Source organism: Tasmannia lanceolata, unplaced genomic scaffold (genome assembly GCF_043159265.1).
Source record: "Tasmannia lanceolata isolate RefF3 unplaced genomic scaffold, GAP_Taslan_0.1 ptg000012l, whole genome shotgun sequence".
NCBI classification, from domain to species: Eukaryota; Viridiplantae; Streptophyta; class Magnoliopsida; order Canellales; family Winteraceae; genus Tasmannia; species Tasmannia lanceolata.
This window is the reverse complement of record NW_027518689.1, coordinates 47,369,486-47,428,178: the sequence shown is the minus strand read 5'-3', so window position 1 is coordinate 47,428,178 and position 58,693 is coordinate 47,369,486. Positions and strand designations below refer to the sequence as shown.

The window sequence follows — 58,693 nt, the reverse complement described above, 5'->3', positions numbered from 1 at the left end:
CTCTATGTTTGGCCATTTGCTCCTGATTAACGGCCAACTGTCTCATGACATCAGCCAATTTATAGCCGCTAGGGTCTGAACTACCCTCCTATCAATCCCTGTGTCTTTTTCAGATCCTCCGTATCATCAACTAGGGCACTACTGCTTTTCAGCCCCCATTTGCTCTAGGTTTCAACTAGCTACTCTAGAAGGAAGCCACTGCAGAGACTATATTGCACTGGTGTTCTTTTCAAACAGAAACTTCCACTCAAATTGCACTGAAAGGCTGTCTGGAATTCAAGTTGTTACTCACCTTTTGTGATGAGTAACAATGGGTGCAATGGTCAGGCTGCAAGCAAAAACACACCAAGTTTCCGCTCTTGAGCTCAATTCCAGCAATGAACTATTCTAAAATCAGTCTGCACTAACCTGGATTTAAGTTTCGGTAAACCGAAATTTAGGCCGAAATCCTTTAAAAAAAGTATTATTTTAATATTTCGGCAATTTCAGCCGAAATTCAGGAAAAAATTATATGTTTTTGAAAAAAAATCAATTTAACGAAATTTCGGCCGAAATCCGGGAAGTTTGAAATTTCGGATTTCGTAAAATTTTGGTTTCGGTCGACATTTAAAACCATGGTACTAACAACTATGACAAACTGAATTTTGCTGCTTAGGTATAGTATCTCAGCTCCACTAACTTTCCTCCCAGCTAACAACTATTCAAATGAAAATCTCCTCTGTAGTCTGTTCCTTGTCGAAATTTGTGGTGGAAATTCTGCAAACATGGAGAAAGACGATGAAACCGAATGCACAAAACCTCTACTGAGCTGCAGATGTTGCTCCAGTTGATTGCTATTCAGGAACCATGTCTCAGTGTCAACAATTTTCTAAATTGTAATTGAATTACAGTCAATTAGTCTGAATCCAGTAGGTGCTTTCCAAATTGAACCAGCCTCCAATTAAAAATAGTGATGTAATTTCCCGTTATATTCTGGAATTTGAATTCTACTCATAAATTGAATTTCTTCTCTTGTAAACTTTCTTCCAAAGCTTTGAAACTCTTTCTTGAATAAACTCAGCTCAATTCCGAAGGAATGTTGGCTTTATATATCATAGATTCAAACCAACAATCCAAATGCAGCTATGGAGAGAGATCAATTGCAGTTTTGTAGAGAGAAATTGAAAATGGTGACTGTTGGTGAAGAATGATAGAGGAAAACACAGGAGACGAAGAATAGTTTGTGGATGCATTCTAAATTTCGTGAAAACAACCTCAAATGATGAAAATCAACTAGAATTCGATGGGAATCATTGAAGGACAACAATGACAAACAAAACACGTAGATCGAATTGCAGGAAAAACACAATTGGTGGAAAAACGCAAATGGATCGTATCATAGTACAGAGAGTGGGTCAAACACATACTATGTCAAGCTCCTCTAAGAGATTTGTAAGACAAGTGGTCTATGCAGTAGTAGAAGCCATAACCTGGTAACTTAATTGCACTATGGAGTATATCATGAAGTCAATAAATTATGGCACAGATTTGGTGCGAAGGAAATCACATTCGCTATATTTCTGGTGGCTAGAAGAGGACTTGTTTGTTAATCACTCCATATAGTGATAAATTTGTTATTTTCCTTTACATAACCGAAGGGGGATATTTTAGGAAATTTAGTTTATTTATCTTGGCAAAAACTCACATGGAGGGGCATCAAACCTAGGAGAGGGGCTCACATATAAACGAAAGAAAGAGGACAAGAATGATTTTTTGCTATTATTTACTTTTCTATTTAGACTTGTTATGCTATAGTTTAACCTATTTCTCTTCCAACTTGATTTTATTTTTGGATACATTGTTTTTCTGTATGTTTCCATACAATTTGCATTAGCTTTCAACGCAGCTAATTTATTTGCATTGAGGCCAAGTGTATTTATATTTAGTTTATACATTTTATTATTTACAATATGCTTTTTGGAATGATTATTTACTAAGGTCTCTAACTATATTTTTCTCTAAAAATGTTTCTTCTTCCTTCAATTATTTTAAGGGTAATTGGTCCTTTTTTTTTTTTTTTTGCGATTGGTTTCTATTTTTTTATTTCTTTGATTGAGTTTTTTTATTGCTTTTCTTGATGGCATTTCTTTCCATGTCGACATGTCTCCACATGCGAATCGGACATGGATTCACGTGGGACACACCTGGATTCTTGTTGTAGCCGTGTTCCGCACGAATCCTGTTTTTTTCGGGCGAATCCGATTCATCGTTGTCCTTTTGGGCGAATCCAAATCCGAATTCTACTTTTGGGGCTTGCCAAATCCAAGACCTTGAATCCGTGTCGGATCCCGACACGCGAATCCGAATCCATGCAACATAGGTTGTAAGTGTTTTAGTCACTGTTTAAAAACTCTCTCAGTCAAGTTTTTCCCTATCTAGTCACTTAAAAAATCCTTTGATATGGCTTAGTTACTGAAGAATTGACTGCGTCATTGACTTGCTTGAGTCTACTGCTTTTTACCTTGGTTAAGTTCTCATCAACTCTGAGTTCTTAAGCATTGGTTTGGTAGTAAAAGAGAAGCTCCTGTTAGATTAAGGATTGTATTAGTTCCTATGTATTTTAATACACTAGATGGATTGTAACCTTCTTTCATTGGCCGATGTAACTTAGTTGGATTAACAATATCCAGTGAATAAAATTTAAATAAAAGAAGAGGGGCTTATCTTTCTAAGCAAGTTGGGCAAAATATTAGTCCCCAGAAAAAAAATTATATGAAAGCTAAGGGAGAACCGTCTCAATGAAATCATGAATGCCATATTGTAAGCATGGTTTTAAATTTCGACCGAAATCCGAAATTTCGGATTTTGGTGGGGACTGAAACCGAAATTTACCAAAATTTCATTTTTCGCCATTTACTGAATTTCGGTAATTTCGGTCAGAAATTTCGGCTAAATGCCATTATTTATTTTTTTTAAAAAGTGTTACAAATTTCGTCCGAAATTTCGGAATTTCGGTCCAAAATTTCAAAAATTTAGTCCGGAATTTTGAACCAAATTACGAAATTTCAGTTTTCGGTGGGGTCCGAAACGGTTACCGAAACCGAAATTTTAAACCATGATTGTAAGAAGAATGCATGCATGTGAATAAAGGGAATAAAATCTAAAGAAAATTTTGGGTTAATGTCTTTTTATAGGGACTGTTAGGACATGGAACATCCTTCTTAGGCTCCATTGGACAAAGTATTTGAATAATGAAACAGGGGTGGGATCTTTGGAGGTGGCATTAGGTCCAACTATCACATAAAGTATATCTGGAGGTAGCATAAGTGGGCTTTGTTTAGAGAAAAGAGAGTTGTGGTTCTTGCTACCTCTTTTAGAGAAAAAAGAACTGTTCATGGGAGTTGATGCTAATTTTGTGATGGTTTTGTAGGCGAGAAGCATAGTTTATGATTTCGTTTTGGTTGGTGTTTTGTTTTGGTCAGTGGGACAAGAAGTTTTGGTGTTTCATCCGTTTCAGTGTTTCGTGTCATAAAAGATGCTACAATTGGAGAATTTTTTTAATCGTTAAAATTTGAAAAAATAAAATTTTGTTAGAAGAATATAAGAAACCATCATATCAACCATATTTAACAAAAAGACATATTTTACTACTTAAAACATCTACCTTAGGCATTATGTTGGCTTTTAATGGACCTAATTAATATAAAATTTAGTCCAAAACACCATTGAAACTAACTGTTAAAGTATAAAAGATTAAAAAACGCCCTCTCCAACAGCTTAAGCTTTTGGAGTAACTGGTTGTTTCACATGGTATCAGAGCAAAGATCATGAGTTCAAACCTCCTTGATGTCAAGAATCCACATGCAATGGTCAACCCAAAAGTGGGGCCACATGTGCTGCGTGTAGGCCAACCCAAAGAAAGAGGGGCCACATGTGAGAGGGAGTGTTAAAGTATAAAAGATTAAATAACCCCTTCCTCAACAGCTTAAGCTTTTGGAGTAACTGGTTGTTTGACACTAACCATTTATCTTACAAATGCTAACTATAAATATTAAAAATAAAAATACAACAAAAGAAACACTAAAAAGACAAATAAAATCTAAAATATTGTTCCTCCTTTGAATACATCATTTTAATATAGGTAAAGTTCCTCACATTTGTGTATAATGTTTTGGAAGTAGAAGAAGCATAGAAAATTAAGAAATATTGTACAAATGTCTTGCTTCACTAGGGTATTTTGAGAATTCTTGATTTAGTGGGTTTTTCATGTGTTTTTAACTCTCTCATACGTTGGAGGGGGTAAAAAAACATAAAATTCTCTTAGAAAAACGATAAAACAGGTAAAAAACACGGCTAAAATAGGAAAAATAGAAAAACCCTTAATTTAATAAAAGCTACAATTTCGGACAAAACAAGGCATTTTGTGATGCCTTGTTTTATCCGAAATAGACCGAAATGGACGAAACTGAACGAAACAGACTGATATTGAATGATTTTCTTATCAGTACACTTTGTTTCTGCTTTACGTACCAGTTTTACTACCCCTGCAGAACGTTTCAGACGGAAAAAAATGAAATTCACAAACAGTGTGAGAAGTAAGAGAAATACAATGCCCTGATAGATGTTTGGTTTTCTATTGCTTTTTGTTTCTTTATTTCTTGTAAAAGAATCGAGCAGAGGCCATTAATTTTGAATGGAAGATGTGTTTTCAGTTATCATTTAGAGATTGGGAATTGATTTAATTTGGTGAAGTTGGGTTTTGGATAGGATTAATTTTGAATGGAAGATGTGTTTGCAGTTATCATTTAGAGATTGGGAATTGATTTAATTTGGTGAAGTTGGGTTTTGGATAGGCATCCATGTCTTTTAGTTATTTTTATTAGGAATTTGAGCTTAATCGTCCACTTTTTAGAGTGTTTTATGTGCAACACCAAATGACAGATACTCTAGTTTTAGCATCCAGGTTATGACTACCATATATCATGAGGCAACTAAGGGATAGGCACAAAAATGGTGAGAAGTGAAATGCAAAGCCGAAAGGTGGTATGAAGGCAAAGGAGTCAAATGGTAGGTAACTACTATCTCGGAGAAGTTGTGGATGCATGGAGGGAAGGAAATCAGATAGGTATAAAGACTATAATGTTCATATACTTGTCATCCAATACTTATGTGATCTCTTATTGATATAGCATAAGAACTAATGAATGGATCACATTGATAACTCTGTTTTTTTTTTTTCATCTTTGAAAGAACTAATTGGAAGTTATGCATAAAGAATGTTCTGTAGCACATCATTTGAGGAAATGACTGTTAAAGCTATTTTACACAACATATGAATGCAATTGTAAGAACTTATGTTGCGAAGAAATTTTAAAAAAATGCAGGTTGCCTATAGACATAATTGCATGAGCTGTATTGAGAAACTACCCTTTAAATTCAATGATTGTCAAAGAAACAGTTGAGGGTTAAATGGAGAATAAGTTGCATATTCATTCAAATAAATGATTTGTTAACTGTTGCAACGTAAATGGAAGTAATTGTAAAGAATTTTCTTCACAAACAGTTTGATGAAGAGACAACTTGTTTGTGACTAATTGCTGCCAATTATCACATTCATACGATAATAAGCTGGTTTACATGCCATTGCTTGTGCTCTTTTCTGAACAATGCAAATGATCTGATAATTATTGAAACTTCTAAGCATATTATTAGTCATTTGCTTTCTGTAACAAAGCCTCAATTATAAATTGTCTTTCATTTTTTCAAGAATGAAGTTTGTCTGTTCTTACATAAATGAATGGCCGATGCAGATAAACTGCTGCTTAAACATGTCTAATCTTCCAAGTGACCAGCTTTTGCAAATGGAAACAACTTGCGGATCTCTTCTATATGAACTTCAGGTTTCTTCTAGAGGGCTTCCTTGACCTGTTTTACTATGAAAAACTATTCTCTCTCTCTCTCTCTCTCTCTCTCTCTATATATATATATATATATATATATATATATATATATATATATATATATATATATATATATATATATATTGCTTCTATTTTTGCTCCCCTGCTACCAATGGCATTTTTCAACAACTGCTACAATGTGGCTGCTTTAAAATATCAAGTGATTGATTTGCTTTCGTTTGTGACTATTGTTGAACTTAGATAATATGGAATGAGATGGGAGAGTCCGATGTCGAGAGGGACAAAATGCTACTCGAGCTCGAACAAGAGTGTCTAGAAGTATATAGGAGAAAGGTTGACCAGGCAAACAAGGCTAGAGCTCAGCTACGTCAAGCAATTGCAGATTCTGAAGCAGAATTAGCATCCATTTGCTCTGCAATGGGTGAGCGACCTGTGCATATCCGGCAGGTGTGTGCGTCCTCTCCATGGCCAATTTTTTTTTTTTTAATTTAAAAGAAAAAAAGAATTCCGTGACCAATTTTTAACATGAAGAATCCTGTGTAGATCTGTAGTCTCTGAACGTCTGATAATAGATTCGAGAATGGAAAACACAATTGATCCAGTTTTGGAAATGTTTCTTTAATAAAATAATTGCATTATTTTCTGACTGTATTTTCGATTATTTGAGTCTGTGTTATCTAAAGCGTTTTACATCTGGGTCATGTCTTCAGTCAGATCAGAACGTGGGAAGTTTAAGGGAAGAGCTCGAGACCATTGTTCCACAATTAGAGGAGATGCGGAAGAAGAAATGTGACACATTGAATCAATTTCTTGAAGTTCTTGATCAAATACAGAAGATCTCAAAGGAAATTTTTGGACCCGCATGGTATAATCCATCTATGATGGTCTCGGATGAAAGTGATTTGTCTATAAGAAAGCTTGAAGAATTACACAGACAGCTACAGGCGCTCCAACAGGAGAAGGTATGAGCTCCTTCTTTACCACATAGTAACCATTTATGGGTTACCATAATATTATATATATGTTCATCTCACTGATTTTCTTTAATTTTTGGTACTTAAATCTCCTCTAGAGCAATCGAGTGAGGCAGGTTTTGGAGCACCTAAACACACTGAACTGTCTGTGTTTGGTGCTTGGTATGGATTTTAAGCATACAATTGGTGAAGTTCACTCCAGTTTAGATGGTTCTGAAGAATCAAAAAACATTACTAATGAGACAATTGAAAGGTTAGCTGCCACAATTAAAAGCCTTCGAGAGGTTAAGATACAAAGAATGCAAAAGGCAAGTTGTAGGTCCCAAGTTAATTTTTGTCGTGGTTCACTCATTTATTTATACCTTCACCCTCACCCTTTAAGCTATGGCAGCTTCAAGATCTTGCAACTACTATGTTGGAGCTGTGGAATTTGATGGATACACCAGTTGAGGAGCAACAAATGTTTCAGAATGTTACCTGTAACATAGCTGCTTCAGAACATGAAATAACTGAACCTGGCACTCTTTCTTTGGACTTCATTAGCTATGTGAGTCTGTAAAATGTAAATGAATAGTGAAGTGTTTTTTTTCCTTATATTATTTGAGGAGTTCATTATCCAATTTAAACAAAGAATAAATTTGAAAAGTGTTTTTTTCCTCATATTATTTGAGTTCATTATCCAATTTAATCAAAGAATAAATTTGTGATTTAGGTTGAGGCAGAAGTTTTAAGGCTGGAGGAGTTGAAAGCCAGTAAGATGAAAGAGCTTGTTCTGAAGAAGAGGTCAGAGCTTGAGGAGATTTGCAGGCGGACCCACTTGGTCGCAGCAGCAGATACTGCAATGGAATATGCAATCCAAGCTATCGAGACTGGTAGACACATGATATTGATCATTCAAATATTACTACCACAGTTTTGCATGATTTTATGCACTCACTATGGGCCCCATGACATTTTTTTCTATGTAGGAGCTGTTGATCCCTGTTGCATCTTGGAACAAATCGAGGCTCAAATTGCAAAGGTTAAAGAAGAGGCTTTTAGCAGGAAAGAGATTCTTGAAAAGGTTGAGAAATGGTTGGCTGCATGTGAGGAGGAATGCTGGCTTGAGGAATACAACAGGGTTTGGCCTTTTTGCTTTGTCTTTTGACTAAATTTTATTTCATTCTATCACAATCTGTGTTCACTTTTGCATACGGTATTATAGGATGAGAACCGTTACAATGCTGGAAGAGGTGCTCATCTTACACTGAAGCGTGCTGAAAAAGCCCGGGCTGCAGTTACCAAACTCCCAGGTGCACATTTCCCACTGTATATTTATATTTAGTGGCTGATTTTGGTTTTTATTTTTTGATTGATTTATCATTAGTTTTCACAAGTCATGATTTATCTGATGTATTGCATTTGGAGCAGCGATTGTAGAGGCATTAGTGTCCAAAACCATTGCATGGCAGAAAGAAAATGGAACTGAGTTCACATATGATGGGGTAAGCACTTCCCTTTCAAGTTCGTTGCAATTGTGGCACTATGGTCTCTAAAATGTTTTTGTTTTTTCCTCGCGCTAATTTGCAGATTAGGCTTCTTTCAATGCTTGAAGAGTACAATATTTTAAGGCAAGAGAAAGAGCAAGAAAGACGAAGGCAGCGGGTATGGCCTCATTATTTTATTAAAATGACAACGCCCTTAATCTTGCAGGGTAATGGGTATTATGTGAAAATTGTATCTGACACTGCAGGATCAAAAGAGACTTCAGGGGCAGCTAATAGCAGAACAAGAGGCACTTTTTGGGTCAAAACCAAGCCCTTCAAAAGCCCCGAGTGCAAAAAAGGTTTCTAGACCTTCCACTGGAAATGTGAATAAAAGATTGTCTCTTGGTGGGGCAATGTTACAAAATCCGAAATTCGATTTGCAGTCCACAAAATCTACCCATGCACCAGCCGTTGCATCACGCTCAGCAAGGAAAGGGGACCACCATGAGCACGATGATGGTTTCACAGCATTATCGTCGGGTTAATTTTTAAACTTTCATATAATTATTTCAAGGGACTTGCTAGGCAATTTCGCAGAAAGCCATTTCGTGGCTCACTTTTTCATGAGAGAAGTCACCTCAGATGAATTAACACAAAATGGCATTATGTGAAATTGCCTAGCAAATCCCTTATTTCGAAGTTTTCATTCAGAGTTCTACTTTTCATTGGCCCACATCCTTAAAACTTGTGCAGGTAAGAGAGGCTTTGATATCGCTGGTATCCCCGTAAATAATAACTCCTTCAATGGTGCAAATGCTAGAGAAATTGTACCAACTGTGCAAAGGAAACCTTTCTCTCCCATTTTGTCACACTCCTCCAAGGCAAATACAGCAAATTTAGTAGAAGATTCGAACTTTTCACGGGACAGGATCTCATTAAAAACAGTTCCAATTAACAACACACCACAGATCACGCCTTTGAAGCGGACCTTTGTCAGTGAGGAAGAGAATATGACCCCTAAGGTGATGCCAATTCCAGTGGCTATAACACCTTCAACAGTGTCTGTGCCCATGCAGACAGCTCCAACCCCTGCCTCTGCCTGTGTTCTTTTTGGAGCTACTGCTATTGAGGCTCCTGAAGATATAGAATATTCATTTGAAGAGAGAAGGGCTGGTTTTATTCTTCCCAAATCACATCGAAAGGTACATATTTGAAAGAAACACATCTGTGCTTGTCCTGTTATCTTGTGTTCTTTGCAATGGATAAGTCAATTATAATTGGCTTCTATGAATCCTTTACAGACAATGACCATGAGAGACAATTTGTAACTGAACTTTTTTGCCTCTATATATGTTCATCTTGAATTTGATGACACCAGTATCAAAATTCTGTTTTTATTTGCTAGTTAATTTGATTGAATTTCATTCTTGGGATTTAGAAATAATTCATTTTCTGGCAATGTTCCTGGAATCTGGAACCTCATTCCAATGAGCTTTGCATTCTTCAATTGTACTGTTAGACACAGTAGAATGATATCTTGAAAGGGTTCAATTCTTTCATGAAATATAAAAAGTCAGCAAATGCTTCTGCTATAGGAGAAATGTTCTGTTCTTTGATCTAAATAGGTGCTTGAATGTATAGTTCGTTTCTCTACTTGAAAAGTTCACTTTGAAGTTATGATGGTTTTATGTCGAGAGGAGCTAGAAAGACTTTTCTCCCCCAATGATGCAAAACCCCGATTCCAACCTACTGCTTGGGCCCTTTTCTCCACCCTCTCAAGTATAGGATCCCACACTTGCTGCTTGGGACCTATTCTCCACCCACTCAACTATAGGATCCCACACTTGCTGCTTGGGCCTTCCTTCTCCTAGTGGAAGACGAAGATAGGGTGGTTGGAAACAGGTAAATTGAGTACCGAAGGTGTCTTGTCAAGATCTCTATATCGCTTTCAGAAATGTGAATGCCAAACAATCTAGACTTTCGAAAGGTCGATAGCCGCCCATTAACTTAGTGACACCCACAACTTTTAAATTCAACTTTTTGGTATTTGCCTAGCTGAAAACGAGTGTGTCATCAGCAAATTGAAGACGGGATACGCCCATTTCTTGGACCCCAATCTTGAAGTCTTCAATCGTTCTACATCTTCTGCCTTTGTCAATCATTCTACTTGAGGTTTCTACTACTATCAAGAATAAGAATGGAGATAATGGATCTCCCTGTCTCAAACATCTAGAGGATTTAAAAACTCCTTTAGGAGACCCATTAACCAAGATAGAAAACCAACCAGAAGACAAAAACCTCCTCATCCATGCTCCGCTACCTCTCACCAAATTTCATCTGACCCATCAAATAGCCCAGAAAGTTCCAGTTCCAATCCACCATATAATAAAGCCTTTTTCATATCCAGTTTACAAACTATGCCTTTTTTACCAGCTATATATAGTAGCAATCCAATGCTCCATTTACAATTAAAACAATATTTAGAAATTGCCTTTCATGGACGAAAGAAGATTGGGAATTGGATACGACTTTTGACAAAAATTTATTCAAACGCTTTGCTAGAACTTTTACCAAACACCTTCCAGGGTGATGCATTCCTGGTTTACTGCCAAAACAAAAAGATACAGAATGACGAAATCGAGCTGGCAATGTGACTTTGAATTTCATAATTGTTGTGAAAGGACTGGTATTATGGCACAGCAACATGATCGACACTCGGTCTAAGGGACATTCCACCGACTTCCTTTCATGAGCTGAAGGAATGCGGGGTCCAATGTTTACACCCATTTATGAATTTGAAATCGTTCATGAGAAACTGATTTACCGGATGATGGCATGGTTAGATGAGGTCAAGGGAGTTACACACCAACTGTTACTTATTAGAAGGTGGAGTAGCTAACAACCTGAAACAAGGGAACGTGCAAAAGATGGAGCTTTAAATGGGAAGTTATTAGAAGCTCGCTCTGCCAAGGAAAACTATAGAAAAAGACTGCTGTCTCCAGGGAAATGGTTTTAGAACCCAAAAAAAAAAAAAAAAAAAAAAAGAACATGTTTTAGCATTTATCTTGTCTTTTATTGTGCCCAGAGTTGAACCTAAAACCTAGTAGTGTGGTGTGTGAGTGGTTTCAAACTACTTGCCTTTTATGGTGCTTGGAAATTGAACCTAAAACCTAATGTATTGTGTGAGGCTTGGGCCTTTTAAGGGCATTGAAATTTGTTGGGTGACCCAGTTTTGCAGTAACCAAAGTTCATATAACGCGCGCGTGTGCCGAGCTGGGTTGGCCCGTGGCCGTAGGGTTTAGATTTGATTAAATAAAAAATATTTTTTATTTCCAAAACTAATTTTTTTCTATAAATTTATAAACATTTTTTTATTTCATAAACGGTTTTGTAATTGCGTCCACTAATATTATTACCGTTTTTTTTCTTCTGAACCGTTTCATCTTCTTTAAACAGCCACAAGAAGTAACTCCTGGAGAATGACTTTTTTTCTTCTCTACTAAATAGTTGTCTTTCACTCTTCCAAGTAGACCTGGCAAAAGCGACCCGTGCCCGCGGGTCGACCCGACCCACCCGCAAATTTGCGGGCACGGGTCTAAGTTTTAGTGACCCGTGAAAAACTAACCCGCGGGTGACCCAACCCGCAAAAACACGGGTCGGGTCGGGTCAACCCACGGGCACCCGCATTTTTACGTATTTTTTAATTTTTCTTCAGAATGTTATCAGCACTACTGTTTTTTCCGAGGGAACTCCTCACTTTATAAAAAGTACAGTATGGCCCGCACCATAGGATTATCCAAACCGTCCATTAGATGGGCCATAGCCTAAATAGGTTATGCCCCAAAATTATTTCCATTTGGTTGATTCTAACCCTCCGATCTATAGAGGGTTAGGATCAACCCTCTAACATTCAGATTGGAGGGTTAGGATCATCCTATGAAAATGATTTTTGGAGCATAACCTATTTAGGCTATGGCCCATCTAATGGACGGTTTGGATCATCCTATGGTGTGGGCCATACCATACTTTTAATAAAGTGAGAGTGCGCTTATAAGAAAACAGTATTGTGGATAATATTTCCTTCGGTTTTTTATTTTACAAGAATTTGCTACCAAACTTCTCCTATGGCTAGACCTGGCAAAAAGTGACCCGGACCCGCGGGTCCACCTGGCCCGCCCCTTAAATTACGGGTCCGGGTCACCGATTGGTGACCCGTTTGAAATTGACCTGCGGGTGCCCGTAGAAAAGTGAAAAGGCGGTTTTTTTCTTGGTAATTGTCATATTTTAGTACATCATTTTGGTATTTTTTAGGTAATTTTTCTACTTGTGTCCTTTTTGCGGTAATTTTTCATTTCAAACTTAGTTAATTCTGAGAATCTTGCAAAAATCCGTAATGATTACTTCTCTTATTGCTAGCAACCTTTGCCCAGACCGTACTTCACCCAATCTTTGCAGCAAAGGAGAGGCTACAAGCCGAAAAATAGCCCAGGAGAAGGTGGCTAGCAAATCCCTAAATAAATAAAAAAACTCTTAAAAAATACGTCAAAAATCCGGGCGACCCGCGGGTCGACCCGGCCCGTAGGCCGGGTGCGGGTCCAATGTCAATGACCCGTAATATTTTCCGGGTCACTTTGACCCGGCCCGTTTGACCCGGACCCGTACGGGCCGGGTCAAATCCGGCCCGACCCGCCCGTTTGCCAGGTCTACCTATGGCAACTTCTCGGCATGTGGCCATCGTCGTGCAACATGCGCACATGGCATGTGCAAATGTTGCTAGCAAATAAAAAAACAAAAAAAAGTAACCATTACACCCAAAAAAGTAAAATAGCTAAATTATAAAGTTTTAAATGAAAAATTACCTAGAAATGTTTATAAAGTTCTAAAATTACGAAAAAAAATACAAATAAAATATAAAAGGTTATGACAATTACGGAAAAAACAGATGCGGTAAAATCGGATAATTATTACAATCACATATATTTGCGGGTGACCCGTGGGTTGACCCGTCCCACCCACGGCCCCGCAGGTCACCTAAATTCTGACCCGCAAAAATGCGGGTAATTTCCTCACCCGACCCATGGACCCGCACCCGTGGGTTGACCCGGCCCGACCCACCCGTTTGCCAGGTCTACTTCCAAGGGCTGCATAACTATTTGCTCCTTCTTGTTCTATTCCATTCTGTGTTTGATTCTAAGGTGATTTGAAGTGGACGAATAAGTGAGTACAAGTTGACTGGAGAACCACGTCACATGGCTACACTTCCCACGGTCTATGCAGGACAACAATGTCATTCGTGACGTGCGTTATCAATGGCGCCTCAGCATGCCACTTGCTTGGTGGATTATAAGTGGGATGTGATCCTACTCCTAGACAAAAGAACCACATTGACGTATATGTCGCTTAAAATGTCAAAGCATGTCATAAATCATAAAAAGTGATCTCGACCTTTTTTGTCTAATAGGAGCCCAGTAGATACGTAGAATCTAACCTATGTTCTATTATTTACTGCCCAAGCAAGGGCACTCTATAATTTCCTATTGCACGTTTTTGCTATTTGGGAGATAAGTTATGGCATGATGGTTTGCTAGGCCTCTATAGATATTTTTTTTCTTTTCAAAAAAAAAAAAACTAATTTTATAAGAGTGAATCACAAGGACTTCCCAGGAGGTCAGCCATCCTAGGATTCTTGCCAAAGCACGCATAAGTTTGGAATTATGATGGACCCAGTGCATTTGTGCTCGCCTTTACACATTGTTGCTTGCCTTATACCTCACTAATATTTATAGTGTAAAGAGATTTTAGAAGTTTTTAAACCAGTTAATTAGTGACTTTTTATAAGAAAAGTATCTCTTGTGGTACATTATAGGCTTGCCATATATTATCTTGGTTTTCAAGTGTATGCGATACATCTAGAGGGAGACATCTCATGGTAATCAAGGCTGCAAAAAAGGGTTGTACTTTTGACTACAAAGGCGGAGTCCATTACTACCACAGAATCCTATTAGGAGCAAGGTTTCAAATTTTGGTTTCGGTCCTCATCAAAACCGAAATTTCAACCGAAATTCTGAAATTTCAGCCGAAATAAACTCCTTGTCAGGTATTATCAATTTCGGTTTCGTTCTCCACCGAAACCCGAAATTTCGGATTTTGGTCAAAATTTAAAACCTTGATTAGGAGATGCTATAGCTAAAGCGCATCAAACAGTTCGAATACGTAGTTAGATACAACAGTTACCACTCTAAGACCAAGCGCATCGATGTGTGATACCACTTGATTTGCAATGTCTTAGAGAATGGGGGGTAGAATTTTAAAAATTCACATTGACCGGAATCTGTCAGATATGCCAATGAAGGTAGTGTTAAAGAAGAAGCATGAGCTATGCAGAACTTTGGCAAGTATGAATTTCATGTGACATCCAATTCAGCAATATTCCTCATAGGTCTGGAGGGAGAGTTTATTGAAAATACCTTGGGTCTATCCCCATGATAAGATTCATCTCTTTAGATAAGAAAGAGAGCAACAAGTGGGAGAAGCCATGTGTTACTCCCAAAAGCATTACCACGAATAGCCATGTGAAAAGGGGAGATAAAATATATCCCTCCCTGCTCGTGAAACCGCAGAAAGCCCTTTCATTTTTGTCGAAATAAAAAGGAGCAAAAGTGTGAGTTTAAGTTGGCAAAGGATAAGAAGGCATCACTCCATTTTACACCGTAAGTGAAAATGCAGAAAAGGGAGGCTGTGGTGATGATAGGAAGAAATGAAGGAGGAAAACATACAACCCTTAATGTAGAAAAGGAAAGTTGTTCTACTTATCATTTTTTCAGATGATGAAGGTTGCTGCCAACTGATCACGATCGTGTTAGTGATTTTGCATTTTCAAAATCATGTATATTACATGTTTTAGTGTTTTGGAAAATGTTTTATCAAAAGCGTTTGGGAAAAAGAAAATGTTTTCTTGGAAATATTTGCTTTTACAAAAGGATGTAGAAGTGTAGTTGAAAAGATAGTCCCGTACCGGATGAGAGAAAAGAAAGAGAAGGGCTTATAAAGCACTACCTTTTCTAACTCTTGTTGATTGCACATTGGGTTGAACCCATGGTTGGACCCGCGGGACGGTGCAACGCACCGTTCGCACACGCGCGCGCGCGGCGTGGGCAATGGGCTATAGGGCGCATAGTGGCGCTTTATTGGCGCTTTTTTAGGCGCACTTTGCACTTTAATCTGCACCATTGGATCAAGATGAAGGTGGACCGGTCGGATGGGTGGGTCAAATGGTTCGCAGGCCCATCAAGCCGAATGGTTCAGTTGGATTGGGCTTCGGTTCGGGCCTAACGGTCGGCCCAACGGGCCAATGACTCCAACGGTCAAAGGGTGTGATCAAATGGGTTGTGTCCCTTTCCCCAACGGTCATGTGCCAAGTGGGTGCGATCCACACCATAGATGGTTGATCTAACGATGACTGGGTTGGAGAGAGGTTTTACTCAAACCAACAATCACCTCTAGAATCGATCAGGACCATTCAATATCAATGGGTGCGATCTAACGGTCAGATTTCAAACATTCTGGAAAGGTGCCCTGTAGAGGTGTTTTTCACACTGAAAAGACACCAGATGGTCTATAAAAATGTGCAAACTTCAATCATTTCAGATAGAAATCGAATTGGCAATTCTGACAGACTTTACACTCTCTTCTACACTCCTACAAAAATCCCCAAGTATTTCTACATACTGTTTTTCTTTTGTTTACTGTTCTAGATACTGTTTTTCTGCAGAAACAGAATCTAGAGATTTCTCTAAGGCTTGAAATTTTGGAAGGGCATTTCGGGTTTGATTCCGCTAGTGCTACGTTTTTTTTTTCTAAAGCGTTTCATCTTTGTCTAAACAGCCACAAGAAGTAACTCCCGGAGAATGACGTTTTTTTCTTCTCTACTAAATAGTTGTCTTCCACTCTTCCAAGGGCTGCATAACTATTCTTCCACCCCAAAACACAACAATTTACGATAAGTTGCACACAGTTTTACAGATTTCTCTCGTTGCGTTTTGCTCCTTCTTGCTCTATTCCGTTCTGTGTTTGAGCACAATTCTAAAGTGATTTGAAGTGGACGAATAAGTGAGTACAAGTTGACTGGAGAACGACGTCACATGGCTACAGCCTTCCCACGGTCTATGCAGGACAACAACGTCATTCGTGACGTGCGTTATCAATGGCGCCTCAGCATGCCACTTGCTTGGTGGAATATAAGTGGGATGTGGTCCTACTCCTACTAGACAAAAGAAGCACATTGACGTATATGTCGCTTAAAATGTCAAAGCATGTCATAAATCATAAAAAGTGATCTCGACCTTTTTTGTCTAATAGGAGCCCAGTAGATACGTAGAATCTAACCTATGTTCTATTATTTACTGCCCAAGCAAGGGCACTCTATAATTTCCTATTGCACGTTTTTGCTATTTGGGAGATAAGTTATGGAGGCCTAGCAAACCAGTGCGCCTTCTAATAACTGATATTTATAGTGTAAAGAGATTTTAGAAGTTTTTAAACCAGTTAATTAGTGACTTTTTATAAGAAAAGTATCTCTCGTGGTACATAACAGGCTTGCCATATATTATCTTGGTTTTCAAGTGTATGCGATACATGTAGAGGGAGACATCTCATGGTAATCAAGGCTGCAAAAAAGGGTTGTACTTTTGACTACAAAGGCAGAATCCTATTAGGAGCAAGGTTTCGAATTTCGGCTTCGGTCCTCATCAAAACTGAAATTTCAGCTGAAATCGTTCTCCACCGAAACCCGAAATTTCAGATTTTGGTCAAAATTTAAAACCTTGATCAGGAGATGCTATAGCTAAAGCGCATCAAACAGTTCGAATACGTAGTTAGATACAATAGTTACCACTCTAAGACCAAGCGCATCGATGTGTGATACCACTTGATTTGCGATGTCTTAGAGAATGGGGGGTAGAATTTTAAAAATTCACATTGACCGGAATCTGTCAGATATGCCAATGAAGGTAGTGTTAAAGAAGAAGCATGAGCTATGAATTTCATGTGACATCCAATTCAGCGATATTCCTCATAGGTCTGGAGGGAGAGTTTATTGAAAATACCTTAGGTCTATCCCCATGATAAGATTCATCTCTTTAGATAAGAAAGAGAGCCACAAGCGGGAGAAGCCATGTGTTACTCCCAAAAGCATTACCACGAATAGCCATGTGAAAAGGGGAGATAAAATATATCCCTCCCTGCTCGTGAAACCGCAGAAAGCCCTTTCATTTTTTTCGAAATAAAAAGGAGCAAAAGTGTGAGTTTAAGTTGGCAAAGGATAAGAAGGCATCACTCCATTTTACGCCGTAAGTGAAAATGCAGAAAAGGGAGGCTGTGGTGATGATAGGAAGGAATGAAGGAGGAAAACATACAACTAATGTAGAAAAGGAAAGTTGTTCTACTTATCATTTTTTCAGATGACGAAGGTTGCTGCCAACTGATCACGATCGTTCCTCTGGTCTGTGCTTCATCGGGATGGAGACCTTTGAGGTTGCCCCTTCAGTGCTCGGGAGATCTTCTTGGTCTTCTCCGAGGTGAATCCTTAGCTTGGCACAATCGTTGATGTATCGACACAGACGTCCTTGGTGGATCAAAGTTTCGGTCTCGTCCTTCAGATTCCGACACTTCTCGGTGTCATGATCATGGTCTCAGTGGAATCAGCAATATCTAGATAGGACTCACCGAGTCCCATCGGTCTTAATCTTTCTTAGCCATTGGAAGAATGGCTCGTTAGTGATCTCCATCAGGACGAGGGTCATCGGGACGTTAAGGGGAGTGTACATCTCAAATTTATGAGAAGGGCTGAGATGATGACCCCTCGGGGGATCCTCCCGCAGGTGTTTTTAGTTTGGCCCTCATCCGGGCTTGGCGTATTCTCGCTCTTGGCGCTTGTCTCCAAATCAGACAGCCTCCGCTCCTTTCTCGGTGGCCACTGTCTCGTTAATCATTATATTCTTTCATTCTTGCTGTAAACCTTATGTTTTTGTTAAAACTCAAGGAAGACAATATATCTCTCATTTACTTTTAGCTTATTTCTCTTTGAGTTGTCCTATGGTTTTCCCTTCACGTTGAAGGGTTTTCCATGTTAAATCTGGTTTGTTTTGTTTTGTACATTGTGGTGATCTTTCATTTGCTTTGTGTTCTCCTTTTCTTAGATAGATTCTTGATTCACATACATGAGTTTTTATATGGTGGTCGACCGTGCAACAACAAGGGCAGAGAGAAAAAAGCTCTCCCATTGATTTTTGATCCAGGTCAAACTCAATTTTTTGACTTTTACCTTGATAAAAAATCAATGATTAACTTTTTCTCTCTTCGCACTTTATATGTAAAGGGCGGCCACCATATAATTCCTTCACATAAAGAAGGGGAAAGTTTTTTTCTTTTTCTTTTTTTTTTGTCTGCCATTATTTGGTGTTTACCCAACAGTAGACTTCGTTTTTTCCGTCTCACTTCTAGAGTCGCTTGTCAGTTGGCCTCAACGGATTGAATAAGCCATGTGGAGTAGATTTATCACCACCAATTTTTCATTTGGACACCTCTTTCTTAGACTTTCCCTTACTCTCGACAACCATCCACATCCATTACTCTCAACTTCAATTTCACTTCACCTCCCTTTTACGAGGATGCATGTAACATCCGATAATCGCCACAGCCAAAGAAGATTCAACACAACTACTACACCATACCTAAGGTCATGAATTCTTTTTAGTAGCATTAAAGTCCGTGAGCAATTGTTATCAAAATCTCCTTACCCTGTTTGTCTCCTTTGGTAAAAAGACATGAAAAAACAACAACCATATTATCCTATTTGGGCCGCGTCTCTACATGCGTCGTCAAAACCTACGAGTCAAACACAAAGAACATCTAACCTTCACGGCTTTATATTCTCTTCTATTCACCCAGCTATTTAATATTCCACTCAAACCTCCCCTTTAGCTTATCACTGAAGTCCTTTAGCTCAAGCTAACAACTCAACAATACCTTCTTCATGCTGCTGAAAATATAGTAAGACTTCTTCCTTTACTTTACTTTCTATTTACTGTCCCAAACCCAATAGTCTAGTGCCTTATCATGCCAACTAAGTTCAAACCGTGAGTTCTTTAATTGATAAGTATATACTGTAGGGAAAGAAACTTTGATCTAAAAATATAGGGACCACCTAAAGTCTAGATTGAAATTGAAACCCAATATAAATATTTTTGCTAAATTCTTTGAGATGGATATGAGTAGATGCAAAATTTAAAGGAATTGCCCATTAGCCATTATTTATTGGTTTGATTTGACATGGTATAGGTTTCTAGGACATATCTACATAGAGAAGCATGGAGAGTAGGGTGGATGATAAGCTTCTTCCATCAGAAAAGGGAGATGGAGAGGAATTAAAGGGAAGGATTTGGTCAGAGTCAAAGAAGTTATGGAGAGTTGCAGGGCCTGCTATTCTCACAAGGATTTCCTTGTTTGGGATGTTTGTCGTGACGCAGGCCTTCATCGGACACATTGGTGAAACTGAGCTCGCTGCTTATGCGCTCGTCCAAACCATTATTATGCGATTCTCTAATGGAATACTGGTAAGCTTTTAGTTACTAATTTCCTTTTTCTATTTGTAAATTGGGTTCACCATGTGGACCTGGCGAACCGATTTCTAGTATGGTTCATAATAGTATGCTAAAGTATTGAATTATGAATAGTAGACCTAAAAGATATGTGGTTTGATGCCCAATTTTGATTTTCAATTTCTCTGTTTTCGAGCACTAGTATATTTTTGCCTTCTATTTATTATAGGGAATTCAGAATGACTTATGCTTGTCCCTATAAGGCCATAGCCTTCTTTTAAAGATTCCGATCTGGAAAAAGAATTGATAGCTTGTACTTCTGTCGTATCAATTATCATTTCAACGATCAACTTCTCCCATAATGATATCTATACTACCTAGTATCGTCATGATATCAGCCAATCTTGGCTGAGTGGTATGTACTTCCATGGCGCCCGTTTTTCCAATTATGAAGCGTGGCTAAGCGATCCTACTCACATCGGACCCAGTGCCCAGGTGGTTTGGCCAAACCTTTTGCCTAGATACAACAGAGAGAGAGAGAGAGAGAGAGAGAGAGAGAGAGAGAGAGAGAGAGAGAGAGAGAGAGAGAGACTTACGTAGCCGATCTGAAAAGCAGCATAACCTAATGAAAGATGGGTCTCATGAGTTTTTTAACAATTCTAAGATAAGTAATTCTTCCCATATAAGGATGCAGATGCTACGGAGATGCCAACGATATCCCATTGGCTGGGATCTGAACCAATTGAGATCATTGATGGTAGGTCCAGCATATTCATGCCCTTGATCCCAATCCCGATCAGGGCTATAGAAAATACTAGTATTACAGAAAAATGCTTCGAAAATCCTTGTGTTTTGGAAAAGACTTAAATACTCTTGTTCGAGAGTATTAATTACAGAATTGCTCATCATATTTCATATTTTCTTCCCATTTCCTTTGCAGTTGGGCATGGGAAGTGCCCTGGAAACATTCTGTGGCCAAGCATTCGGAGCAAAACAATACCATATGATGGGCATCTATATGCAACGGTCGTGGATCGTAATCCTTTCGACCGCTGTCCTAATACTTCCTCTCTTTATCTTTGCAACTCCTATCCTCAAGCTTCTTGGCCAGGATGAAGAGATAGCGGATGCCGCAGGCAAAATTTCCCTGTGGTTCATCTCCATGAACTTTTACTTTGTCTTTAACTTCACAATGCAAATGTTTCTACAAGCCCAACTCAAGAACTCTATCATTGCATGGCTAGCTGGCATCTCATTCGCACTTCATATACTCCTTTCATGGATCTTTGTTGACAAGTTGAATTTGGGAGTTTCTGGTGCCATGGGTTCCATGGTTCTATCAACTTGGCTAACGATCATAGGAGAATTTGTATATGTTTTCGGCGGATGGTGTCCAGAAACTTGGAGAGGGTTTTCTAAAAGTGCATTTTCGGAACTTTGGCCAGTGTTAAAGCTCTCTATATCCTCTGGCGTAATGATCTGGTAAGCTTTCTCTAGTCTCTCATAAGCTCCCAATTATTTTCTTTCTTTTTTTACCTGGAATTTATCTAAGGAACCGTGCACACTGGAAATTTTATTGACGAATAAAAGAAGTACAAGAAAGAGAAAGATGGGGGCATACCACCTTACTAAAAAAATATTACTAACAACCTATGTCACTAATGCCTCCGATATTTTCAAAATGGGAAATGATATCATCACTAACATATTTTGATGATCGCACTACTCACTTTATTAAAAAGTACGGTATGGCCCGCACCATAGGATGATCCAAACCGTCCATTAGATGGGCCACAGCCTAAATAAGATGTGCCCAAAAAACATTTTCATAGGTTGATCTTAACCCACCGATCAATAGAAGGATAGGATCAACCCTCTAATATTCAGTCCCTCTATAGATCATAGGTTTAAGGTCAACCTATGGAAATGTTTTTTGGGGCACAAACTATTTAGGCTGTGAAATCCCAAAAGGCAGCCCCAGAGCGCAGGACGGGGGGGGGGGGGGGGTGTGTGTGTGAATTGGGTAATTAAAATTTATTTTAAATAAAAACGGTGTGTGAAATTGATCCTAGTTAAATCTAACCCTTGTTCAATTAAACTCAAAGAAAATAAAAAGCTAAATGTTACCAATCACCAAGGTATAGAAGGATAGAGAGAGACAGGAAATGACGCAACGATGTAGAGTGGTTCGGTCCCTTAACATCAAGGATTTAACCCACTACCCAAGTACTTGGTCTTTCCTTTAGATTTTCTCCATTAATGTGGGATTCCACTATAGCTGAATCCCTACTCATACAATAGTCTTCTCTGCCTCTAAGGAAACAAACCCTCTTTGCAATACAAACCGGATTCACTTTTTTTTACGGGCCGAATCGTAGACCCTCGATTACAATGAAGAACAAAGTATGCAGAAATCTCTTAGCCTCTTGATTAGGCTTGGTATAAAGATGATAGCTCACAAACTCTTCAAAAGATTATAATAATAAAAGCCTATGGAGATCTTCTTCAAATAGATATTCAAGTTCAAAGCATTTGAAGAAAACTAATGGATATGAAAGTTTAAACTCAAGTGAGATTTTCAACAAGTCCAAAGGTCTCTAAATCCATGAGAAAACATCATATTTATAGCCTACAATCATTCATGAATGTTTGGGAAAGAAAAGATAAAACGCGGGTGAAAAAATCAACTAGCCGTTATGCCCCAACGGTTAGTTTTTCACACAGGGCCAGTAGCCTGTGGGGGTTTGGTTGCCCGTCGTAGGACTGCTGGAATTTTTAAAAACGGATTTTTTAGAGAGGCGGTTGACTGGGACAGGTTCGGTCGATCGGGCCTGCAAAAAATATTTTTTTGTTCCCGTTTTGTAAAATTCATATCTCACTCGTTTCTTATCGGATTTTGACACTCTTATACTCGATTTGAATAGAAACGATAAGATCTATCCCTTAAAAATATTTTCAAAAATATTTCAAGATGTTTTAGACAAATTTAAGTGGAAATAAGATCTGCTATCCACTATGCAAGTGCCAATTTGATGTCTTTCACTTTTCAACTTAACTTAGCACTACAGATTTGGGTCTTTGGGCTATGACCTTTTGTTTTAAGAATGCTGAAGACATTTGAAAATGGTTTTTCATGGAATATAATTGGGTCTCAAGGGTGGTTTTGAAAAAGGCATTAAAAACTCCTTAAAATGTAAAACCACATTGAAAAGATATCCAATACAATCTAGAAATTTAGAACTACTTAGCACCTTGATTGTATTGGCTTCAAATGTCTTTCTTGGGCTCTTGGGCTTGTAAGTTAACACTTGTGATTGCTTTGGTACATGTTACTTCTCTTCTTGAATCATCTTCACCTTGAATGCTTGAAATAGTCACCAACACTTGTTCATCTTCAAGCTCATCTGGGCATTGTGCAAGGCATGCTTGTGGAATTTTAAAGTTGAGCTCTTGACTTGAACACTTTCCATGGATGATGTCTTCATTGTATGCAAACTCTCTTGGTTCATTTGTGAATGTTGATCCTCAAGCAATGTGTTGTGTTGCATTGTGCTAATGTGCTAACTTTGGATTGGCATGTGACTTTCATGTCTAAGGCACAATACTACAAGGTAATACATTAGTCCATAATAACTAATCAATTTCATTGGTTTGCTAGCATCAAAACAACAAGAAAAAGGTGATTAGTTGAACCATGATGAACTTTGGGCTAACTGGTTGTGGCCCATCTAATGAACGGTTTGGATTATCGTATGGTGCAAGCCATACCGTACTTTTTAATAAAGTGAGAGCGCGATCATCAAAATACGGTAGTGGTGATATCATTTCCCTTCAAACTATAGCAATTTTATCACGATATTTTGATAAAACGACAGAATCCCAAATTAATCATGAGAATATAAAAATATACCAAAATTTTCATTTACAGCGTTAATATCATGATTTTTTTTAATTTATATATTTTAATATACTTTTAAATAATTTTAATTTTCACTCTTTCCATATACTTAAGAAAAATTTGTCAAAGAATAAGCAATCTTACTAGCTTTTCTGAATTAAGCGACACTCTGGGCCTCAACTCTAAAATCCAAAGATTGAAACTCTGCCAATAACATTAATGGACAACGGGGGATCCACCAAAACGTAGCACAACATCAAAGATCTCACAAGTATGAGGAAATCATTTTAAAAGGAATCACATTCTTCAAGGAATTGCAAACATACGAGATATCAATGATGGAAATAGATGATGTTAAGGGATCTAACCCTACCTAGAGTTTCCCAAGAAGAAATTCGAAAATCATTAAGGCTCCATTCAGTTATGTTAGTTGGGCTGTAAAGTAAAAGCTCATATTTCACTGAAAAAGAGAAATACCGGTGTTTTGTTGCGTAATTTCCTGTCTCACGGATTCTGTCGTGTTCTCAACCCATCTATGCCTCTCTCTCTCTCTCTCTCTCTCTCTCTCTGCCCCATCTATTTACCGGAAGCGTGAGAACTTTGGGTAAACTTCGGACTAGGGTTTCAGCTCGACGGAATCGCAACCTTAGCTTGGGATCTCTTCCTTAGCGTGGGTGGTTTCGGGAGACTAAGTGTGGGTTTATCGTGGCTTTTTTCAGCTGATTGTTGGTGGTTTTCTCATCTGATTTTAGGGGTTTTTTTTTATTAGAGATTCTGTTATTTGGAACTGATTATTGGTGGCCAGGTCCAAAGTAACCTTTTATTCCACTGTTAATAATGGAAGTACCCTTTTCGCGGAGCCGTAGTCCTTACCCTGTAGAACGTGGTGATCCTGGTCCTGTAGTTTGTTTACATATGGATGGTTTGGAAAAGTACATATTTACCCTTGCTATATGTGGTCACCTCGAGAAATGTGCATATTTACCTTCCATTAGATGTGGTCACTGGAACTCGAGAAGTGAAATACGAACCTGAGTTAAGCTTTAGCAAAAACAAAAACAACATCTAGAGTAACCCACATTGGAGGAAAATTCTTCCCTCGCAAGTGGTTTCCCTAGAATGGCTTACCCCCTGCTACCTGCCCCCACGGGATCTTACTCATGAATTTCTATTTAGTAAAACATTTCTTTATCACTAAACACTACTACATAAACCCCTCCAAAGTTTAATCAAAAGGTTGGACTTGTTAGAAATTGAGTGATTATTCTCCTCCTTGTTGGAATATTCACTATGGAGCTATTCTCTATCAATGTAACTTCAATCTATATGTTTCATCTTTCTTAATTTTATGAATGTCAAACCAATTCCATATGGCTATTAACTTGTATTTTGTAAAAGCTTGGAGCTATGGTACAATTCCGTGTTGATCTTAGTAGCGGGGTACATGAAAAATGCCACGATTGCAATATCTGCCTTCTCTATATGGTATGATAATCGCAATTGACTGCTTTTCTCCATTTTATAAACACAAATTAACATAATGATACTAACTAAATCTCGATTTGCAGCCTCAACATCACTTCCTGGGAATTAATGATCTCTCTTGGTTTCTTGTCCGCGGCAAGGTATGGAATTATTTGATAACTTTCTCTTCAGATATGTGGTAAGGGGCAGGCCAAATCCTTTCCTCAAATGTTTGGTGCTTATGCTAATAAATAAGATTGTTCTTTAAAAGGATTTCAATTTTTTCTCCTGCTTTCAGTGTAAGAGTTGCTAATGAATTGGGGAGTGGAGATGCAAAAGCGGCAAAATTCGCAATAAAAGTGGTCTCAAGCACATCGTTATCTATTGGTGTGGTGTTTTTTGTGTTGTTTCTTGCCCTTGGCAGTGTCATTTCTTACGCGTTTAGCAGCAGCGTAGAGGTGGCAAAAGCAGTGTCAAGTCTCAGTGTTTATCTATCATTCTCCGTGTTGCTCAACAGCGTTCAACCAGTACTTACAGGCAAACTCTACATCTTTTTTTCTATATGTTTCACACAGGAAACCTACATTTACATCCCCTTGTTTTGATACACAAACCCAATCTGGACCTCTTTTTCATTGCCTATTGCAAATCCAACTTCCATGGAGTTGTAGCAGTCAAAAGAAGAGAATTGGGGTTTGTGTTTCGTCAAAATCAGGTTGCAGACCTCATCAAAAATAACAATGCTCCTATTCTTTGTCTCTTGGAGACAAAAGCTAAAGCCCATAAACTTCATGAAATATCTTCCCTTATCATAGAAGGTTGGTCCTCTCATGGCAATTATTCTTCAGTAATTAAAGGGAGAATCTGGATCCTCTGGAACCCAAAAATCGTAGACATCACAATTCTCGAAGAAAGCAGCCAACTGATCCACACCCAAGTTCGCCTCCTGTCTTCAAACCTTATCTTCAACCTCACTGCCATCTATGCCCACAATTACTACATCTCTCGTAGATCTTTGTGGTCTGACCTCGAAGAAATTGAGTCTCATATCCAATTGCCTTGGCTAACCATTGGTGACTTCAACGTTGTAAGGTACTCTCATGAAAGATTGGGGAGCACCAACCATAATCTAAATGAGATGTAGGAATTTAACTCTTGTATCTCCAATTGCTCCCTGTTTGACATGAGATCTAATGGGCATAAATGGAGCTGGAACAATCGTGCAAAAAACAGAGACAGGAAGCTGGCTAATCTAGATCGGGTGTTGATCAAGGACCTCTGGATTCAAACTTTCCCTCACTCTGCCATTTTTCACCCTCCAGGTATATCTGACCATTGCCCAATCTCCATCTTCCTTGAACCTCCCAGGATCAGCGGCCCCAAACCGTTCAAATTTATGAACATGTGGCTAGAGGATTCCTCCCTTTACCCGGTTGTTGAACAGGCTTGGAGCCTAAAGATCAAAGGCAATCCAATGTATTGCCTCACCATGAAACTAAAGGAGTTAGAGCCAGAATCAGAGAATGAATCAGGACATTTTCGGGAGAACTGATATCAAAGATCCAATTATTAAAAGAAATCTCCAAGATGTTCAGAACCGACTTCAAGCTTCCCCGATTGACATGTCCCTCATTGAAGAAGAAAGTGCTCTGAGAGAAGAATACATTAAAGTTTCGATACAGGAAGAATCTCTCAGACAAAAATCGAGAGTTCAGTGGCTAAATTTAGGGGATTCTAACTCTAAATTCTTCTACTCCTGCCTTAAGGTTCGTTTACACAGGAACAACATTTCCTCCATCACTGATGGCAACAGCAACATTGTTAACTCCCCAGACATGGTCTCAAACATCTTTGTCAACCATTTTAGGGGTATCCTCAACCATGGAAAGACTCAGTCTCACCAAATTCCACTCCCCAAGAGGACTCTCACTCAGGCAGAAGCATCCCATCTTTCTAGGCCTGTCTGTCCCGAGGAAGTTTGAGAAGCTGTAAGAAAAGCAAATGGTGATAAAAGCCGGGGCCCGGGTCGCTTCAATGCTTCATTCTTTCAAGCCTTTTGGTATCTGGTAGGTAACGATTTCACGAAAGCCATTCTAAACAAAAGTGGTAAGCTTCTCTCCCAAATCAACTCCACTTTCATAGCCTTGATCCCCAAAAGCCTTGATGCTTCCACTCTAGCTAACTACAGACCCATCTCTCTCCGCAATTTTGTGTACAAGACTATCACCAAAATCCTTGCTGATCGCCTCAAGCTGGTCATTTCAAAGCTAACCAACAATACCCAATCAGTCTTCATCAAAGGAAGGCTCATCCATGAGAATATCCTCCTCACTCATGAGCTTATCCACAGATTCCACTCTTCAAACAATCCCAAAGCCATGTGTCTTAAAATTGACTTGTCAAAAGCCTTTGACAATGTTAACTGGAGCTCTCTCCTCGAGTTCATGAAGTTTCGAGGCTTTGATCCCATTTGGATAGGCTGGATATCAGAATGCATAACCAAAGTAACCTTCACTATCCTCGTAAATGGCAGTCCTCAAGGCCACTTTTCCTCCTCAAATGGCCTGAGACAGGGAGATCCTCTTTCCCCCCTCCTTTTTTGCATTGTCATGGAGATGCTCTCCATTTCCCTTGACAATGCTCTTCTCATGAACCACATTTCAACTCCCTTTACCCAAGGCAACATAGTTATTACCCACCTACTCTTTGCAGACGACCTCACCATCTTTGCTAAGGGTTGCCCTGATTCTGCTCGAGGTATCATAAACTGCCTGAAAACTTTTGCAGGAATCACTGGCCTTGAAGCAAACATCAACAAGAGTGAAGTTTTCTTCTTGGGTCTTCGCCAAAGAGCTAAAAGAGAGATTCTCGATATTCTTCAATTCAAGGAAGGAAATCTCCCTATCAAGTACCTGGGTCTCCCTCTCATATCATCCAGGCTCTCTGCCAATGATTGTGTTGATTTAATTGACAAGGTTAGAAAAAAGATCCAATCATGGAGTGCCATAAACCTTAGCCAAGCAGGCAAGATTGAGTTGGTCAGATTCACATTATCCAGCTTCCAAGTATATTGGTCTTCAGCTTTTGGGCTCCCCAAAAGTATCCTCAACTTACTGGAAAAATCTTCCGAGACTTCATTTGGGGAGGCTCTGAAGGGGTTCAAAAACTTCACACAGAGAGCTGGGACAACATCTGTAAACCCAGAAAAGAAGGAGGCCTGGGTATCCAGAGATCGGAGGACATGAGTAAGGCATTGCAATCAAAACTGCTGTGGAACATTCTGAGTAAGAAGAGTTCCCTGTGGAATAACTGAGTCTCACAAAAATACTTAAAATCCAAGAATATCTGGACCCTCAAAATTCCTTCCAAACCATCCTGGGCCATTAGGAGCATTCTCAATTGCAAAGAAATCATCAAAAATCATATTTGCCATAGTGTAGGAGATGAAACAGAAATTGAACCTTTGGAACCAACCTTGGCACCCCAAAGGCATCCTTACCTCCCTTGTTTCCCGCCACTGTGTTGATCATTCTCTCAGTTCTGCTTCCCTTTTGTCCCATATCCATTTCAACGACTGTTGGAACCCAATCCTTGATAAAGCCTCCCTTGTTAGGATTATTCCCTAACGGTGGATATGGCTGTTGCAAGATCGACGGTCAAGATCATTTGGTGTGAAAAGGTATAAACGTTTGAAAAAAAGAGACATTTGGGGAGAGGGATCGGCGCGATGAGGAGTCGCATCTCTTCCCACAAACGCTTATAAAAAGGAACTCTTGGGTCCTATTTGCTCACAACAAATTCGTTTCTATCTTTGAGAATCCACGCTTGAAGAAAAAGAAACCGGTCCCCATCACCGACGGTTGTGTAGCGAAGAGAAACTCAGAGAGAAAGAAAAACCCAATTCATGACTTCCAGTATGTTTTTCTTTATTTCAATTCAATCCCTGTTGTTCTGTAATTTTCTCAATGTTCAATCGCCAAGATCTGTTGCCTCTTACATGTGGTATCAGAGCCACGGTTCTAGCGAGAAAACGGGGAGACAATCCGATTGAAAATTTTATTTTATGGGAATTTTTTGACATCGCCGGAAAACGGTGTGCCGCTGGAAAACGGTTCCTCCGACCGGTGATTTTCCGGCATGGATGTGAAGTTCGTCGAGAGACGAGTCCAATGCAACAAACGGTGCCTAAATCCGATGTCAAATGAACCCAGAAATTGAAATTGAAATTTGTTGTTTTTTTTTTTGGATTTTCTGGAATTTAAAAAAAATAAAGCTGTTGGAGAAGATGATGAATAGTGATGGGCCGTTGGGCCGCGCAGGCCCGTTAAGGATCCATCAAGGATCCGCGATTTTTGAAAGGCCCAGTTAATAGATAAGGCCCATAAAACCTGTCTGGGCCCAGCAGACCCAACCCAAACCGGCCCAGGGACCATTTTTGAGCCATTTCTGCCATTTTTTGCGGTTTTGGGTCTGGCTAATATTGGTTGTAGGGGTTTGGAACCCTCCTGAACCCATTTTTGGAGTCAGTTTTTACATTTGAGCACTGTATTATATGGTTACAGTGTAAATTCGACAAAATTTGGTTTTATTTGTTTGATTTTGAGTAATTTTTTTTTTGGGTTTTGGGCTGGGTAAATCCGGATTTAGGGGATTTCCACCCCTCTGAACTCAAATTTGATGTCTGTTTTCCATGGAACTTGAAAGCGGGTTTTATGTACACATGTTTGTACACTTTGTTCATTATTTTAGTTGTGAATGAACAAAGAATTGTGATTCCGACTGGGAAACGGAATCGCTTAGAATTAATGGTTTAAATAAAGAACAGTGTCGCATATAGTGACACATTATGAACTTCAAAACCACTTTAAGTTGCGTCTATTTGTCCAAGAGCAACACTCAGCCCAACGGATGACTGTTGCTTTGCACAAATATGCGGTGTGAGAGGGCTAGGCTTGGATAACTTGGTTTGGGGTTGCGCTTCTGCCCAACGGTGATGTGTACCTTAAGTATCGAGTTATTTGGCCCTAGTTAGTCTCATGGATGAGAGCCAAATGTGTGTCGTGGCACGGCCCAACGGACGAGCCATGATGATACGCTGGTGTCTCCCTAGAATCACATTTATGTGTTTCTGTGATTCTAGGCAATCCAACTGACTTCCCTAAAGATAAATTGACTTAAAAATGGAACCAAATGTGTGTATCGTGGCATGGCCCAACGGATATCCCACGGTGACACACTGGGTGTTCCATCAAGAACACACTTATGTATTTTGTGTTTCTGTTTACTTTAGTCATTTATTTTAAAGTTGGATTACATTAAATCGTGGATTTTAATGAATAAACTCATTTTGTGGATTTAAATGGTGTCTTAGATAGTGAGCAAAATTGTAACTGTCTGTCTTTTTCGTCTAGAGCATTAAACCCTAGTTCTATCTCTAATTATTTGTCCGGGATCGAGGTTTTGAGTGGGACTAATTTCGGAAAATGGAAGGATCATATTCACATAGTCTTAGGGTGTTTGGACCTAGATTATGCACTTAGGAATGACAAACCTGAAGTGCCTTCTAATGAGAGTACCGCTGCGGATTTGGTTGCCTATGAAAAATGAGAACGGTCAAACCGCATGAGCCTTATGATTATGAAAAGCACGATCTCTACCTCTATCCGAGGAGGCATTCCCGACTCAGAGGAAAATGAGGAATTTACTGCTAGCGAGTACCTACAGGCAGTAGAGGATCAGTTTAAGAGATCGTCTAAGGCTCTTGCCAGTACACTGATGATGAAGATGATCACTATGAAGTACAATGGTAGTAGTGGTGTGAGAGAGCACATTATGGTGAGAAAGCACATTATGCGAATGAATGACATGGCCTCCCAGCTAAAGAAAATGAACATGGATATCTCTGAGGGTTTCCTTGTTCATTTCATGATGACATCTCTTCCTGCGCAGTTTACTCCATTTAAAATTAATTACAATACGCAGAAAGAGAAGTGGGAAATGAGTGAACTCATAGCCATGTGTGTTCAAGAAGAAGAGAGGTTGAAGACCGAGCAACCTGAAAGTGCTCATTACACCACAGAGGGAACATCGAAGGGTCACTTCAAGAAGAAAACCAAAGGAAAGGGCTTTGGGAAAGGCAAGAAGAAGGTAGCAAGTGGTTCGACTCAGGGCTTGACCGGTGGGATGAAAAGTCGCATTAGGTGCCATTTATGTAAGAAACTTGGTCACATAAAGAAAGAGTGCTCCAAGTATGAAGAGTGGCTGCATAAGAAAGGTAATAATTCAGTTTTTGTTTGTCATGAATCTTTCCTTGTAGATGCGCCTAGAAATACCTGGTGGATAGAAACAGGTTCAACTATTCACATTTCGAATTCCTTACAGGGATTTCAAGAGAGACGGAGACTCAAGAAAGGGGAGCGAACCATTAAGATGGGAAATGGAGTAGAAGCAGACGTCAAGGCTATTGGCACTTTTCGTCTTGTATTAAATAGTGGCTTCATTATGTATTTGGAAGACACATTTTATGTACCTGCCATGAGCAGAAACCTTATATCTGTATCCAAACTTGTTTCCTTTGGATTTGAATTTAAGTTTGGGAATAAAGGTTTTACATTACTCCATGATTCCAATGTTGTTGGTTCTGGTCCTCTTGTGAGCAATCTGTATATGATTTATTTAGATAGCTCGTTTGCCCATTCTCTGTTATCCATGCATGTGAATGAGGAAATCAGTTACCGTGGCAATAAACGGGGTCGAGTTGATGAAAACTCTTCCAGTTTGTGGCATAAGCGTTTAGGCCACATTTCCATTAGTCATATGGAAAGATTGGTAAAGGATGGAGTTCTTCCTCCTCTTGACTTTTCTGATTTCGGGATTTGTAGGCAGTGTCTTAAGGGTAAACAAACCAAAACTAGTAAGAAGGGCGCCACTAGGAGTACCGGCCTGTTAGAAGTTATTCACACTGATATATGTGGGCCATTTCCTACTCCTGCCCTAAGTGACGAGAGATATTTCATTACCTTTATCGATGACTTTTCACGTTTTAGCTACGTCTATCACATCAAAGAAAAGTCGGAAGCACTGGATACCTTTAAGATCTATAAGGCTGAGATTGAGCTACAACTTGACCGGAAGATTAAGGTTGTGAGGTCCGATAGAGGTGGGGAGTACTATGGCAGATATTCCGATACGGGCCGTAGTCCAGGTACGTTCGCACTTTACCTACAGGAGAACGGTATTGTCGCTCAGTACACGATGCCAGGTACACCTGAGCAAAATGGTGTTGCTGAGAGACGAAACCGTACTCTTATGGATATGGAGAGGAGCATGATTTGCAATTCACCATTGCCTGAGTCCTTGTGGGGAGAAGCGTTGAAAACAACCATTCATATCCTAAACCGTGGACCGAGTAAAGCTGTGGCTAAGACCCCTTATGAGTTATGGGCCGGTAAAAAGCCTAAGCTAGGATATTTGCATGTTTGGGGCTGTATGGCTGAAGCCAAAATTTATAACCCACAGTTGAGAAAGTTAGACGCTAGGACCATCTCTTGTTACTTCATAGGTTACCCTGAACGGTCTAAGGGTTATAGGTTCTATAGTTCTACTCATAGCACCCGGATTGTAGAGACTAGATACGCTGTATTCTTAGAGGATGGTGATCTCAGTGGGAGTTCTATGCCTAGGTCACTTACTTTTGAGGAGAACCGGATCTTTGTTCCAATACCGGTAATCCAAGAAAGAGTAGTGTCGATTCCTCCACCTGAGGATATCGATGCACCAGATGGCACATTGGAGGTTTCGTCCCACATTCCTGATGCTCCAGCAACGATTGTCGCTGAGCAATCTGTGCGTAGGTCACAGAGAGAGAGGAGGTCAGCCATCTCTGATGACTATGTTGTCTATCTAAACGAGTGTGACTACGACGGTGAAATGGATAATAATCCACTTTCATTTGGTCAGGCCATAAATAGCGACCGATCAGCTTAGTGGCTTGAAGCCATGAAGGATGAGTTGCTCTTGATGGAAAAGAACCGTGTCTGGGAACTCACCGAGTTACCTAAAGGAGTCAAGCCTGTAGGCTGTAAATGGGTCTTCAAGACCAAAAGAGACTCTAAGGGCGGTATTGAAAGATATAAGGCCAGATTAGTCGCTAAGGGGTTCACTCAAAAAAGAGGGAATAGACTTCAAAGAGACTTTCTCTCCAGTATCAAGAAAAGACTCCTTGAAGATAGTCATGGCTTTGGTGACTCATTATAACTTAGAGTTATACCAGATGGATGTGAAGACTGCATTTTTAAATGGTGATCTTCATGAGGATGTCTATATGATTCAGCCTGAAGGTTTTAAGGCTGAGAGCGAAGAGCACCTAGGATGTAAGCTTAAAAAGTCCATTTACGAACTTAAGCAGGCTTCTAGGCAGTGGTATATGAAATTTCATGAGGTAGTGTCTAGTTTTGGGTTCAAGGAAAATGCTGTAGATCAATGCATATATCTTAAGGTTAGTGGGAGTGGATTCATCATCCTAGTGTTATATGTTGATGATATACTACTTGCCAGTAGTAACCTAGGCATGCTGAAAGAAACAAAACAATTCCCCTCAAGGAATTTTAATATGAAAGATCTTGGTGAAGCTTCCTATGTTATAGGAATAGAGATTCATCGAGATAGGACTCGAGGATTGCTGGGATTGTCTCAGAAGACCTATAAAGAAAAAGTCCTTAAGAGATTCAGCATGGAGAGGTGCTCCCCTAGTCTTGCCCCTATAGTTAACGGCGATGTATTCAGTCAGTTACAATGTCCCAGGAACACACTGGAATGGGATGAGATGAGACATATTCCTTATGCTTCCGCTGTTGGTAGTCTCATGTATGCTCAGGTCTGTACCCGTCCAGATATTTCATTTGCAGTTGGCATGCTTGGTAGATACCAAAGTGACCCAGGTCTGGATCACTGGAAGGCAGCCAAAAAGGTTATGCGTTACCTGCGAGGGACTTCAGATTACATGCTCACATTTAGGAGATCGGATAGCCTTGAGGTGATTGGCTATTTTGATTCCGACTTCGCTGGTTGTCGGGACACCCATCGATCCACTTCTGGTTATATTTTTATGCTTTCAGGAGGACCTATTTCTTGGAGAAGCGTCAAGCAGAGAATGACGGCTTCATCCACTATGGAGGCAGAGTTTATTTCATGTTCGGAGACTTCGGCTCACGCCTTATGGCTGCAAAATTTTCTTTCAGGGCTTAATTTGATTGATTCTATTGAGAGGCCGCTGAAACTTCTCTGTGATAATTCCGCTGCGGTTTTCTGTTTCAAGAACAACAAGTATGGAGACGGCTCGAAGCATATAGATCTAAAGTATCTTGTTCTGAGGGAAAGAGTTCAGAATCAGCATGTATCTGTGGAATACATAAGCACCGCACTTATGTTGGCGGATCCCTTGACTAAAGGCTTGTCACCAAAGCTCTTCAGAGAGCATGTAGCGCGCATGGGATTGGTTGACACTTTTGATAGCCTATGATAGTGGGAGTCTGCATTTGGTATTGAGATACACTGTTGTGATCACATTATATTTTAAGATTCTGATATATATATTATGATTATTTTCTACCGCTCCATTTCGTGCATATTTTGTAAATGGATTGTTAATAAGACGTAGAATGTGTCTGTATGACTGTTTTAGACCATGTTTACATCTTATACATGTATGCTTTTACATTCATGTTAGTAAGAATTACTAATAATATAATCATGGGGTAGGCTATTGGGTAGAGTTGGTGACCCAATGGTTACATGGTTTATTGTTGGTAGTTTTTGCTAAACGGAATGTTGTGTTTATTATCTAACTACTTTAAAGTTATGATCCTTATGTTTGGCTCAAAGATCTTGTTAGCCAAGTGGGAGAATGTTAGGATTATTTCCTAACGGTGGATATGGCTGTTGCAAGATCGACGGTCAAGATCATTTGGTGTGAAAAGGTATAAACGTTTGAAAAAAAGAGACGTTTGGGGAGAGGGATCGGCGCGATGAGGAGTCGCATCTCTTCCCACAAACGCTTATAAAAAGGAACTCTTGGGTCCTGTTTGCTCACAACAAATTCATTTCAATCTTTGAGAATCCACGCTTGAAGAGAAAGAAACTGGTCCCCATCACCGACGGTTGTGTAGCGAAGAGAAACTCAGAGAGAAAGAAAAACCCAATTCATGGCTTCCGGTATGTTTTTCTTTATTTCAATTCAATCCCTGTTGTTCTGTAATTTTCTCAATGTTCAATCGCCAAGATCTATTGCCTCTTACATCCCTTTCATCCGAAAAATCTCTTCTCATGGAAACAATATTCAACCCACAAAAATCAACCACTCCAATTTGGAAACCTGCTTCTGATGGCCGCTACTGTACCAAGAGTGGGTGGAATACCTTCAGGGAGAAGCATCATCAACCTGAATGGACCTCCTCGATTTGGTTCAATTGCCATATCCCAAGATACTCCACCATAACCTGGAAGGCCTTGTTAAATCGACTCAGCACAAAAGACAGGCTTTCTTTCAGAGGCCCAAGTCTTAACCCTTTGTGTGCCCTCTACAATTCTGAACTGGAAACTGTTGATCATCTTTTCTTCCGCTGCTCCTATATGGCTTGGATCTGGCACTCAATTCAATGGCGTTTTGGTACTCGAAAGAAATCCCTCCCATCTTTACTAGCCATGGAAGACTGGGTGTGGAAAAAAGCTAAAGGGGAAGGTCAACAAGCCATTGCTCTCAAACCCTGCTTCACCTCTCCCATTCATAACATCTGGATGGAACAAAATAGGAGGATTTTTGAAAATTCCCGCCTTCACAAATCCTTTATCCTTCGCGATATTATCACTAAAGTTAAGCTAAAGATTAATGCTCTAAACTGCACTGATTCTCCTAGCAATCTCACTGAAGCCACGGCTAGAAACTTTGGGTACATCTACATGCCAAGGGTTTCCATCCCCCGCCCCTCCCAATGGATAAAACCGGATCCTGATGAATTCAAGATCAACACTGATGCATCTCCGGATCACTCTGGAGGAGGAATTGGAGGAGTAATTCGAGATCATTTCTGAATGGCTATCAACATGTTTTCACTGAACACTGAAGCTGAATCAATCTGTGAGCTTGAATTATCAGCCATCTACCATGACCTCCTTCTTGCAATTTCGCAGAATCTGAAAAGAATCTGGATTGAATTTGATTAAAAAGTGGCAGTCGACATCCTTCTTGGCCGAAGCAATGCTCCCTGGAAAAAAAGATGATGGTTAGTCAGATCCTTGTTTCCCAAAATCATCTGCTTTCCCTCCGTATATCCCATGTATGGAGGGAAGCAAATGGTGCTGCAGATATTCTCTCCAAAAGAGATTTCCCATTCAAAGGATCCACAATCCCTGTGCTCCTTTCTACCAGCCCCTTGCTAGAGATCTTTAACTCTGACAGAGAAGAGGAGAAGATTTACTAATTTTTCTTTTTTCTTTCTTGAGGCCTTCGGGTCCTCCCTTTCTTTGTATATCTTTCATTTTTAATATATTCTGGTCGGGGTCCTGCCTAACCCCAGCTTACTCATAAAAAAAAAAAAAAAAACTTTCTTTGGTATTCTTGAAGAAGAAAACTATTGGATTTTCACTAGAGAAAAATAATGGAGTATGAACAATATATTAAACAAATTGAGATAACACTCAGCAAAAGAAAACGTAATAATGGCACTCTATTTGAGTCAGTGGTGTTGTTACGTTTACAATTCTCCCACTCAACACCGACTCATATTCATCAACTACGACTCAAACCCATCGGCCCGGCCCCTCCGACGATGTGCACTAGACATCAGTGACTCTAGCACTCCCCTTCGGCGTTAACTCTTAATAAGCCACGCTAAGTTACTTCTGAGAAAATTTTTGCGATCTATCAATTCGCCACTCCTTAACGCCTTTTGTATCTTCAAAATGGTGAATCCTCCACCTTACAAAAACAAGCCAAATTTGCGTACTTCGGATTCACCTTTGGAATACGCGTCGATCTCCTTGGTTTGGAAGCACTAGACTCACGTTCCTCAAGATCTTCAAGTTGCGATGATCACAACTCTTCTGGTGAAACTAGAGCATCTTTTTTCGCGCGGCAGACTTTTTCCAGTCTTCCATGGACTAGAGCTCTTGCTCATCGAACTGCTATTATGTGGGATTGTTGTCGAACTTTGATGTGACACCTCCTGTTATGACTCTATCACATCACCATTCATCTGTGAGAGATCAATTGTGCTTTTCATCCTTTGGATCGAATCCGAAATTGCTACACCATGATTTTCTTGTGGTAGCACAATCGAATCCAACCCCTCTTTCAAACTACCAACCAAATCAGTTGAGTCCGGTATTGCGATGATTTACACAGACCGCCATGATGACGCTTCATCGAACACCACATCTCTTGACACATAGACCCTTTTTGTACATGGATCCAAGCATGTCCACCCTTTCCTTTGTTCATCATAGCCAATGAACATAGCTCGAACTGCTGTTTTCTCCATCTTCGTCCTCATTTGCTTTGGTACAAGGACATAGCAAACACAACCAAACAGTTTAAAGTGTCTAACTGATGGCCTTGTATCAGTAAGCTTTTGATAAGGCGACTCATAACTAAGTCATTGTTGTGGAAGACGATTAGTTACATATACGGCTGTGCGTATACACTCGGCCCAATATTGAGGACCAACATTCCTCCCATGTAACATACTCCGGCACATCTCTACTAAGTGCCTGTTCTTTCTTTCTACAACTCCATTCTGCTTTGGAGTTTCAGAACAGGTGAATTGCCTTTTAATTTTGTGATCCCTCAAATAGGTGGAAAGAAACTAAGAAGTGTATTTTCCACCATTATCGGTTCTCAAACAACTGATCTTAAATCTTATTTCAGCTTCTACAAGTGCACAGAAATCCTTGATCTTTTCAAAGACTTCAGATTTCTCCTATAGAAAATACACCCACACATATCTCGAAAAATCATCCACAAATATAAGAAAATAACGATTTCCAGTTATGAATTTCTGCTTCATTGGACCGCATACATCAGAGTGAATCAACTCCAATGGTCGTTTTGAGTGAAACTCTAATTGAGGAAGAGGTTGACGGTGTGCTTTTCCAAAATGACATCCAGCACATACCTTATCTCCCCCGTTTCGAGAAGTGGTAAACCTCTGACAAGCTTTTGTTTCGCCATAATTTTTAACTTGTCATATGCGACATGAGCAAGGCGTGCTTGCCACAACTCTGGAGTTTCATTACGGTGAGCTTTATCAACATAAGCTGTTCCTGTTGATAGTACGTACATCATCTCCATTGGTTTCCCACTCATGATCGGATTGCCAGAAACATCCACTTTCTCGAACACTTTCACATCTTCTGGTCCAAATAGCACATATTTGCCCGCAGATGTGATCTGCACTATTGATACTAGATTCCTCGCCATACCCAGTACATGATACACATCTTTGAGGATGTTATTTCCCTTACCACACCATGAGGTAACCGTCACATCACCTACATCCTTCACAGCATGGATAAAATTATCCGCCGTGACAACCGCAAGATTTTTGTTATATTTCCGCAACCACATAAACTTATTTCAGTTTCCAGTCATGTGGTGCGAACATCCAAAATCAATTAACCAATCGTTCTCGTAGTCAATAGTCTTCCTTCCAGAAGAGCTTTTTGCACACACTTTACTTTTCACAACATGAGATTCTGGAACATTCAGTGCAAAAGAAATCTCCCCCTCAAAGTCACATTCCGTAGCAGTCTCTTCCACTGTTACATCACATGCAAAAGAAGCTTGCATGTCCCATTCACCATCGCCATCCTCCTCCTTGTCTTTGGATTCGATGGCAGCATTCCCATCATCGGTCTCAATCTTAACCCGATAATTTCTTTGAATATGACCCGGCTTACCACATCGATAATAATAATAAAACTTATGTTTTTCTTGTGATTTTTCATTGTTATTAGCCCGATCATCTCTCTTAAAGCCATCCTTTGGCTTCTTATTTTTCTGTCACTTCCGCTTGCTATTCACCGCAAGTGCTTCCTCACTTTCTTTTACAGACAATCCGGCTATCTGCCTTGCCAACATCTCTTGATTAATCAAGAGATTCTCCAACTCCAGGAGAGATGGTTGCGTTGGCCAACCATGAATAGCAGTGATAAAACCGCTAAACTCAGGCCTCAAACAATGGATAATCATTCTCCACATTCGACTTTCACTAATCTTAAACTCCTCATCTAATTGAGATATCTCAATACACAAGTTTTTAGCTTACAGAAAATAATCAGAAACTGATAAATTACCTTGTGTTAATGAACCGATCTCGTTCTCCAAGAACTGCAACTGTGCATCGTTTGTCCATGAAAAGAGATATGAGAGTGCATCCCACGCTTCTTTCGGAGTTTTAGCATCTCTAATATGCTCAATCGACTCCTTTTGTATTGACGCATTCAATACGTACAACACTTTTTCGGCATGGATCTTCAACTTCCGCAGCGTATCCACTCCCTCTCCTGGTGCCTCGGTGTCGTTGCCATTCACTATCTCCCATGGATCCTGGCCTTGAAGATACGACTCCAAACACAACTTCCAATAGATGTAATTGGTATTGTTGAGCTTTTCAATCCCCGCCAACATACCAACACTTTCCACCATCATTCCTTCCAACCTTGATATCACCTCGAAGCAACTAAAGAACAAACCGGTATTCCCACTTCGATATCCCCTCGAAGCAAATCCAAGAACAAACCGGTATTCCAATCGAACACCTTGCTCTGATAGCACTTGTAAACTTTCTTTGGTATTCTTGAAGAAGAAAACTATTGGATTTTCACTAGAGAAAAATAATGGAGTATGAACAATATAATAAACAAATTGAGATAACACTCAGCAAAAGAAAATGTAATAATGGCACTCTATTTGAGTCGGTGGTGTTGTTACGTTCACATGTTTATCAAACTAGGTGATGTAGATCTAGAGCATGGTACAATGGAAGATAATAAGCATTTGAAATGCCAAAAAGAATACAGTAAGAAATAAACTAAAATTCATGGATATAACAATAGAAATGCAACCAAAATCAATAGAACTTCTATAGAAATTAGATATGGATTCAACAAGAAGAAAAAAACATGATATGAGAGAACAAAGCTGAATAGACTATGCTCACAAAGTAGAAAGAGAGAGAGAGAGTAAATCCCTTAAGAGCTAGAAGCCCTCCTAGCTCTCCACCATAACTTTACCTCCAAAACTCTATCAACTCCCAATAGGGTTGTAAAAATTCCTCAGCCTCAGCTGGAAAACACTCAATCAAATATCCCAAAAGCTCCCTAAATGAAGGTCATAACCGTTGTTTATAGAGGAGGAATGGAGGTAGGCAACAAATCAACATGCACCAAGTGGATTATACTTGTTTCTTAGCCATCAATAGGAGAGATACAAGTGTCCACTTGCCAAACACTTGCCCTGTGGAGATATAGGTCCCTAAGACACTTGTCACCATTCTAGAATTTAGGGCCATCCACTTGCCATGTGCCCATGTGGTCTCCTACGACACTTGTCACCATTCTAGGTGCTTAAGTGCTTACATATGTTGTCCCTATTTGCCACATGTCCAATTCTCTACTACTACTACATGTGACACCATGTGGCTCCAACCAGCTTGCCACATCAGCAAGCTCAATGTGGCACTATGTGGCTCCAATCACCTTACCACGCCATCACCCTCATCTTTCTTATCACAAATTTTACCTCACTAAAATAAGGACACTCAAACACTCACGATTACAAGATATCTCTACTACAAAGAAAACACACAACTACTTGTAAAGCCCAATTGCTTTGATCGGGCCCTGTCAACATCACTGGGTAGTGTAAATTGTGAAACAATCAATTACTCCGAAAGCTTAAGTTGTTGGAGAAGATGTTATTTAACCTCTTATACTTTAACACTCCCCCTCACTTGTGGCCGCGCTTTTTAGGGTTGGTCTACATGTGGCCCCTCTTTTGCGTTGCCTTTAATATAAGGGAGTTTTAAACACAGACCTTTGCTCTGATAGCATGTGAAACAACCAATTACTTCAAAGGCTTAAGCTGTTGAAGATAGTGTTATTTAATCTTTTATACTTTAACATACATGTCACTTCCCATATATAGTAAGTATGACTGTTGATTTTGTGGTTGATGCTTCCAATTTTATATGGGAGCTGTGTAACCTAGAACTTTTAAACAATCTATTTCGCAGTAATCTCTTTATTCTTTCTTAACCTGGGTTAATTTGACATTTCTATTTCTTTTTATTTAACCTTTGCTGTGTTGTGAGCAGGGGTAGCTTTGGGGGCTGGTTGGCAAAGTATTGTAGCATACGTGAACATTGGTTGCTACTATGTTATAGGCATTCCAATAGGAATTTTGCTCGGCTACCTTACCTCTCTCGAAGTTAAAGTAAGCCCCACCCCACACCCCACCCCCCTTTCATCTCTCTCGAATCGTTATTACTCCTCTTTGTGGTTGCTTTTCAGGGTCTTTGGATAGGCATGATGTGTGGAATTGCCGCACAAACATTTGTGCTTATTTGCATTACTGGGAGAACGAATTGGACTCTTCAGGTAATACTAAAAAATGCATTTAAGTTAGTATACATTGAATTATTCTTCCACACGGTAGGAATAAAACTCCACTAGCTAGTTCCCTTGAAATTCATTGAAGTTTAATTGACTTTAGTAAGAATGAATTTACTCTCTAAGTCTCCAGTAAAAGTTTTCTTTGGAAAAGGTTTTCCGATAAAGATTTTTCTTGAAAAGAAAACTAATGACAGTGGAATGAAACATGGTTATTTTAAGTACCTGTTTTTTTACAACTTATGGCAAGTTTTCCCATAAATAATCAAAAGAATACACATGGCAAGTACAAATTCATAGCAAGATGGTTATCTCATTGGTTTGAGAGACTGCCAACCAATATCTATTTTTGCACTTTTTTCTCTTAAATGAAAGGTTTGAAGGTCCCTTTATATTGGCCATGTAGGACCCGTCTGATACCAATATTTATTGATATATGGGACAATTTATCGTGATATTTAAAACCATGCTTGTGTGAGACAGCTCATGGATGGATGGTGATTGCCAACTAGTAGAGTTCTCACCACGTTATAGTGGGGCCCATTTGATTGAATGATCTAAACCGTTCATTTGTTTTCCCATCCATAGATAACCAGTGGCCCAAAACGGGTGGCCATAAGATTGTAACCCATCTGTGGGGACCAGGGTAAAACTCACCCTTAAAAGTTAGCCGTTAAGGGGAGGGTGCCCATTCCCTTATGCAGGGGGCGGAGCCACCTATGGCATGGGGGGCCACGGCCCCCAATGACTTGCAAAATCCATTTTAATACTCCAATACTAAAGGGATTTACCACCGCCGCTTGTAGACACCCCATTTTGACCGGACCCTAAATCCCAAAATCTGATAAAATTCCTGAAGCCAAATAAATCCCAAAGAACTAAACCCTGAGTGCGAAACAAACCCAAAGAGTCCCCATTTGTAGTTAGTTTTTGAAATTTTTCAAAAAAAAAAAAGGTTAGAAAATGGTCCTGTCCTTCGGTATTGTCACCTATCTATTTAAATCCCCAAGCCCCAATTTATACCAGCACCGTCTCATTTTAGTATTTTCACTAACCGAGTCTGTCTTGGGATTTAAAGAATCATCAAATGGCTATTACATCTTCCAGAGGGGCTGGGGCTCTACCAGTGGGGGCTCCACAAGTGGGGAAAAGACAAGCACAAAGAGTGTAATTATCAAAATATGGATGTGCCCATATCAAACCCATTATGTCCACCAATTTGAGAACCAAAACGAAAGATGGGTTAGTGCAATTATCAGAACATGGTTGCACTAATATCATTTCCCTTGGTTTGAAGTGAATAGAGGAGCAGATTATCCTAATGAAGCTGTACCTGGAATGAAGAAGGTAAAGCAAAATGGAATATTATAACTCTAATTCAATACATGCATAGCTGGGCGTGTAGTTACCATAATATGGGGGTATTCATATCAGAACACTTCTTTCTTATTAAAAGACCCGATTAGGTTTCTTGAAGGAGGGGGGTTCTTCATTTTTTTGGGTGAGGGCAACAACACACAGAGAGGGAAAAATAGAGGGAGAGGGAGGTTGGGCAACAACATCATCATAGCCACTAATTTCAGACAGATTTCATCTCCACCCCTCACATTTTCATCACCATCTCAACCTAATTTTACCACCAACAGCCCATCCACTACTATCTCCACTCACTTCTACCATCAGCAGTTCATCCGCCACCATTGCTGCCCTTATCTCCGACACAAAAATCCGGCGATCGCTATCCCTTGATCTTTAATTGTTGGGTTATTCTCATCTTGGCCTTCGGATATCAACTCAGGTAATTGTTATCCCTTGATCTTTAATTCATGTATCTAATAATTTGATGGTTTCCCTCTCTTGCCATTGCTTGTTGCCATGCTGATTGTGTTTTATTGGATCACTAGCTGACTGATAACAAAATCGATAGGGTCAGATCTTACTCTTGATCCATGCTCTTAATTTTTCAGTGATGATCTGCTAGCAAACCCTGTCATCACTGCTAGCAAACCCCGTTTCTAACGTTTTTTTCAGGCCTGGATCGGTATGACCATGTTTCAATGAATACACATGTTGGTTGATCTTTTATTGTTTGAAGGAATGTGATAGTTTCTCTTTTCCGTTATATGCCTGACAAATGAATGAGGAGTTGTGGTTGCTATTAAAAGCATGGTAATATCAATATTAAGGGACTAAGGATGTGGACATGATAGCAGCACCACCACTGTTTATTAATCATATGAGATCAATTTATCCCTTATTCTAACTGGACAAGGCTTTAATTGTAGCAGATAGGACAAATTGGATGACTATCAAAATAGAGTAGCACCTATACCAGTGTTTTGTGATTCATGTTCTTGCTGCAGACATCACTGTATTCTGTTGGTTGCACCAGTTTAGCTTGCCCATCCTGTTTCGATGATTCCTCCTTGCAATTATGTTTCCCTTGAACCATTTCAGTTTTGCAGACACATCTTAACTCTTTCATTTCATTATTCCTAGTAGTTAGGTCAATCCTCTTTATCTGTTGTAAAGGTCGAATGTAAAATGATTGAATGTGATTATGTGAATTTGATGGTGTTGATATCAGTTCTGGTCAGTGATAATAGCACCGGATTGACTCGTATTGCTTAATCAATACAACCTAATTTTGATAAGAATTTGGTAAGGTATTGAATCCGTCAGTCATACTTTGTATTTGAGATCAGCACTACATAGTTGGGTTGACATGCCAAGTCTGCTAGTCTCATATTGTTCTGATAGTGACACGCTTGTTCTCCGTCTTTCGCATAATTTTAGAGTGAATTCTCTCATCGATCTTATGATATATGTGACTGAGATCTTCTCACGTTCCATTACCAGATTCTATGTATCCAAATTTCCATCCAGATTCATGTAGTGTGGTCTCATATGTGGTGCTATTATCGGAATAGGTGCTTACAGGTATTCATATAAGCATTGTCATTTGTCTTGATATTTGCTGCTTAGGTTGTTTTGTTGAGGGAGGTAAGGTGGGTTGAATATAATAGTTTGAATAGGGGAATGTTAGTGTTGGTCTCTTGATAAATGCACCACCATGTTTGCTACTGTATTCACTTAGCTTATATCGTCAGATGCCATTAAACACATTTTGGAATTTGTAATAACTCTTCGTCTCTCCTTCGGATGCTTCTACAGTGTTCGGGATTTCCGTAGGGTTTCTGTGACCCTCATGTGTTCATGATTCTTCTAGGACTTTCAGGATTCTGAATCTTTTGAGATTTATTTCTGTTTCCGGGATTACCTCTAATGTGTTCCAGGACTCTCCTCGAGTCTAGGGATTCCATCGATTTTCGGAATGCCCCATTGGATTTAGGCGACGATAGAACGTTTCTTGAGCCAACCCCTTTATCCTTCTTGTCCTCCTTGTACTAGGATTTCTCATGGGGTTTAAGGATTCCTCCTTCTTTAGGATCTTCGCTTCTTATAAAGTTTAGAGGTTCTACCTTGTCTTCTTTCGGGATCATTCTTCACACGTTCCTCGGGATCCTCTTTCATTTTCGGGATTGCATCGATTTTGGGAACACTTCCTTGGGTTATGGCGACGACGGACGGAAACCTCCTGAGCCCAAAACCCCTTTCCAACTAACAACTGAGAATTTCAATATGGGGTACTTCCCCGAAATAGAATCTTTGATGCCGCCTTCCGCCATCAACTAGGGCGGATTTGGGCGCTCTAGCCAAAACGAATCCTATTTCGGCTATGACCTTCTCCGTTACGACGTTCTCATACGCAGGAATACCCCCGTTAGCCGGCTTTTGTAGCAAATTCTATTTGTTCTTCGCCGCTTTGGGTTGAATTCCTCCTGTAGTTTTCTTCTTGTTCTTTGACATAACGCCCATTCCGGGACGAGTTGGAAGAGGAATTCCCAATTCTTACACGGATGAGCCCTAGCCCAAAAGGGATAAAAAAACAAAAACTCGTAAAAAATACAAAACAATAAAAATCACAAAAATATTAAAAAAACTAAAAAAAACACAACGTTTTCGAAAAAGCTGTTTCGAACTACGTTGGCTTGATCCCTTCCCACAGGGTATGTAGACAGCTTTGGTCCTCCCAAGTCCAGTCAAACATTTTTTTTTAATAATATTTTCCAAATCTTTTCAAATAAAATTGTTCAAACCTTTATAAAAAAAATCATTTCAAACCTTTTGAATAAATTTTTTTCCAAATCTTTCAAAATTAAAACTAAAAAAATTTAGAAACAAAAAATGGGCAAGGATGGTGATTGCCAGGTCACTCGGAGCCCTCTTTTCATTCCATTTCCGATTTGGATCGTGATTTTCCGGTTTTCATCGATTTTTGACGTTTTATCGGGTTTTGGGACAGGTGACTACATAGTGAGGCCCTTTCACAGGGATTGTCCTCGCTGAGCCCAGCGATAGGTTATGACGACCATGAGACTTGTCCGATCTTTAGTGGATCAGGATCGCTGGACTTGATTCCTTTAGAATCGCTCCCTGAGCCTATCGTATGTCCCTTCTTCTTTTCCCTGGCATTTTTGGTCCTCGTATACTGTTGATTTTCTGATTCCTTTCTTTCCTTGTATGTTTTAGCTCATTGTATGTTTGTCTTTAGTTTCTTATGTGTTGCTTTTAGCTTGCTTACTTTTCTAGCATGTGATTGATTACTATTTTCTTAGCATTATCTCTTGCATAGGCTCGCATGCTAGTGTGTTTATTCTACTGCGTTGGTTGTTTATTGCTATATCTCATGCTTATATTCACATGCTTAGCTGTAGCATTTACTTAACTCTTCATATCTGCCATTACCAACTTAGCTGTAACTGTGCATGTCTATGTTTACTGCTTTCTTATATGTGATGAGCTAGGATTTGGATGTTTATTCTTTCTTTGCCCATCCCTGGGACATGTATGCTTAGGTAGATGTTCTCTCCGGGATATCCGTTCCCATTTCACATGATTTTCGCCCGAAACTCTTCAAAGTTAATAAAAAATGGCATAAGAGACCGGATGCTTGCACTCAGACGAATATGGGTGCTCTTCAGACCTTCCGCTTTCGTCACCAGGCACAGACTTTTGTATCTCTGGTTATCCGTTGCGATAGAGTATTTCATGGGGATCCAGGGCCGACTTTCTTGGATGGCGACTCTTTCTTTTGTTTCAGGTACGTCTTGGTTCCAGGCTAGTCTCCGAATCAAGAGGTATCTCATTTTATATCGCCACTCATGCTATGAGGAGCACTCTTTCGAGAGTTCTTTGGTAGAGCTCTCCTTCACATGTGGAGATCTTAGAGGCTGTTGGGGGCTCGTCCCTCGCCGTCCTCGGATCGGGATCCACACCGCTAAAAGTAAAAAAACATTTACCGGCGTTCTTGAACGCCGATAATAGTAGGCGGCCCCCAAGTCCAACGCAGGAAAAGTGTAATTTAGTCAGACCTCCCCAAGTGTAAATTCCTGGCTTTGCCCCTGCCCTTATGAGCCCATCCACATCGCTTTATTTTTCCAATATGGGATAATTGCCTTTGCGTGGAACCCCCAACAATCTTCCCCTCCACGTGGAAGCAACATGGATAATCTCGCCCCTCCACGCGGCGGCAATGTGGCAACTATGGGATCTTCTCCGAGGGAATTTCACCATCCTCGGAGGCACACCGAGATCTTCTCCGAGGGACTTTCTCGCCCTTGGAGGCACACCAGGTTACCACGCCCCAGATCTGATACCACTTGTTGGGAACCGCGTAGAACTCACCCTTAAAAGCTAGCCTGTAAGCGTAGGGTGCCCAAGTCCTTATTAAGCCCATCCACATCTATTAAACTTCCGATGTGGGACCTTTGCTCTCACGAGGAACCCCCAACAATCTCCGCCCTCCATGTGGAAGCAACGTGGACATTCTCACCCGTCCACGTGGCAGGATCGTGGGAACTGTGAGATCTTCCCCAAGGGATTTTTCCATCCTTGGAGGCACAACGGGGTTACTGAGATCTTCCCCAATGGACTTTTCTGTCCTCGGAAGCACACCGGGTTACCATGCCTGGGCTTTGATACCACTTCTTGGGACCTGGTAGATCTCACCCTTACAAGCTAGCCGTCAAGGGGAGTGTGCCCTTTCCCTTACATGTCCATCCGCATCCCTTTATTTTCCCGATGTAGGATAATTGCTTTTGCGTGGAACCCCCAACACCTTCGATTTGTTGGAGGTTTGGAATGCACAACATAACATAGAGACTCCTTCTAATAGAACGGTCAGGATGATCCTATTGCCCCAATTAGTACGCAGTTCATCTGTTCCGCACTGTGCTTTTTGGGTTCTGTACATGTGCACCTACACTTGCGGCCCAAATATAGGGAGTTTTTATTAGGACCGTGCGTAGGTAAACTAGCAGCCAAAAAAGTACAGTGGGGCACACTTCTACGGATGAGCTAAGTCATTCATTTGTTGGCCTCCATAGAAAGGCCGTGCCCTTAAACTTGATGGCCTTAGGATGATCATACCCTTCAAATTGTTCTAACTTTCAAATGGACAACACTCATATACAAACCTCAACAAATCAATCTCCTTTGCTTAATTAATATATGCCTCTCGAACATGCACTTTTGATTAAAGTTATATATTTTTCCCGTTATGCAGGTAGAGGAAGCGTCAGCACGGCTAAATAGATGGTTATTGCCTGATTCAACCGAGTCTTATGACAACCGGTCTCATGCTTAATTAGCCAGCAAGTCAGATATATATATATATATATATATATATATATATATATATATATATATATATATATATATAGAAGAAGAGAGGAGGCCTCAAGATGGGGATCGTTCTTTACGAAAATAAGTGAGGAAGTTAAAATTGATACATTTCTTACTAAAATGTTGGATGCTGGAGATCCACTTCAACAATATTCCACAGACCCAAATGAAAAAAGGTTAGGTATTGCAAGAAATAAATGTATTAGTTTTTTTTTTTTTTTTAATATATCAATTTTATTATAAAAGAAGAATCACAAGTGCGTTTCTGTGGGTAAAGAGCCCAAACCTCGGTCTCTTTGAAGTCGGTTATGTCAATAGGGCCCGAAAATGAGAAGATGATATCTCCCGAAGAATTCCTAAAAATGTCTCCAATACTTGCCTTGTCTCAGTTGCCAAGATCGTAAACAGTGATAATGAGTTTTATTCTCTTTTTAGGAGAGGGTTTTAATCTCATGAACACCTTAGTTGTAAGAACACCATTTCTCAAAATTTTGTTCCAATCTCTAATGATGGTGTTGCCGAGTATCATGAAAAACAATAGTGTTGAAGAGCCCTAGAATCTACTATTGATATCATATTCTAAACTAGATGATGAAGAGAGGATCCTCAGCCTTCAAAAATACAAGAATTCTTCTCCCTCTAAATAATAAAAAATACACCATAAGGTATGAGGCGCCATAGCATTAAACAGACAGACAAAACTTTTTATTTTTCAACTACAATATATCTCTAGGAACAAATTTAGAAATACCCAATTTAACACATTGATGGTGCCAAAATCTAGTTCCACGATCAACTGGATGGTAGAGCTCCAATGAATGGCTGTCATTAGGGGTCTCGGAGTTGTGACTCCGGGAGACTACTCCAACGCTCAAGTAGAAATCGGCACAATAAGAGAAAACCAAGCAATATGAGAACTGGAGAAGAATAATTCTTGCTAATGATTCGAAGATCCATACTTATGATTGTGGGGGTCTACATATAGGAGAGGAGTTCACAACAGTTTAGGAGACTTGCCTTAACAGTAATTTTTCCTTATTGGATGAGTTCCCATGGAGATAACTTCTATCTTTATCTTGATCCTGTGGGAGAGGGTTTCTATTCTGGCGCACCAACCTTATAGGAGGGTTGCCGTCTCTAACTGCGATTTTCCTTTTTGGAGCACTTTCCTTCTTAGGGAAGTTTGCCAATCTGTGGAGATGGAGAATTCTACTTGCCATTACTTTAAAGACGACATTTGATGCCACGTGTCAAGCATCTAAGGGAGGTGCCGATTTTACCCCCAACATATTGTACCCCACTTCCTTGAGTTGTTTTTGGGCCGAGGAAGTAGTCCTAGGCTTCGGATGTCTTTTGTGCTCCTTGGTACCGACCTTTATTAAGGGAACCTTTAGATGCTCAACCGGAACTTGATTAAGTTCAATGAGTTAAAGTTTGGAAGTGCAGAGTTTGTCCGTGGGGCGTCCGAACTTCTTGGAGATTCCAGAGTACTTTGGGCGAGGTTCAACACTTAGAGAATTCTTAAACTTTTCCTTTAACGGGAATTTAAATAGTCACCGCGCGTTATTAAAAGCGAGACGAGCCTTTATGGGAAATGTTAACAGTGTCTTTTCAGACGGAACAATGTTATGCCATTAACATCATTCGTAACGGTGAAATTATATTCACTGTTTCGGGGGAAAATATGGAGACACCACGTGGCGGGGGTCCCATCACCCAAAGTGACGGGGTCTACCCTCTCCCAAACAGCATACACGACCTAGAAACATGAAAGCACCGTATACTTGCAAAGAGAACTCTCCAAGTATACAAGGCTAGCAAAGCCACATCAATTCCATCTATGAAAAACAAGTCTACGAACAATGAAGGTCATACAAGAATGAACATAATAAAATCCCATGTTCTCTCTCTCTCTCTCTCTCTCTCTCTCTCTCTGCCCAAATTAAGCAAATTAACATAGTTTTATACAAAGGTTTGCATCATATCACTGTCTAACTAATCAAACGAAACTAATAAGGTCTCCAAAGCTATGCCTCAGCTTCCTCGTTCATACCATGAGGATCAAAATCTGAAAATGTTAAAAACCACAATCAGCCGAAGCCCAATACATACTAACGTGTTACTTTAGTGTGGGTCTATGCATGCCAGGGAACAAAAGGGATCACACAGTAGGGCCAAGCTAAGGTACAAAGTTTAACATGGAACAAGTGTCATGAATCCTGGATATAAAGCATACGAAAAGGCTAAGTAAAACAGTAGCCTGATCAAGAATCTTAGAACATAGGTATCAATTCAAAAGTATCAAATGTTATGTTGATCAATAAACAAAGTCAATCAAAGAGCAATTGGCCAACAAAGTCACAGATCATAGGTTATCAATTCAGAAGGTATCATATATCATGTTTGATCAATGAACAAAGTTTGACAAAGAGCGATACCAATTTAAGGTCATCGACCGAGTCCAAAAAGGTCCAAAAAGCGTGTTATTGCTATCACCGACTGCCCACGGTGTTATTCCTCACATATCACATACCTGTCGATAGATCCAACGTTCCTTCCCACTGACGGGATTCGTAAAACCAGTGTACTACTCCCAAAATGGTTGGATACATATAGCCAATGCACTACCCCCAATTGGTAGCGTCCATATGCCTCCACAAGAAGTGTCCACATAGCAATAGGGTCTACAGGGTACAAAGGTCTGATGGCAATGTTCCACATAGGTTCCACAAAGGTTTTCATCATAACAGGATACACATTATCAACGAAGTTCACACAGTAACAATGGATAAAAGAATGTTACATCCTGGGGATTATGAAAGTCACAATGGTCATGGGGATAACAAGGTAAGCATGCTAGACCCAAGGTAATTGCTAAATATTTCATATACATATATGGAATTGCACAAATTGTAGATACAATGGTTCAGAATTGAATAGGTGTAACAAACACCGAAGTAATACGATATCACGTACCTCTAAATGAATCCCTGAAGTTTTTCGGGGTCACAAAGGGTCACCTAATGACACAATTAGTCAATTATTATCAATGCGGGACCTAAGGAGATGAATCAACATACAAAAATTAAAATCTCAGAGCAAAACGAGGTCAAACAGGAGAAGAATGTTAAGCTAAACTAGGGTCCTTCATAGTGTTTTGAAATTAAAATCATTATTAATTTTCAAAAATTTTTGTAATCATTTTTAATAGAAAGTACACATTTTTGGCATGTCCTTAGAGTATAAGAGCATAAAAAACGGACGAGAAACGAAGAACTTATGATTTTTCAAAGTTTGAGCTGAGAGAGGAAAACTGACGCGCCGAACGTCTTGGATTTTTCCGGACGTCCGTCTGAGATCAAACCCGATTTGGGTTGATTCGGGCCAGACGTTCGCCATTTTTCCAGACTTCCGCCCTTGCACAGAATCTGTTTTTTAGGGCCGGATGTCTGCCATTTTGCCGAACGTCCGCCTAGTGCGGAAATCTGTTTTTCCCGATATGTGATTTTTCGCTCGTTTCGGCACTAAAATGGCTCTAACTTGATCATTTCACATCGGAATTGCAACCTCACTAAATAACACATATCCCTGTCTGTAATCTCCCACTTCCTCGGTGCCATGACAAGATGATTCTTTCATGGGTGGGCATGTGATAAGCGATTGCAGAGGTCCCCTTTTATGGGGGTACTCGAACATCGGGAGAGGGATTGAACCCCCGAGCTTGGAGCACAATCAGGCTCCTTGGAAAGAATAGAATGAGGACCTTCCAAAGAGGATGAAAACCTTTCTAAAATACCGTCGGACAGCGATCAGATGAGGAACTTAGATCTAGGTCACAAATCACATATCTCCAATTTCAAAAGCCAAGACAAGGCGATCTTGGGATTGATGGAGATCCTAGGGCAAGATGAACCCCAAGAAATCCAAGATCGTCGATTGAGATCCTCCCAAAGACAAAATATGAATAAAGATTTTTTTCCATCGATCAAATCATCTTTTTAGAGTTTCAAGAATCATGAAACAATCTTAGGACTAAGATCTTACCTTGGATCATGATCTCCAGCCTCCAACCTTGTCTTTTCTCCTTCCTACGAACAAAATTGGTGTCCTTGGGTGGTTTGCATGTTTAGGTTTAGGTTAGAGCCTGAAGAAAACTCCAAAAAGTGATATTTATACTTGTGCTAAAAATCCATAGTCCAAATTTCAACAAGCGGACAAAAACACCCTCCTCTACTAAAGGGAGGGACGAATTATGTGGATGGTATTTGGGGTATTTCATTCTTCCCCCCTTACAAAAATTACATCCTCAAAATTTAACTTGTCATGTACTTGGATCATCGCATAGAAACGAAGACTTTTTCCTAAAGGTTTCTTCCAACTCTCAAGTGGCCTCACGCTCACTTTCACACATGGTATACTCCGCCGCTTGAGAAATTGATCTTTACGGTCAACTATGCAAATCGGTTTCTCCTCAAAGGACGAATACTCTCTTAGATGCAAGGGACCAAATCTATCCCATGATTTGGGTCTGGGACGTACTTTTGTAACATTGACACATGGAACACATTATGAAAGGCTGACACGGATGGGGGCAAGGCAAGCCTATATGCCACTTCTCCAGCCTCTTCCAAAAAAAACCTTGGAATGAGCTTCCCTCTGATCCCGAATTGCATTGGGCGAAACCTACAAAAGTACATTGTCCCCAACTTCAAACTTTAGTTTTCTTCTTCATGTTATTCCTCCAAAAGTTCCCTTTTTAAATCTCTATACAAGTTTGGTGTTTCCCGCACTTGATCCTTTCCATCTGTCCTTCAACACTGATCCTTAATTGATATCACCCCTGAACTCTTAAAAGAACCAAATTTACTAGACTTCCGATGCAAACTCTGATTAGTAACAACCTTATCCTTCATTCCCCCTTAACTCTTCATAAAATTATTCTTGAACCAGCAGAAATGGCAAAACAAAAGTAATAAAAAGGATTGTATATTCGTGATTGTTTTAAATGGGTAATTTGTTAGAGGAATGCCCATGTCTAGGAATTGGCAATACTATATCTTAAAAGAATGGGAAGTAGCTCTAGGCTATAGCATCACACAATATCTATAAGGTTCGTTCGGACACTTCCTTTCATACCCATACTAAGTAGTCAGTTCTTACTCCCAAACGTACAACTTAAGATGTACTTATAGGATTCGAGCAATATTAGGTTTGTCTTTATAAGTTCAATATATTTCTGAAGGTGGGGTCCAAAATGGGAATGATTTGTGATCCTTAACAACAATAGGTCTCTTTCGGTCTATCGAAGAAAAGTCCGAGCTGGATATAATACATACGAGATAAGTTTCTAAGCACAGAATGAGGGATCAAAACTCACATGGTCATAATTTAATAAGATTAAGAGGAATCAAACAAGAGACACTTGCCAAATAACAAAGCTCACGCATCATAATCTGATGAGATTTAAGGGATTCAAACATGTAACATATGTAGATAGTCGAAGTCCACATAGCTGCATTCTGATCAGATTCAAAAGGGTTTAGTTCTTAACACATGTCGATTAATCAAAACGGCACACATTCATATTTTGAAGGATTTAGAGGGGTTCAAGTCTCCCTACTACTTTCAAATATTATGTGGTTTCTTTTAAAATGCAAATCTACAAAATTTCTTCTCATAGGTAAAATGAGAAGGCCACTTAAAGAGTGGGACAAAGGTCAAGCTGAAATGGCTTTAATCTAGGGCTCAAATTCAAGAATGCCTATAGCACTCAACTTTACAAACGTACTAAATCTGTCCCTTCGATGACATATATACCTTTTTACACTAGAAGTTGGCATGAAACTCTGTGTCAGATCCAAACTATTCAGATTCTAGTCGATAGTCATGAAATTCGATTTTTTTTTTCGGAATTTACGGAAGTATCAAATATATCTTTTCAATTGGCAAATTAGGATCGAAGTGAAACTTACGATCATATTCTGATTACAATTGCACACATAATATCAAATGAGATTAATACTAACTGAATTCAATTTCTCTAATTTCAAAAGCAAATTCAACGAAATTTATTTAGATACAATACTTATGATCTTTGATCTAACTAGGTTAAGGAGGCTTATCAGAAGATAATCAAACTTTACTACATATGGTAGTTAATATAAGGAAAAGATATAGAATTCTTATTGGATAAGTAATATTTAGTACTTATGTTAAGCCTCATCGCAACCAACCATGTCCTGGTAAAGATGTGCTCTAGACAGGGCAAAACAATCAGACCCCTTGTCAAAGAGGAATGCAAAATTATCAAAGTATAAGTTTGTGATATCAAGCTTTCGTTTCCTCATACGTTGCCTATAACAAAGCTTTTTTTTCAATAGGAGCAAAACTATGATTCCTAACCTATTTTCATTCTCTAAGTTTTGTCTCAGAACACTTGAACTAATCATATTATCTCACACCACAACACTGACTCGCATATAAAACTAAGGGCTTCTAGTGCACACAATCTCACCACACTCTCTCATACCAGCATGGTTAACTTATATGCTAAACCAAATGCCCCTAGTCCAAATGAGTTAACTTAATTTTCCTATCTCAATACAAACTGACTCTCATGACGAATTGAGCACCCTAGATACATACGAGCTCACCATATTGTCTCATACCAACACAGCTAATTCACATGCAAAACTAAAGGCTACAAATCCTTCTCAGAGACTGAGATATTTTACATCAATACAACTAATATACATGATATGCCAAACATTCCTGGTGCATATGAGCTCATCATATTGTCCCAATATGACATGACTAACTGTGGTGCCCACCGGGAGGTCATCCCTCTCGGCGCCTATGCGGGGGTCGGTACGGGTGTGTTTTTCTCTATTTTTATTTTTCCTATTTTTATTATTTAAGCATTCGCTCTAGCCCTTGTTGATTGATATTGACTGTATTTGCATTTCCTGTGAACTTAGGATAAAATCAGAATTTCACAGAGAAAGCAATGACCAAAGTAGCCACTTAGGTTAGGGCCTAGGACCCATGATTAACTCTGTAGGCAGGGTCTCAATAGAAATCTGAGTAAGGGATATGGTTACACGGCCGGGAGGGATTAGGCACTCCCCATGCCCGAGTTAATCCAGTCTCTTGACTTGGCGGATGTGAGAAAACTTAGAATCATTGGTTTTAAACTCTTGTTATGATTAAGCTTATTCTTAGGTTGGGATTAACATAAAATAAAAGAACAGCGAGAAATGAAGAAATGAGTTCATTCCTCTCTCTTTTCCCTCACCTTATGGAGTGTCTGGGGTACCTGATCCGGGAGGAGATCCCTTCACGACCCACGAGGGTGGCTTAGATTCGAACTGCTCTTGACTGGTTTATTAATTTTTTATAAAAGTTTTCTTTTTTGTGAACTTGGGACTATACAGGCAATCAAAATTTTAAACAAAAGAAAAGAATAGAGTTGCCACCTAGGTAAGGGACCTAGGACCAATAAGTGACAATGCAAAATAGTCTGCGATCCCATTTGTCCAAGTCTGTTGCCTTGTTACGAGAATGGAAGGTGTTAGGTGCCATTCTTGCTCGGTAATCCGGTATTCAATTTCAAAGGATAATTCACTTAAACTAGTTTGAAAAGGCTTGTTAGATTCTATAAGATGTGCGAACTACGGGTTTAAATCTTGTTCAAATCTAAAGATCTACTTTTGATGTTGTTCAAATGTGATTTATTTGAATGTTTTAACTTGTTTCTTTCTGGATGATGTGATCTAGGCATGCAACCTAAAGACCTAATTTTAGCAACCCGAGTTATTCTTGATGATTTATTTGAATTAAAAGATGCAAAATAATTGTAAGAAGTGGAAAAATAAACCTAAAAGTGTGTGTGTAGATTGAAACTGGACTTTGGTGGCCATACAAGCCGCCTACATACCCAAGCTACTTGGGATCAAGATCAACGTAGTTCTGTGTCCCTATGCTAAGCCACATGCCCATTGTGCCTAGGACACATATCTAGACTTGACTATTGACTTGACTTGTGATTAAAGCTTATGAGATGATTGAATTAGGTTAAAATTGATTATAAATTTTAGGATTCCATCTAAGATTCTAATGAAATGCAGATGTGACAACTCATGAGGGGGGGGTGAATTGGTCAATTAAAAATTCTTGGCTTAATTAGATAGATTATTAAAATTGATTTTCTAATTAAGCATTAATTAGTCTAACCATTGTTCAAATAATCAATATAGTGAAAGCTAGGTTTAGATATTTCTTTATGCTTATATGCTCTAACCCTTGTTCAATAAATCATAACTACAACTAAGGGTGGAGATTACCAATCACAAATGTGTAAAGAGGTGAGAAGAGAAAAGCCACGCCACAAGGAACACACAAATTTATAGTGGTTCGGTCTATCACAAGACCTACTCCACTCTTCCAAGTTTACCTCCTTGGGTGCTCCACTATAGTTGAGATTCTTCAATGGCAACTCTCCAAGCCATACAAACTTCTCCTTCAACTTCAAAGGGGACAAACCCTTTCTGCACAAAGCCTTGAGAGGGTACACTCCCTCTTTACAATGGATTCACCTTTCTTACCGGGCCGAATTGGAGACCCTCATAAATTTATGAAGAACGAATGAAAAGAACTCTCTTAATAGGCTTGATACAAAAGTTGATAGCTCACAATACTCTTCAAATAATAGATGAAATGTAAAGCTTATGGAGATCCTCTTGATAAAATGTGAAAATACAAGTTCAAAGAGGAACAACCTTTGATTGAAAAGTTTAAGCTCACAAAGTTAGGATTTAATCTTGCAAAAAGGTTGTTTAGATAGGTTTTGATAGTGTATATATAGCCCATTTGAAAGTATGAGCGTTTGGGGTAAAACTGTAATAAACTGGGTAGGTACACCAACCCTGCGCAGGCCCCAACGGCTCTTTTGCCCGATCGGAGCAGTCGACCGAGCCACGGCGGTCGCCCGCCCTTATCGGGCTCCCCTTTTTTATTTTCAAATTTATTATCGTCGAGGTCGACCAACCCATTGCGGTCGCCCGACGAGGGCTTTCTGTTTTAATAAAAATTATGCTAAAAAACCTATCCACGGTCGACCGGCCCTATGGAAGGCACCCGCCCAAACCATGCTGGATTGTTTCTGTCGAAACAGAAACATATCCGCGGTCACCCAGATTACCCCGGTCGACCGGCCCACTATTTTCCTGCAAGTGCTGGATTTCCAGCAAGCTTGTCGCGGTCGCTCGGGATACCCAGGTCAACCGGCCTTGTGTAAAATTCTATTTTAATCTTTAAAATTCAGGAGCTTTGGGCCATGGTCTTTGGGCTTAAGTCCTAAGTTTTCAAACACATTTTTGGGTGCGAGTATGGTTTCCAAAGATATAAAAATTATTTTATGAAAATCATTTGAAAACCTTTTGAAAGTGCATTTTACATAAATCAAGACGACTCTAAATACAATCTAAAAGTGTATACCATGAGTCTTCTTTGAGTGTATCGACTCCGTCGCACTTCCTTGGACTTCTTAAACTTGTGAGTGAACATCTTCAACTTGTCTTGGCCCTTGTGACTCCCTTCAATCTTCAATGCACGTTGAAAGGTACATGAGGTGTCACCATGGCATGTTCAACTCCAAGCTTCTTCTTAACACTTGCTAGGTAACTTGTGGGATCTTGAACTAGAGCTTCTTGTCTTGAACATCCTCCAAATGATGATGTCCTCCAATGTGAGTGCATGCTCTTCTTAGTACCTTTGTACATGTTGATCCTCAACTCATGTGTTGTGAGTTGTGTAATGGCTATATGACATATCAAAATCCTATATAGAGCACATCTCAAAGCAACACATTAGTCCATTAATTCTAATCAATTTGGGTTTGCTAGCATCAAAACAAGAATATAAGGTGAATGATTGAACCCATGAGAACTCTTGGGCTTACATTCTCCCCCTTTTTTATGAAGGC

At 39.6% G+C, this 58,693-nt stretch overlaps 2 protein-coding genes across 5 annotated transcripts in view; both read left to right on the top strand.

The window, feature by feature from the left end:
- Window positions 1-9,712, top strand: part of LOC143888387 (65-kDa microtubule-associated protein 3-like) — a 14,210-nt gene extending 4,498 nt beyond the window's left edge. For 2 of the 3 annotated variants that reach the window (XM_077392780.1, XM_077392781.1), the window contains exons 3-14: window positions 5,790-5,879; window positions 6,141-6,347; window positions 6,611-6,862; window positions 6,973-7,182; window positions 7,266-7,421; window positions 7,587-7,746; window positions 7,843-7,994; window positions 8,079-8,166; window positions 8,285-8,358; window positions 8,444-8,518; window positions 8,607-8,880; window positions 9,094-9,712. In XM_077392780.1, the coding sequence (XP_077248895.1) occupies window positions 5,808-5,879; window positions 6,141-6,347; window positions 6,611-6,862; window positions 6,973-7,182; window positions 7,266-7,421; window positions 7,587-7,746; window positions 7,843-7,994; window positions 8,079-8,166; window positions 8,285-8,358; window positions 8,444-8,518; window positions 8,607-8,880; window positions 9,094-9,554 (2,181 nt within the window). In that variant the 5' untranslated portion in view covers window positions 5,790-5,807 and the 3' untranslated portion in view covers window positions 9,555-9,712. Of the gene's footprint in view, window positions 1-4,971; window positions 5,105-5,789; window positions 5,880-6,140; window positions 6,348-6,610; window positions 6,863-6,972; window positions 7,183-7,265; window positions 7,422-7,586; window positions 7,747-7,842; window positions 7,995-8,078; window positions 8,167-8,284; window positions 8,359-8,443; window positions 8,519-8,606; window positions 8,881-9,093 lie in introns of those variants that run through there. The other variant, XM_077392782.1, reaches the window with a different exon arrangement.
- Window positions 9,713-19,221: 9,509 nt separating this feature from the next.
- On the top strand, window positions 19,222-48,987 carry LOC143888385 (protein DETOXIFICATION 20-like). 2 transcript variants are annotated; one of them, XM_077392779.1, is made up of 10 exons: window positions 19,222-19,389; window positions 19,678-19,952; window positions 20,878-21,419; window positions 25,234-25,320; window positions 25,404-25,460; window positions 25,598-25,836; window positions 41,670-41,788; window positions 41,866-41,952; window positions 48,593-48,706; window positions 48,749-48,987. In XM_077392779.1, the coding sequence occupies exons 2-9, from the start codon at window positions 19,707-19,709 to the stop codon at window positions 48,671-48,673; spliced, it is 1,458 nt and encodes a 485-aa protein (XP_077248894.1). In that variant the 5' UTR covers window positions 19,222-19,389; window positions 19,678-19,706; the 3' UTR covers window positions 48,674-48,706; window positions 48,749-48,987. The 2 variants fall into 2 exon arrangements, with proteins under 2 accessions (XP_077248894.1, XP_077248893.1); XM_077392778.1 differs by having other exon boundaries at window positions 19,223-19,389; window positions 48,593-48,710.
- Window positions 48,988-58,693: the final 9,706 nt, after the last annotated feature.

Excerpts from the sequence above, each read along its gene's own strand:
- LOC143888385 (XM_077392779.1), top strand. The coding sequence starts at position 19,707 with ATGGAGAGTAGGGTGGATGATAAGCTTCTTCCATCAGAAAAGGGAGAT. Across the intron at positions 41,789-41,865 it reads TTACCTCTCTCGAAGTTAAA|GGTCTTTGGATAGGCATGAT; the intron begins GTAAGCCCCACC and ends GTTGCTTTTCAG. Across the intron at positions 41,953-48,592 it reads GAACGAATTGGACTCTTCAG|GTAGAGGAAGCGTCAGCACG; the intron begins GTAATACTAAAA and ends CCCGTTATGCAG.